The 72,089-nt window shown below is 42.3% G+C and overlaps 1 protein-coding gene across 1 annotated transcript; it reads left to right on the plus strand.

Moving 5' to 3' along the window:
- The first annotated feature begins 27,341 nt into the window (after positions 1-27,341).
- Positions 27,342-29,482, plus strand: LOC135981697 (uncharacterized). Its single transcript, XM_065585367.1, has 2 exons — positions 27,342-27,918; positions 28,913-29,482. The coding sequence occupies exons 1-2, from the start codon at positions 27,342-27,344 to the stop codon at positions 29,386-29,388; spliced, it is 1,053 nt and encodes a 350-aa protein (XP_065441439.1). The 3' UTR covers positions 29,389-29,482.
- Positions 29,483-72,089: the final 42,607 nt, after the last annotated feature.

Consider the following 72,089-nt stretch of genomic DNA (forward strand, 5'->3'; position numbering starts at 1 on the left):
ACCATTCATAATTTTATAAACCTCTGTCATATCCCCCCTTAGTTATCTCTTTTCCAAGATGAATGGTCCCAGTTTTTAAAATCTCTCCTCATATAGAAGCTGTTCCATGCCCTTAATCATTTTTGTTGTCCTTCTCTGCATTTTTTCCAATTGTAATATATCTTTTTGGAGATGGCTCAGTATTCAAGGTGTGGACGTACCATGGATTTATATAGTGGCATCGTGATATTTTCTGTCTTCTATCTATCCCTTGCCTAATGGTTCCTAAAATTCCGTTAGCTTTTTGACTGCTGCTGCACATTGAAGAGATCGTTTCAGAGAACTATCCACAATGACTCTAAGATCTCTTTCTTGAGTGGTCACAGCTAATTTAGAACCCATCATTTTGTATGTATAGTTGGGATTATGTTTTCCAATGTGCATTACTTTGTATTCATCAACATTGAATTTCATCTGCCATTTTCATTGCACAGTCTCCCAGTTTTCTGAGATCCCTTTGTAACTTTTTACAATCAGCTTTGGACTTAACTATTTTGAGTAATTTTGTATCATCTGCAAACTTTGCCTCTGCATGGTTTACCCCTTTTTTCAGATCATTTATGAATATGTTGAACAGCACTGGTCCCAGTACAGACCCCTGGGGGACACCACTATTTACCTCTCTCCACTGTGAAAACTGACCATTTATTCCTACTTTTTGTTTCCTATCATTTATCCGGTTATTGATCCATGAGATGACCTTCCCTCTTATCCCAGAACTGCTTACTTTGCTTAAGAGCCTTTGGTGAGGAACTTTGTCAAAGGCTTTCTGAAAGTCCAAGTACACAATATCCACTGGATCACCCTTGTCCACATGTTTGTTGACATCCTCAACAGAATTCAAATATTCTAATGATGCACATGTGTGGTTGACGCACAAGATTCTTGGTAACTTATTTGACCTCTGCTCTGCTTCCCCCAATAGGAGTGTGTGAGGGGTGGGGTTGGCCAGGCTCAGTGGCCAATGGCAGGGAAGAGGGGTAGATCTGGAGTGTGGAGCTGCATCATATGGGGTCCGGGAGGCAATTATTTCAGGGCCTAGGGGCAGCAAAATCATTAATCCGCCACTGTTCAGAAATGTAACTGAACAACATGGGCTGGATTCGCCAGTCTGCTAGTGTCCAGAGATGGCCCACAGAGAATTGCCTCTGTGCAATGGAACTTTGCCTGCTTCAGTTGCTCCCCCACCTGTGCTGTAAAGAAAGGGAGAGAGCATGTCCAGGGACAGGGCAGAGTGGGTGCACGGTGGTTCTCTACTGGTGTAAGGACCCTGGTGCTCTAACTTGCATAGGGGATGGGTGGCTCAGAATTAGGGAACCACAACCCACTTCCTAACAACCCTCTCTCTCCACTGAACCCCAGGGGGAAAATATGCCTCTTTTTTATTTGATTGGATACTCTGGATTAGGCTGGCTTTTATGACATGCAGGATGTTGAATCATTTTGATTTTTGTAAGTTACAATGGAATTATGCATCACGAAGGCCCCAAATCATGACAACACTTAAGCATGCACTTAAGTCCCATTGACTTCAGTTATTTAAGGACATATTTAAAATTAAGCACATGCCTAAATGCTGTCCTGGATAGTTAATTTTATTATAATTTTATATAATACTATATCAAATAAGTTTAAGCCTTTACAGTTTGCTTTATTGGTCAGAAATATGGAACATAAAGTTTGCAAACATTTTTGCAAACATTTTCACACACATTTTATCCTTTTCTTAGTCGAAATTTGAAATTTCAATGAAAAATGTATCAGAATTATGTATCTGAAATATGTGTGTCCTATAGATGCAATATAGGGTATAAGAGATGATAAAGAACAATTAGATGGCCACCCTTGCATTATCCTATTTCCATTACAACCTTAAAATATTGGTCCTACAGAGCAATAAATGTATAAAAATTAATTGAAATGGGCTATGGGAAAGGAGAGTAGGAGAGCAGAGCAGAGCAGCCAAATGGATGTTTGTTTGTTTTTAAAAGTATTTATTTTTGAACAAAGATTTCCAGACTTCTTCTCATGGGTGCACTAGGGACAGATTTCCTCAAGTAACCAGCACTGGCAGATAATTAATGTTACTGCAAGTTTCATCTTGGAATACATTTTTATTTCAACATTCAGGAGCCCTGGTTGGTTTTAGGATGGCAACCCTGAAAGAGCCTTATACAGAGTTTGTTTAGTGGAGTTTGACATAATATCTACAGCTGTGCAAACAGTAAAACAAAGATAGTGTCTCTTCTGTTGCAAGACTACGGATTGCTGAATGATAACAAGGCAGACGATTTACAATTGATTCAAGGTGCTCTTCTGCTATGGAACTCCTTCCGCCTTGTCAAAGAGATGAAAAACACCTCTCCATAGGTGTCATGCACAACTTTGAGGAGCATAAATATCTGGCTGTATTATCTCTTTCAGCAGCTTACACTCTGACATATTTCTGCTCACGTTAACCACATATGAGACATACCATTCATTGTTTCTTTCTTGTCCTTAGAGCTGTGAGGCAAACCCATAGTGGGACCAGGGTTGCTCACTCAGCTACAACGACTCACCCCTCAACCCCTTGTGTCCCCCAACACATACTCCAGGAGGTGAGGGCAGCCTTATTGCCCACCTCTCATGCTTTCCTTGAGTGGGTCCTGAGGGAGGGTGCTCCCTGCCCCTTACCTGTGGCCCACAGGACCTTACTGTCTGACTCCTGCCATGCAAGCTTCCCTGGCCACCCCCTATGTACTACCTAAGCCAGCTGCGTGGCATGCAGCCGGTGTGCTTCTGAACCGCATCTAAGAAACAGCTGTATACACTTGTGATCCACACTCTTCACTTCCTCACCCTTGTGTCCTGCCCCAACACCAAGTGGCAGGACTTCCTCACATCCGTGGAGGGTGAGGAACCCAGGTGGGATAGTCCATATTCCACCCTGGTCCTACGGCCCACCAGGGATATTGGTTGGCGGCTCCTTCATGGAGCTGTGAGCATGGGCATGTACCTGGCACAGTTCACCACCTCCCCAGACACCTTCCCCTTCTGCAGTGAGAGGGAGATCCTGGCGAACATCTACAGAGAATGCTCCCGGTTGCAGCCCCTTTTCTGGCTCCTCCAAAACCTTTTCTTTAAATTCTGGCTGAGCCCATAAAATACACACCTCCTGAGCTATGCACATCCTATCTGTTGCCCCATGAAGTCATGAGGCCTCCTCGTCAACCTCCTCCTGGCATTGGCAATCTGGCCATCCACCATACCAGGAGGAGGAAGATGGACAGGGAGGTGCTCTGTGACTGTGGGGCCTACTTCTGATCCATCCTGAAGTCACATCCTTGGCAGAGTTCCTCTCGCCATGTCCACTGGCACCCTGGATGCCTTTGAGAAGCAGTGGGCATGTCTGGGGTTCTCTGCTCGATGTCCCCTTCTGAATCCCTGATTTTGTCTCTGTGACAATCAATATTGAACTACTAACTTACAATTAACTAAATGCAAGTTTCTAATTGACACAATTTTGATTTCTCTTTTCAAGGACACAAATCCAGCAAAATAAATAGTAATTCTTTTAATCTAAATCAACGTCTGGAGACTTTATGTTAGTTTGTAAATTAAATTCAAATATAGTATCTAAACATTTCAAAATAAAAACAAACTATTTAAAGTATTCAGTTCTATCAATCACAATATATAATGGGCTGAATTGAGATGCTATATTTATCTCACTCCAGAGAAAATAACTCCATAACTCAACTGTATCTTTGCCACTCATGAATTATCAAGTCTTTCTTTACTTGCGGGATAAATATATCTCAGTTATGTATGCTCTCTTTTCCTCTCAGTGGATCTATATATTTTTTGTGTCAATTTTTATTTATATGCATATACAGACTTTGCTCACAGTGGAGATTGTTACTTTGCAATAAGCTGAAGCAAATCAATTTAGTCTACAAATGCCATTCATTTTCTTACTGCAGCTTACTGCAGTATCATCACAGGACATATCTCCACAGCTTTCATTATATTCTGTTCAAAGGTCTGGCACATGGCAAAGATGTAAGGAAGTCTAGCATTTGATCAAGTTGACAAGCAATGGCAGATTCCTGCAGCTAGCTGAAACACGGGTATGATGACATGTATTTGGTGTCATTTCAATGTAGATTCTGACATAGGCCAATTTATGGTCCAATTTAGGTCTTGACTCTCATACTAAGGCCAAGCAAGCTATAAAATGTAATAAGAATTTCTACAATCAATGTCCAGAGGAAAAACAAATCACTCAGTTACTGACACAATATTGCATCAACACTCCGGTAAAGTTCTCACAAGTGTCTGACATGCCCCCGAGCTACATTGAGCATGTAGAGTAAAAAGGTCGGCACAACAACCTCACATCCCTGATACAGTAGCTACTAAACTTTACAACCATTACCAGATCACTTTTTATCCTTGCAGTTCTTCAGTTTGTTAAAAAAGAAAATCCCTCTCTTGTGTTCTCTTTTTCTTCCACTTTCAGACTTTTCTTCTTACCTTTTCTTTATTTTTTCTCCAGTATCTTACATACTAGAGATATTTATCTAACAAGTATCAATAGATAATTCCTAGACAAGCTCATGGTGATGTAACATTGATCAGACACTGATCACAGCATTTCCATCTGGTCAGTGAGTCAATTAAGACTTAGATATTTTCTTTCTACTTTCAGACTTGTCCAAATCAGATACAAACCTTAACCTTTGCTCTTAGGTTCTTCATAATAAAAACTTTCACAGTAAAAGGCTCAGATTGGGTTAGAAACCACCAATAACAAATAGTTATGTGCAGCATATATTTTTAATTGGCTACAGAATGATTTGTTTCTTCAGAAGCCCAGTTACTGCTGCTATAATATTGGACTAATGGGCTTTCCCACTGGACAACATAAAAACAATATGAGAAAATGTGTATATGCTCTACACTCCACACCTTGTGCATTTGGAGCTGGGAGTCTAAGTGTCTTTGTTTTTCAGCACTGGGCCAAATCAGCTTACGTGAGGCTTATTTTATTTTTGAATGTCTTTGCCCTTATAATGCCAAGAAAGTTATTATGCAGGTGAGGCTAACAGTGCAAACATTTGAGAAAAAGCATGTTTGCACATGTGAAGAGATGGCATTCTGTACTGGCCACTTACTCACCCTGTACACAGAGCAATATGTTTTACCTTGAAGCCACTCCCAAATACGCAGATTATAGTGAAACAACATATTTATTTGAAACATGTTTTCTGAAGGACATTATAACCATACTGGGGAGTATTCCCAGTATCTAAGTAAATCCCTTTTGATATATGTTCCTATCAATAGTGATACCTTATAGTGATTGACTCAAGGAGCTCAGTCTATATAGCTTAACAAAGAGAAGGTTAAGGGATGACTTGATTACAGTTTATAAATATCTATCTTCAATCTATCAGATATAACATGATTCCATGGCTGGAAGTTGGAAACTAGAGAAATTCAGACTGGAAATAAGGTGTAAATTTTTAACAGTGAAAGTAATTTACCATTGGAACAATCTTACAAGGATCATGGTGAATTCTTTTTACCGACAATTTTTAAATCAAGATTGGATGTTTTCTAAATGATATGGTCCAGGAATTATTTTGGGGAAGATCTTTGGCCTGTGTTATACAGTAAGTTGGAGTCGATGAACACAATGGTCCCTTCGGGCCTTTGGCCCCCCCATTGTGCACGCCCCTAGTGGGGAGGTTTGTGATGATCTGTGGCTCCTGTGGGAGTTCATTCTAGAGTCTAGGACTGGCCCCTGAGAAAGCCCTAGCTCCCTCTTTCCTGCACAGACAAGCTTTAGCTGTTGTGCCTCAGAAGCAGAGTTGACCAGGGTCCTCATCTTGGAGCTTGAGGTGATAACCTTTCCCTGATCTACACCTGTGAGCCTGCCTCCCACCATGTCCCTCTCAGCCTCTCTGTTCCACAAATAATCCCAGCCCTGATACCCCTTTTGCCTCTTCCCACTTCCGTGCTCTCTCTGAAGCTCTCTTTTGCTATGAAGCACCCCCTGAACCCCGCTACCCACTCTTCATTTCAATCCCTCCTTAAAATTCACTTCAGCCATATGGCTGGTCAGAATTAAGTCAAATTGTAATAAAAATAACATGTAACAGAAGCTCAGGATGTGCACATACCAAAACCAAGTCACCAGGTGGTCTTGTTACTGTACCCTTATCTTTTGTCACCCTTCTCCTCCCCGCCACTGTCTGACACCCTCTCATTGCACCATCTAACATTAGATTGTAAGTTCCTTGGGGAAGGGATCCTCTCTATTTATGTTCCTGTAAAGAGCCTGTCACTGCGCTAGGTTCTTTTATGGTGTCCTTTGGGCACTGTGCAAATAATGATGGATGGATTCAATTCTTATATATAATACAGTAGATTCTACTGAATTAAGTGACGTGCATGCTAATTAGGATGATTGTTAGGGAAGAGAGTCAATGCAATACATCTCAATGACTCCTCTGCACATGGATAAATGGTGCAAACAATGGATAAACGGCATGCATAGTCAGATTAAATGCCACACCTGGTGCTGTTCACAGAGATCGCTTGCTATGAAACCTTTTGATTTCTCTTCATGCTAATTTCCTGCTTTATTATGCGGCACATAGCTTTAAAAACATATTTTAACGCTTTGTACGATGCCTTTTTTTACAATTCCTGAAATAAAAGTGTCTATCTACCAGTAGAATGTATTCCTGGGAGCCTTTGATAATTGGGATGATTGTGTAATTGGCCCATTTCTCTTTCCATCAGGGAGCACCAATTTAGAGGGCTCCACTGTATATATTAACAGCAGGGACACGGCATATAAACACCATGGGCAATATTCATCCCTAGGTGAATTCCAGGGAAGGATTTTGTCCAGTGAGCCAAATCACGTCTTCATTTGTCCTCATCCAACCTCACTGAATGTGTGTTTGCAATGAGTCTACTTTAAGAAGTGACAATAATCCACTATTAACAAACATGAATTCCAAAACCCATCCAACTGACTTTGATAGAATTGAATCTAAGCTGCTATTTCTCCTCTTTACAGCCCCTTTGTTTATGCAGAGACAGGTCAGGGGAATTTACATTTTTAAACCATGTTATATCACTTCTGATGCTAGGCTGGAAACACACACACACACACACACACACACACACGGGTGACCAGACAGCAAGTGTGAAAAATCAGGACGGGGGTGGGGGATAATAGGAGCCTATATAAGAAATAGACCCCAAAATTGGGACTGTCCCTATAAAATCGGGACATCTGGTCACCCTAACACACACACACGTAATGAAGAATTGTTATAATCCATCTTCAGAGTATGAGGTTTTAAGGAACCTTTTTTAAAAAAAGCAAGTAACCATCTTTATTGGTAACCACCTTTATTCAAAATATAAATGATTACCCTCTCTGGTGAACTGATACTGTGCATACGTCCATCAGAGAGTGGTAAAACAGAAGCTTGCTGTGTTTGCACAAAATAACTGCTGCCCTGTGCTGAAAAATATTCAACCTGCACTTGTGCTCATCGAGTATGTTGTTTTGTACAGTATGACCAATGTGCATATGGATAATCAGGAAATTCAACCACCCGACTACGCAAAGTCTGCCTTTTTTGGACCCAGAAGCCTCTCGACTATATAGAACATGGAGTTCCACTGATGATTAGATTCCTGCTTGAGCTGATGCTGTGGCAAGTTGTTTTCTGCATGCAATTGGATTGGGATTTTTCTGGCCATAATTGAGGGCACTAAATATTCACCAATCTTAAAGAGAGACCTTCATAATGTTACTAACGTGTATCTAGTCACCTGTCATATAGCTTCCCACCTCCTTTTGCTACCGCGATTTTTGCTTCCGTGAAGGCTTTTCTTTATTATAGTTTATCCTGAGGCCCAGTGCCTGGGTTGTCCCTTCCAGTTCATGTCTCTCCTGGGAAGCAATTACATATTGGTTTGTAAGTCCCACTGGCCAGAGCTCAAGCTTGTCATCAGTGGTTTATATACATATCTCTTCAGGAGCACACCAGCTCCTCCCATTTAATCTGACACACAAGTATATCACACTGATTCTCTCCCCATCCATATCGCCTGTGTCTCAGACACCTGGACTATCTCAGGTTACTTTAAGAGTCTTCCCTTTGTGATCCTGTGATTCCCCCAAAGCATCTTTGTGCAGTCTTGCTGCTTTCCCACAGGCTCTGTTCAGACCTATATCCATCCAACTGCTGCTTCCCTGCTAACCAGCCTCTTTCCTTGCTTGGCGGCCAGTTCCCAGGTTCCCTGTTTCAGCTATCATGCACCCTGCTGCTGGTCCTCTCTTGATGGGGCTGTGCTACAGGTGCTCCTTGCATTCTAGTCCCTGGCACCCCATACCTGTCTACAGAGAGATATTGTATTCCTTAATGGAATAGACCCTAACCCCATTGGTCAGGAGAGGTGCTCTCTCAGACTCCTCTTTATCAATCTCTGACCTTCAGACTCAGGAGGCATTCAAACAGTCAGGGGTCCAACTGAAGAAAAATAAGTAGTGGTGCTACTTATTTTCCACCCACAAGTCAAGCACTACCCGCTTGGGATGAGACACCATTCATGCAGATTTTGCATATTTTCAAAATATGATCCTGTGTGCTCTCCTGGGTGCCTCAGGTTTGGCTCTCCCATGGTGATGCTTGGATACTCTCCAGTCTTCTCTGAGCTCTCAGTGGGGCTCACACACTCTGCTGAGCAATGCTGGGCTCCTGGGGCTTGGTTATTTCTCAATGAGGCTCAGCCTAATCCCTGTATTCTACTGTGCACCTTGGATGTTCCTTGGATGGGGCTCCCTTTTGGTAGAGTTCAGATGCCCCCTGGGCTCTGAGAACTTGACTCTTCTTTGGTGGAGATCATACACACAGCTGGACTCTGCTCCTCTCCCCAGCTTACTGGTATTGTGGGTCAGATTGGAAAAGAATAATTAGTGGTAATCTCCCAAACGCTGTTCACCATCCAAGTTCCACCTAAATCTGATCCCAAAAAGGGGACGTCATTCATAGTTGACTGTACAGATCTTCATAACATGATCATCCCTCTTCTTTCTTCTTCTGTGGTCAGTGTGAAATCGTTTACCGTGTTGATGTGAAATTATCATCATGAGGCTGCAGTAGCCTCCCCTCCACCCCAAGCTGACTTGAGGGAGTCCACACCTTTCAGAGCTATTATTTCAAGACTCAGGAAGACCGGACTGCATCAGTTTATACTCAGTTCACATTTCAAGGTTATCTTCAATACCATAAGGGCTAGAAATCTTTTTTTTAAACGAAAGCCTGAATTTTAGAATATAAGATTGCAGCATCTGAAAAAGGAGAGGGTTACTGAATGTGCTGCTCAGAAGTTTCATTCAACAATTTTACATTTTTGCACCAGAATGAGAGACTGTGTTTAGCACATTTTCAGCATGAAGATGATCCCACAGGAAATCACTGATGCTCAAATGTAAGCATTGTGCAAACCACGGTGTGAGTGCCAGTGCATCATCCCACTGCACAGACGAGGTTGGTGTACAGTGAGCCAAGGCTTACAGGGCCTGATTCTCCTCTGATTTACATGGTGTAAATCAAGAGTAACTCCACCAAAGCTCATGGAATGACCCTAGTGTAAACAAGCGTGAGTTCAGAGTCAGAAAGAGACTTCAGTTAAACCACATTTCACATCAGTGCTGCAATTTCTGTAGTATATTGACAAGAGTGTAATTTTTCACACAGTCTTTTCTGCACCTAGTTCCTTATTTAAAGAAACGATGCAGCACACATCTACATTAGCAGAGTGGACTAATGTGTTATAAAGGGCAGAATATAAAGTCATCCAACATGTGACCACTGGCCCAAATAGTTATGGTGATGGGAACATGATTATTCCATTCACTTTGCTTCAGATAACATTAATTTCTATACAAGCATTCTGAAGCAACGGAGTAACTATTTTTTTTTTCAAACAGAGCTTGAGAGAGGAAATATAGAAACAGGGATCAGTTGTGGCCATTCATTTTATGAATGATTTGTTGGAAACTGCATTAAATGGCAACATCAGCCCACAAACGAGCTTCAAAATGTTCTTATTCCAAGTCTGTGCAGATGGGCAATTTGCTGTGTAATCGGTTTTCACGGCCACCCTTTCATGCAGGATCACTTGCCTTATAACTAGCCACTTGCTTTGCAGGTTTACATTTCACATCATCTCAGGAATGCCACATGTGGAGGACTGGAGAACAATGAAAAGAAAATGCAGAAAATCCAGCAGGATAATGTCCATAGGCCCTTTGAACAGGGATTTCAATACTAGTAAATGTAAAGTCACACACTTTGGGAGAGACGATTAAAAGCACTCTTGGAGTTACTGACTGAAGGGAAGTTATCTAGAAAGCAATAAGTGACAGATAGAATTGGAGATTATTATTTTAGAAAACCTATGAAATTTGTGCTTGCCTTGTGATGTTGGGGTGAATGACACTAGTGCTTTTTTTGAATGTATATACAAAGAGAGCTTGGGTTCTACCAGGTAGGTGATGCTGGAACACTATATAAGTGTAGGATTATGCTTTCTAGAATTGTGTGTGTAATTCTGGCCCTCATAGTATAAGGAGGGTGTTGTTAAAAATGGAGAACCTACAGAGATTGGCAACCAAAATGATACAGAGTATAAAATATATGTAGGAATATTGAGTTTATACAGAGATCACTCACAGGGAATATTATTATTATGCACAAATACATTTAGTGAAGAGAGTTACTTACATTGATACAAGAAGGTAGAACAAGAAGCAGTAGCCTCAAATAAATGAAGAAAAAATTTAGCTTAGACATCATGAAATTTTTCTTAAGACGGACCAGTTGGGTATTAAAATAGGCTGCCTAGGGAGACGATATGCTGTTTGAATATATTAGAGATAGTACATAAGACTTCAGAAGACATGATGTGATGTAGGGAGCAGTTCTGCAAACTTCAGGTATCAGCCTAGATGGTCTAAAATTCTTTTCTGATCAGCTGTCTATGGATTATTTACTTTCAGCATGAATTTGGGATGGCCAAATTACTCTGAAGTGGTGAAAGTGAGTCATGCAGAGCAGCCCGAGGGAGTGCCAATGGATCCATCAGATCACAGCACACCATCATGTATTCTGTATATCCTACATATTTAAAGGAAAACTACTGTCCAATTTTTAAAAACATTTTATTGCGACAGATTTTGTCTCTCTCCACATAAAAAGTCCGGTTCCCTTAGTTATGAGACTGACTGTACAGACCAGAGAGGCAGAAGAAAAATAACTCATAAAATTTTAGAACTCTCTAAAAATTACTTAAAATAGCTTTTCCATACCTAATAACATCATGCTATTAAGAGCCACTGTCTCAGAACCTTCCAAGAGCAGAAGGCATTGTGTGCTGCATTAGAAGTATTCCATTTCTAGTGCAGTATTAAGCACCTTGTTCTAGTCTTGGTGGGTTGTAAAATACCAGAGTTTAAGTGCGTCACTGATTCAGGATTGAAGGCTGTTTGTCCTGGGACTGGGGCCAGTGGTGTTTGAGGGAGGGGTAGGAGAGATTCCACATGTTGGGGGAATGGAGGAAATGTTACTCTGGCAGTTGTTTAGTTTGTTTAAATGGCAGCCTTTTTGAAGCTCCTCCGAGGTTTGGAGCATAAGAACAAATCCTGGCAGATACAGATTAGCAAACAGAGTAGTGCAGGTAAGACAGTCAAAGGGATATGATAAATGCAATTTATCACATGGATTTAACCCCACAGATATGGTATATATCTATCTGCAACATATTATTTTATATACACCCAGAAGTGTGTGTGTGTGTGTGTGTGTGTGTGTGTGTGTGTGTGTATTTCTTTTTTGCTTTGTGTTAAGGGTATTCACTGGAAATGATGTATGAAATGAAATCCCCATGCTCAAGGCACACAGGGAATATCAGACAGAGCTGTGCAATCACTGCTGTGCTGAGCTTCGCTATTGGCAGATCAAATGTAGCCAGAAGAGCAAACCAACCCTGAACGACTCTAGGGAAAACAAATATTTTTTTAAAGTTATAAAATAACGTTCCGACCATTTTAATGTTATTTCTCCCATTTGCTCTCCCTCAGGGGTTGCCACAGGCAGCCTGCTGCATTAGCGGAAGTCTTGGAGAAAAAGAGCCCTCCCCACAAAGAATTCCTCCTAAAAGCCCTTCAGAATGTGTTAAAATTACATTTTGAATAACACTTTCCAGCTTTTTATTAAATTTTAACATGGTTTTTTTTTTTACCAGCGTAGAGGTTTTTTTATAGCAATGGCAGTGGGTGGTAAGGTAGGGGTGGGGTGGTCTATGCGCTTTCTGCCTCCATCCTCTCTTGTACCAAGCATTGTGATGTGATGTTGTCTCTATCAGAATCTGAAATAAATTACACATCTCCTGGCAATGCTATGAAGTCCTAGGGAGAACCTGGGAGTGGCCATACAACAAAGGAAGTGGCCATAAGAAGACTATGCAAATCCACCCTGTTGGCTGCTCCTCTGGAGATGGCTTGGATAAATGGCTCGGATTGCTCCACCACCCTGAAGAGCTGTGAGGGCACAGATAGGGGGCATCTTTTTGGAAGAAAGGTGCATATCCCTTTCCACTAAGTTCAAACATACCATAGCATTTCCAAATATCTCTGCTCAGCATGAGATCATTTCAGTTTGGCTATAGATTGCTGAAGAAGGACATTTATTTATAATACGCAGTATAGGAAATTAGGCCATTGTACTCCTTCACAGGGGAAAGATTCATAAAAAGTCACACAGAATTATTCTTATATAACTGACAATGACATTGTTGTAAGAAGGAAACAGAACTTTATTTGTCTTACTTAAAATGATATATAGAGCACTTGTCTGTTTATTCCACTGCAAACAGCTTCTGCAAAAACAGCGGTAAGTCCCCGGGGGGTTCTGCTGATAGTTATAAGTTACTTGAGCAAAATCTCTCCAGTGAGTTACTGCCTTACAGGTATCCATTATTCTCGGTTCAAGGGGCTTTTTTAAAAAAAATATGTTACCTGTAATATTGCTTTTTAAAATATAAATTGTGTCATAACACAGCTACTTTTCAAATCAGTAAGTAAGTGTACCTAAATCAAAGGATGTCTTGCCAAAGGGGGAAAGAGTCAATAAATTGGCTTCATAATCAAATCTGGTTCGGGTTAAAGTGAAGTTAGTTTGATGGATTTGGCTGAGACCCTGGTAAACAGCAGCCTACATAATTAAACTGCTGTACCTTAGTTTACTCTCCCCAGAAGCTTATGGGCAGCTCAAAGGCACAAGAGTGACAATCAGGAGCTAAGCTGAGCAAATGAACAGGCAATATTGCCCCCCACACTTCATTCATTACCCCCTCCCTCGGTGCATCACCTATCAGAGGGATCAGCAGAATTTGTCTTCCATTCTTGGTAAGGATCACAAAATGTCCCTATCATTTAAGGGTGTAGTCTTGTGTTTGAAAATCTAATAACCAATACTGGAAAATGAGCAGAAAAGAAACACCAGAACATCAGTCCTGCTCTCTCATTTGCACAAGATTATGACCCTGGTGTCTATAATTTCTCAGCCTTCAAGTACACATTTGCAGAGCTTTTTAAAACAGATGGGGGAAAAAGAGAATATAAAGTCAGTGTGAAAACAGGCATTTTAGTGCCAGTGAACAGTTTTACTTTTCATCAAGGAAGGAAAAAGACTGCAAAAAACTGCCCGATGTGGACAAAGGACATTGGAATAAGCAGCAACACTGACCTGGGTCATTATGTCCTTATTGGTCCAATATTAACCAATCACAGTCATTCATTAAGAAGCTAACAGTCAAAGCCTTCCCAGAGAGGAAATTTGTTTTAGAGGTTGAAGCACAGATCTAAGAAAAAATAAACTGAGCTCTGTTACTAGCTTTGCCCAGTCTTCCTGTTAGAACTGGTTAAAATGTTTTAATTAAAACATATGTTTGACCTAAGTGGCTTTTCATGGAAAATTTTCATTTTGGTTGAAATTTTCTGGTTATTCAATGAGAAATCAAAAACCAATTTATTCTTTTTTAAAGAAAAAAATGTTTTCAAAAACTGAACCTTTTTTTATTTGGTTTTTCACTGCAAATCCCCAACATTTTATTGAAGAAATTAAAAAAATGTTTTTAATTTCCTGTGAAAAATCATTGGCATTTTTTTTGACCAGCTCTGCTTCCTGTACAGCCGCGGGGAAATCACTTTCACTGTGTCAAAGCTACCACAGTCTGTAAAATCAGGATAACGATAATTACCTACTTCATGGTGGTGTTTTGAGGTTCAGTTAATGAATGTTTTTAAAGAGCTTTGAGATCCTTGGATGGAAGATGCGAAAGAAATGCAAAGTATTATTATTATTCAGAGTTAACAACCAAATTTCAACCATTTGCACTTATCCATCTTGACAACATGTACTCAAGGGAAGAAAACACATAACTTGTCAGCAGACAGTCCTCTTAATGTCGGTTATAAAACCACCTTCTTGATTACCATCTGGAGTAACATTCACAACTAAGGGATAGCAGATGTGCGTGCATAGAGTGATGTAACCCACTGTCTCAATCCAATGGACACGCTGGCATTGCCATACTGGATTAATCTAGTCCAGTAACCTGCCTCTGACATGGGCCAAACCTTGATGTGTCAGATAAAAAATGAATGATCCCTGCCACCACAAAAAAAACCAAGCCAAACTAACCAACTGAAAAACCCCACCCCACCCCAAACCAAATAAACAGAAAAACCAAAACCAAAACAAACCTGTTTTCATAATTACAATGTACTAGTCAACTGTGCAATGCTTCATACTGGATGAAAATATCTTCCTGACCCCTGCATCCAATTTGTTTATTCCCGGGAGCATGAGATTTGATTACTTTTTATCGTTATTAGTTATCCGTTTTTCAGATGGGTTTTCTTCCTTGAAGGTTAGTCTGAATCTTCCATTGCCCTTGGATTTCCCACAAAGCTGAGGTTTGTGTTTTGTTGCGGACCTATGGCAGCACTTATGAAAGTTGCCAAAGACACAGCCTGGAAACTGAAATCTTTTACTCTATGCTATTTGGGGGAGGGTCCTATGCAATTGGCCCCTGATGCAGCCTCTGGGTGCTACTGTTATCCAAATAAATAACAACCAGAATAATCATTTATATGTGGAATAGGTACAATGCTGGGCAGAGGTATTGCAAGTTTTCCCTCACTGCCCTGCCAATGTGCCTCGCTCTTGTTCTGCCTTAGATGGTAATTCAGTCTATTTCCATGAAACCTTTTGCCCCTCTGCTGAGATTTCCAACAAGGGTTACAATTAGTGGCAATCATGGAGACAGATTTTGTGATGTGGATGTAGAGGAACTTGTAAATAACCTGCAGAAATGAAATTTACATGGATTTAATGAAAATAAATTAATGATGGTGTGTGTGTGTGTGTGTGTGTGTGTGTGTGTGTGTGTGTGTGTGTGTGTGTGTGTGTGCCGGGTACATATCCTTTCACCTTCAAACGTAACGACAAGTTGAGGAATCAGTTATCAGAGAAAAGTAGCAAATGCTGCCCTCAGATGTGCACACCTCACTCTCATTGAAGCCAATGGAAGTCATGCATCCAAGCACAGTACTTAGCCTTGTATCGAATGCAGTGGCTAAAGCAGGCACTTGGCTCCATTTTGTTTGCATATATTGGGCCAGACTCTGGCTGGCCCTGATTCAGGTGTAAGAAACCTGTCCTTCTGTGCACCCCAACCTACGGGCCAACAGGCAAAGGGCTTGATTCTGCAAGTTGCTGAGCACCTGGCACTCTCACTGACTTCCATGGGAGGTAAGAGTGCTCAGCACTGCATCAGAGCACACAGCACCTTGCAGGATCAATGCCAGAAATGACAGTGAGGGTGGAGAATGGGGGATGGGTCTAGCCATTCAGAGAAGCACATGCTGCACCCTTGGGAAGGGGCGGCACATTGTTGTGCATCAGCTCTAGGAGGCATTGTGCTTCTCAATGTCTCCCAAAGCGCCCGCTGGGGTGGCACAGCACCTTACAGCCTTCAGTACTGATCTGTGTCCATTAGACACAATGAACCCAATACAACATCCATTGCCATCAATGGGAGTCTTTGGGCTTTGAGTCAGGCCGAGTGTGGCCCTTTGTAAGTAATAAGGTCAATTTTCAAACGTGGGTGCCTCAGTTAGCTCAGGCTAAGACAAAGAAGCAAAGAGTATGCTGTCGTGTGGGAAAGACTCTTTGATTAACTTGTGAGCTGGGCCTCAAAGAAGCCATAATCAAGCACACTTGAATCTATCTGTGCCACAGTTAATCTTATCATTGTAATGTACAAACAACCTTCTACCACATTAGTGATGTTTACCTCATATTGTGCTAGCATTCATTTTCACTAATATGATACAAAAGTATAATGATATATAAGTGTTTTTTAATGTTAAGTAAGTGAAAACAGGTGGGTAATTTACCACTGGCTCTGCACAGATTGGAGCTGGCATTTCACCGAAAAGATGCTGGACTTTTTTTTTATTTTCCCTGTGTCTGATGCCACTGTTTACACTGTATGTCACGGAGTCAAAGTCATGGTTGTCACCATATTGTTGAGCCAGCAGAATGAAGCAAAAATAAAGAGAACCTTAGCAGCCAAGAAAGTGCTAATGCCTAGTCACAAATGTTTATTTAGAAAGCTTCCAATCAGGCAGGGGAATGTACAGCTTTGACCAAGGGCAGGTCACAGATCTGTATTTAGATTGCATGCTTCACCTGCCCAACTGCTTATAAACTGGTGAGCATTTGGCGGATGACTGCCCCTGGAGGCATTACCCCTAAACGAGAGATGACGATACAATGTCAGACAACATTGAACATTCAATTCCATGTTGGAAAGTTCGGATATTTATGGGATGCCTGTAGGCCCTCACATCTAAGATATTACAAGCCTCACTTCTGCTTTCACTCTAAAACACCTTAGTTGTACAGTAATATTGAGAGACAACTCCCCCAACTGAGATGGGGATCCCATTGTGCTAGGCACTGTACACACATCATCAGAGAGAGCTCTGCCCCAAACAGCATACAATCTAAATGGCACACAAAGGGTGAGAGTGGAAACAGAAAGTGTCAAAGTGATTTATCCAAAGAGCCAAACTGGGAATTGAACCAAGGTCTCCAGATGACCCATCCCATGACTTAGTTATTGTATTATGTTGCTTCTTAGGTTAATAATACTAATTAATCTCATCCTCAATAGATTTTGCCTGGTAAACTTAGTGTTGCGAGATTTTTTTATTTGTTCTTTTTCCCCCCTGGAATTCCTTTCTTTAAAAGATTTTGCTTACTAGCAATTGCTTCTAAAATTTCACAAAACAGTTGCAAAAGTGACAGCATAATTCTAGAAAATTTGCAACATTTAAAGACATTTGTACCAAATTTGGTACTGAAAGGTTTTATTGGTGAAGTTTTGCTCTTTCCAGTTAGCTATGTAATTTTTGCAAAGCAAAGTCTGACATCCTAATCAGCTTTGCTTCTCCTGCTACATTTAGAATCTCTGGAGGAAAATCTCTGTACCAAAGGTATTTGTTAAAATACAGGCAGGGGATTTCAAATACCTTAGAAATGGTCTGAAAAGTTTTCATTGAAAATTAAGAAATATCCTGTGAAAACTCAGGAAGAAAGTTTATCTAATAGTTTAAATATGTTGTTAGCACTTTTCCCCCCAACAAAATTGCACCATTAACGAACTCTCTTAAGTGCCAAAGAATCTGAGCTTTTCAGGGTCTCCAATTTTCTGCATGTGTGGAGAGGACCCTAGACCTTAGCTCTGCTGCATGGGAGGTGAAGGCAATAGGATGTGGGGAGTTCATACAGAAGGTGATCCCCTACATTCTGGAAAGGCCAGCTTTGCAGAGCCTTCCTATGTGCCATCATTCTGGATAGCTTAGGGTGGTGTAGGCAACAAGAATAGTAGGGCTGGAGCCATCTATCAGGCATTCTTCCTTGTGAGGAGGATGTACCAGGTAGAAGACCGGATAGCATAGCTTTGTGGCTACAGAGTGGGTCCAATTATCCAGGCTGTGTGCAAATTTGCTCCAGAATGAGGGGCACCATAGACCCAGATTAAAAGAGCCATTCCACTCTAAGCCCCTCCTTCCTTTCCCTCAGTCTATAATTTTCTTCATTATTTCCCTTTGGGGCTGCGATTTGTCATGCTTAGTCTCAGACAGTATATAAAATACATTTTACTAAAGTTCTTCTAACAAAAACGGCATTGAAACAACTTTTAAAGTTGTGAAAAAAATAACAGGAAATTCACACTTAGGCCCTTGAGGATGAAACATGACATATATCCTCCAACACTTAGGCACAATGGGGTGCACCATAAAAGTAAATAAGGGACACACCATGGTGCCTAGCTGTTAGAGGACATGCTTTTTGCCATTAAGTTAGCATTTCCTTACTTTTGCCCTAACTTCTATGTGCTTTTAATACATTCACCATCTTTGTTATATCTATATAAACCAATGCATGACTTGTCTTAAGTTTACAGAATAACTTTAAATTTAAACACATTCATTAACATTTAATAAACCAACCAAAATGAAGATTTACGCTGCAAACTGATAGGCAGTTTAAAATTAGGCTGCACACAAAATTAGGTTGAACATACGTGTTTTATTAATTATATATGGGTAAGAAACTTTAATGCAGCCAGCTCTAATGCACACCGAGTACACATTCTAAAAATGTAGAGACTTCTGTAGCAAATTCAATTTCAATTTGCATATGCAGCAACAGATTTTGTCAATGAAAAAGAAAAAACAAACAAAAAAAACATGTGCTTTCATTGTCCATTTTTTTCAATAGCAAAGCAATCAGCGGTGGTTACAGGCTTCATAATACAAAACCAAGCTATTTTTCATTTATTTGATTACAAAAGGATGTCATATCAAAACTTGTCTTTTGACATAAAAATCCCAATGGGATTTCTTTCCGTTTTTCAGAATGATCAACTCTCAGGCTGAGGCTTCAGTTGCCATTTTTCAGCCTGGAATCTGGTGGGTAATTGTTTGTGGGTAAGTCATAACCCCTTGATTATGGTAGAGATGTTGAAACATCTGGAACTACAGTAAACCACTGATTTGTCATACAGCATAACGAAGTGGGGCATGATATACTGATGCGGTTAGATCGGTTAGAACCACTGGCAGATCTTATTTGATGAGAGCATTTTCACAAGAGGGCACATCATAGAAAATTGCAGGTTATCTAAGACAACCAGCATTGATACAAGATTCTAAAAGATTTCCCTTCTAGTCTATGATGAAACTTTGCACCTCTATGACACCTTGCAGTCCAGGATCTCAAAGTACTTTACAAACATTAATCCTCATAAGATCCTTATCAAGTAGACTTGTATTATAATACCCTTTTATAGATGGATAAATTGGGGCATAAACAGTAAAGTTCATTATAAAGACTGAAGCGTCCCTCTCATATTTTGAAGCCCAATCACTCTCTCCTGCAGTGTAACATATTTACCTCAGAGGTGTACAGCCATTGAACAGAAAACATGGCAAAACTTGTGGATAGTTCTGAAGTGATGTCCAGCTTCCAATAACATTCATTGCCCTTGTGTCCTTGGTTGGTGTGCTACATTTATATACTGTCTGGTTCAGAAGTATGTTTATATGCACTATGCAGGTGATGTACTACTCAGGGAAGGGTCCAACTCCATATAAGGTTCCATACAAAAGTGCATTAAAGGGCTAAAAAGAAGATAACTGGCAATCTGAACTAAAGAAAATCTAAATAAACATATGAATTGTGGAGTAAACAGCTGCTAAGATTGATTAAATGCTTCATCTTTACTTGGCCTTTAATCAATCTCAAAAGCCATTTGTTGCAAACATACTGCACAGCGACAGATTATTCCTGTTATATAACAAAATAAAACATTAAAGAAGGTTTTCTAAGCTCAAGGGAGTTTGAAAGTGCTGCACTGTCTCTCTTCTGGGTTCTCAGTGATGTCACTTTAGGGGCACGGCTAGGCTGAATATGGATCAGGTCTTGAGAGGTGCTGATCATCTGCTGAACAATGTGCTCAATGTGAGTTGCAGCTTCTCAGCATCTTTCAGGATTTGATTTTAAGTGAGGCAAGATGGGATTAAAAAGGAAATAGTTGTAAATTGTCAAGGACAGATCTTTAAAGAGAAAAATTGCTTATAAGAGTGATCTGTGTCAAAAGAAAAATAGTGCTATGCTTAGTTACATAGGCTAGATTGCACAACCTTTGCTCATGGCGGTGAGCTCTTGCTCACACATTATCCCATATGTAAATGGAACTTGTGTGAGTACGTGTGACACAGGCTCTTTGACAAAGGTTCCCTATTCTTTGCAGACAACTCTAATTTCAAAGCTTATGAATTTACTACACCAAGAACATATTCTGCAGGGTATCCAAAATACCCTTTGTCCATAACTCTTTATCCATAAAGAGTAACATGTAAGGTATTGACAGAAAGCTCATAACTTGTCAAGATTCATAATCATTCTGAGAGATAGGTATGGATAATATTTAAGGAATAATGTAACTATATTGAAAGTATGCGTTATGGAAGTGGAGTTAAAGTTAGTCACGAGGGGACTATATGTCTTGGTGATGGCCCATTCAAGTATGAGGAAGTTGTCACCCCCCTGGTTAGCTAGTGATGTAATGCCATGCTCAATTTTCTAGCCTTGTGCCATCCCAAGACTATCAATGGAAAAACCATCAGAGACAACTGCAAACAATTGAAACCACTTGGAGATAGAAAAGGAACATTACAACAGACAGAGGTTCACTCTGTTCATAAAGACAAAAGTCTTTCAGTATAACAGAAGAGGGGGGAAGACCCTCCAGATCCTTTCACTGGGGAGACATCTTTGGAAACAGGAGTGTTCTCATGAAAAATTGTATACTGATTCCTGTGAAACCAGCCAACTATGCAACAAACTGAACTTTTGGACTGAACAAACCTACTTTATTAGATAGGAAAGGTAACTATTAAGTGTAGACCCAGGTTTGTGTTTTATTATTTTGTTTTATATTGCAACCAGTTGTTTCCACCACTCTCTCTTCTTTCTAGTTAACTCTCCATTCTTCCTTAAATAAAATCCCTTTGTTTTATTATAAGTGCTCAGAAGGGCTGGGCAATTTTACAGGAATGGTGATTTAAGATAAAACTAGTGAACTGGTGCACATTGCACCTTTGAGGGCAGAGGATCTGGAATTTCTGTGAATAGTCAGTGTCTGGGACTGGATAACACAGGGGAATTATTCAAAGGGAATCAGGGATTGGGGTGCACCTATTGTTAACCCACAATACAAAGACAGGGCTGGGATAGCACTGAGGAGAATGCTGGAGTGGCTGAAAGACTGGTGGTGTTAGACAGCTGGCACCCAGCCAGGCACAGGCAAGATTCCCTCATGCTGGTGGCAGATGGCAACAAAGTGACTCACAGTCCTAGGAACCCCAAGAGCCATCACAGTAAGTGCTTCCTACCATGAGTAAGGAATGCACAATCTAGCCTCTAACGGCAATAATATGATTATCATTATTATATTATTATTACTATTTAACATTTATTACGGTAGTGCCTAAGGGCCTACCAAGGGTGGGGCCCCACTGTGCTAGATACTTTGTGCACACAGAGTAGTAGACAGTCCCTGCCCCAAACAGCTTGCAATCTAGATTTCCCAAAGCACTTTACATACTCTATACTGGGGTGGTCAAACTATGGCTCTTTTACAGTTAAAGTGTGGCTTGTGGAGGCACTCCCACCCCATTCTCTGCCTACCAGACTTGGGGGGGAAGTCGGGGTTTCTATCCTACATCAGGGTGGTGGGGCTAGGGGCTGCTGCGAGAGACAACTGGTGTCTGCTGAGTGTGGGAAGAGCACAATTTAAAGTTCAGCCCCCCAACAGCTTGAGTCACGCTGTTATGCTATACAAAGCACACAGGCTCTTTTATAGGAGAAGGCAAATACGCCACATTTATTGAAAATACAGCAGTTAGCATATGCTTTTCAGTCATATACATGCACACTCACATACATACACACACACAGAGACCTGCCAGTTGATGTTTATAGTTACCAGTCTGTTGTAGCTCGTGTCAGTCTAATGGCACGAGCACGAGTGTGGAGCTGGGCTCTTGTGAGTCATGATCCGATGCTCCGAGGCTTTGCAGGACTGAACCCAGAGTTCCATGGCAAAACACCCCAGCTTTATAGTTGTAAATTCCCATTTGAGTCCATGCATTTTGCAATGTCATCCTGTAATCATTAGTCCTTAAGTGGTGTTATCATTTGATGATTATTGTCGGGCTTCCCATCATTATCTCCTATTTGTTGTCTCGCCTTCGGGAGTGCCTGACTCACATCTGAGGTCGTCAATGCTGCTAACATGTTTAGCATCAGATACATTGGATGCTTTCTGATTGTCTCCTGGTCTTTCCAAGTCTCTCACATTTTCTTGACCATCTGGACATTTGTGATGGCTTTCACACCTTCTTTTCCTGATGCATGCATTCCTCATTCATACAAACAATCTCTTACAGAAACCTTCAAAGGTATACAGACAGCAGTATTTTATATTCAGCAGAATACACTGTAAATCAAGCCTTGCTAAATCTTATAACTAAAACAATTCACATTGGGGCTTCAGGCCCTCAACATTCCTCTAATCTCCTTAACATAGATACAATACAAGGTCTTGTCTCTTACTTACTAAAACCTTAAAACAAAGAAATGTATATTTAACTAGAATGCCTAATTTGTAATACATATAGGAAACCATAATAGACATTATAACTTATCCTAAAACAAAAGGGTGACCATAACACTGCTCTACAGCCAAAATGTTTCTGAAATAAATGTAGTCAAACTTTACTAATTCTGGGTCACTGAAAACGAAAATGATGCTTAAAATTGTTGATTGGCTCTAGTTTTCAAGATATGCTATTGGGTCAGTATATACGACCCTTGACTTGGGAATGGCAGAGGATAAGTGAGTTATAAAGGGAAGGGATCTCAATTTAAACCAGAAATGACTAAAATACATCTTTGACTGGATCTATGAATAAATCTATGACTGGGTTTGGACAGTACTTGTTTTTTAGGCAAAACAATGAATGATGCAATCTGAAGCTGGTATTGCGTCATACATGATATGAATTGCATCATGTTATTCCTAGAAGTCATGGATGATGCAATCATAACGAAGCTTACATCACTCTGCTGAACAAATTGCCCTATATCAGCTCTAGAAATCATACAGTGTCGTGCTCTCTTATTTGTCAGTGTTTGATTTTGCAAAGGGACACATTTCTGTTTAGCCAAAAGTGAGCAGAGATGCCTCGTACTTGTGTGAACAGTGCAGATAACTTCTGCTATGTTTGTGGTGAAGTGACTTTTGCATCACAAAAGTGCATTATAACCACTAAGGTTAAGAAAGCCTATCACCTTTATTTTGGCTGCAAAATTGGAGATCAGGACAAGAGGTGGGCCCCACACATATGCTGCAACACTTGTGCAACAAATCTTCGCCAGTGGTTGAACAGGAAAAGGAAATCTATGCCTTTTGCAGTGCCAATGATTTGGAGACAGCCAACAGATCATACCAGCAATTGTTACTTCTGCATGGTGCCTCCAGTTGGGAAAGGTGTGTCAAAGAAGAAAAAGTGGACTGTGCATTATCCAAACATTCCATCAGCTATACGCCCAGTACCCCACGGAGAAGGACTGCCGGTTCCTGATGCACCAGAATCATTCTTACTTGAGTCAGACGAGGAAGAGGAAGAGGATGAAACTTCTGGTGTGAAAATGGCACAGGACCCACATTTTCTCCCATCCTCCTCCTCTGAACCACACCTCATAACACAAGGTGAACTGAATGACCTTGTCAGGGATTTGGAACTACCCAAGAGTAAGGCAGAGCTGTTGGGCTCCAGACTACAGCAGTGGACTCTCCTGGCAGGTGATGTTAGGGTTTCCATGTTCCGTGACCGTCAAAAGGATCTTGTCCCATTCTTCTTCATGGAAGGCGATCTTGTAGCCTGCAACAACATCGATGGTGTGATGGCAGCCCTCAACATCGTTCACGATCCAGATGAGTGGAGACTGTTCATTGATTTATCGAAGACGAGTCTTAAAGCTGTTTTACTGCATAATGGCAATGTTTTGCTATCAATTCCAGTTGGTCATGCAGTCCATATGAAGGAAACCTATGACAACATGAAACAACTTTTGAGGTGCATAAACTATGACCAACATCAGTGGCAGCTTTGTGGCGATTTGAAGGTTGTTGCTCTCTTGCTTAGTCTGCAGACTAGGTACACAAAGTACTGCTGTTTTCTCTGCAAATGGGATAGTCGTGCAAGAGATTCCCACTACATCAAGAAAGACTGGCCACTCCGACAGTCATTGGAGCCTGGGAGGAAAAGTGTTCAGCATCCACCACTTGTTGAATCAAGGAAGAATTTGTTACCACTCTTACACATCAAGCTGGGTCTGATGAAGAACTTTGTCAAGGCCATTGACAAAACACAAGCAGCTTTCAAGTACCTCCGTGGAAAATTTCCAAGGTTAAGTGAAGTTAAGATAAAGGAAGGTGTCTTTGTTGGTCCTCAGATTCGTGAACTTCTTCGAGATGATGCATTTGACCATGCACTGCGTGGCAAGGAAAAGACGGCATGGAAAACCTTCCACTTAGTGGCAATAAATTTTCTCTGAAACAACAAGGCAGACAACTACAGGTTGTTGGTGGAAAACCTCCTCAAGGCATACAAAAGCCTTGGTTGCAACATGTCACTAAAGATACATTTTTTGCACTCTCATCTAGATTTTTTTCCACTGAACTGCGGAGCAGTGAGCGACGAGCACGGCAAGCGATTTCACCAGGACATTGCAACAATGGAGAAATGCTATCAGGGCAAATGGAGCCCATCAATGCTTGCAGACTACTGCTGGACAGTGACAAGAGATGCTCCATTTAATCAATACAAGAGACAAGCCAAGAAGCGCCGAGTAGACACTGAATAGGACTAAACTATGTACATAATAGTTTTTTGCCTTTTGTTTCATAATCAATTTTATTTATATAACCCTTTTGCTGATTTTTAAAGTGTTACATAAACAGGACAGGTGAAATATTATCATGTAAAGCAACCATAAACACATGAAAAGACCTAGGTTTACAATTTATGATTAAAACCTCTACTATCTACACAATATACATAGACATAAAATGTAAAAACTTAACTATCTTAGAAACAGTAGCCAATCAGTTGTTTTAATTGTCATATTTGAATTCAGCACATCAAAATACGTAATAAATAGCACATTTTATCGCTGAAGCAGACAACTTCTCAAAAATTGTAGACCAGTGTAATCAGTCATACTGATGGTTCTGGTCAGTCATTCCTTTCTGCTATTCAAAATGGGTGGCTGACAGGATAAAATCAAATCATACATTAATTCTCATAGTACGATTATAAAATCCTGCTCCTACAACGCCCCCCTCTTACTTCCAGTGGCCCCTCCCTGCAGCTTCCAGGTGTGAGCTCCGTGGAGAGAAGCAGCAGCAAAAGCAGCAGCTCTCCTTGCAGCTCCCCGCTGTTTGCCACTGCTCTCCCCAAGCCCACAGCTCCCAGCTTGCTGGGCCCAGGCAGCACCATGTGACCAAATGGGGCCAGCAAACCCTGGAAAAAATCCGGGGGGCATGTGACTCCACATGCCTCTGGCAGTGGGGAGGGGGGTCCCAAGGCTTCAGCCCCATGGGGTGAGCCTGCCGGGGCTCAGAGCTGAAGCCTCGAGCCCCAGCAGGCACGCCTCTGCCCTCGAACTTCTGAAGATTGTTGTATGCATCTCGGAGGGTCAGTAAGTTTGGCCACCCCTGCTCTATACTGCATATAAAAGAATCACTCCATTACAGAAGTATAATGCAGTCCATGGAAGCTGTTCAACAGCATGCACAAACACTAGACATGTTTTACCCCAAACAATAAGAGAGACATACAAGCAGCATGGAACTCAGTTTATGATATCTCCAGAATGCTTTCCGTTATAAGATGTTTGCATCCATCCTCCAGCAATTGTGTGAGAAGGAAAGACTCAGTGACCTGGCCATCTGAGTATCACATTTGACCTATGAGAATAAGAGCCATCTTCTTTCTTTGGAGGATAGTAGCACTTTCAAATGGGGAAAAAAATGATTTTAGTGCTTAATAATGATGATAGCCTGTGGAAGTAGAAATCATCAGATAAGCAAGGAACTTCCCTCCCCCTCCCCCACTTCCCCACTCACCCGCAGCAAAAGATATAAAAAAGCAATGCTGAATCCAGACTGTATGTCTGGGTCACATCTGCTTATCTTTTGGACAACTTTGTAGAAACTCTCAAGTGATATCTGTAGAGGAAATGAATGAATATAGGAAAATGGCTCAATTTCCAAAGAAACAGAACTTCACTGATCTCATGTGAAAAGGGGTTGTGTCTTGGGAAAGAGATAAGCACTTGAGCACAGACCTTGGAGTGAGGATCTTTGGACATGAAGGATAACTTTTGGATATTAGTTGTAAATCAAGAAATGAGAGAGGCAATGGCTATCATTTCTATCTTGTTGCTAGCAGATGACTGGGAAGGTTTAGCTTGAAAAAGGGATGAGCATAAAGAAAATTAATGGAAAATTCCCTATAGGAATTTGAATAGCCCATCAGAGCTGCGAGCAGCATAGCGGTTCCAGCTTGCAGGGAGACCCCTGCATGGAGCAACATTGTTCCTTGGTATTTCTTAGGCCTGGTCTACACTAGGCGTTTATGTCGAAGTTAGCGCCGTTAAATCGAATTAACCCTGCACCCGTCCACACTGCGATGCTATTTAGTTCGACATAGAGGTCTCTTTAATTCGACTTCTGTACTCCTCCCCGACGAGGGGAGTAGCGCTAAATTCGACATGGCCATGTCGAATTAGGCTAGGTGTGGATGGAAATCGACGCTAATAGCTCCGGGAGCTATCCCACAGTGCACCACTCTGTTGACGCTCTGGACAGCAGTGCGAGCTCGGATGCTCTGACCAGCCACACAGGAAAAGCCCCGGGAAAATTTGAATTTGAATTCCTTTTCCTGTCTGGCCAGTTTGAATCTCATTTCCTGTCTGGACATCGTGGCGAGCACAGCAGCACTGGCAACGATGCAGAGCTCTCCAGCAGTGATGGCCATGCAGTCTGTGAATAGAAAGAGAGCCCCAGCATGGACTGATCGTGAAGTCTTGGATCTCATCGCTGTGTGGGGCGATGAGTCCGTGCTTTCCGAGCTGCGATCCAAAAGAAGGAATGCAAAGATCTACGAGAAGATCTCTAAAGACATGGCAGAGAGAGGATACAGCCGGGATGCAACGCAGTGCCGCGTGAAAATCAAGGAGCTGAGACAAGGCTACCAGAAGACCAAAGAGGCAAACGGACGCTCCGGATCCCATCCCCAGACATCCCGTTTCTACGAGGCACTGCATTCCATCCTCGGTGCTGCCGCCACCACTACCCCACCAGTGACCGTGGACTCTGAGGATGGGATACTGTCCACGGCCGGTTCCTCAGACATGTTAGGGGACGGGGAAGATGAGGAAGGAGATGAGGAGGGCGAGGCAGTTGGCAGCTCTCACAACGCTGATTTCCCCGACAGCCAGGATCTCTTCATCACCCTTACAGAGATCCCCTACGAAGCGTCCCCAGCCATTACCCCGGACACAGAATCTGGTGAAGGATCAGCCAGTAAGTGTTGTAAACATCTAAACATTTATTTTTAACAAAACAGGAATATTAACAATTAAAAGAATGGGTTGTTCATGATTAGTGTGCCCTAGGCGCTTAACGGTTTAGTAAGGGGCAGTGCAAGTTTTGAAAAGAAATCTAGCAATGTCCGGTTTTCAGTGATTGTCCTGCACAAGCCGCTCTACTGTGTATTCCCTGCTACTGCAGCTACAGTAAAATGCGGTCTATATGTGCGGGGATAGAGCAGTAATCCTCCTGGGACATCTCGATGAAGCTCTCCTGGAGGTAACTTGAAAGCCGTTGCATGAGGTTCTTGGGGAGAGCGGCCTTATTGGGTCCTCCGAAGTACGACACGTTGCCGCGCCACGAGATTATCAGGTACTCGGGGATCATTGCTCTGCACAGCAGGGCGGCATACGGCCCTGGTCTTTGGAGGCTTTCCCGGAGCATTCTCTCTTTGTCGCTCTCGGAGATCCTCATCAGGGTGATGTCGGCCATGGTGACCTGCTTTTAATTAGGTAGGGGAATGTTAGTGTTGGGACTGCTTTCCCGTTCCTTTACAGAACTGTAACCGCTGGTTTGCAGCCACGCGGTGGAGGCGGGAGAGGGGCAGCCGAAAGGGATCGTTCCCGGGGACAGCCGCGAGGGGGTGGGACAGGGGCAGAGTTCCCGCTTGCCGGATTGCTGGCAGCAGGGACTGACATTGATTTAAATGTGAAATGAGGCCAGTGGTAATATAAAAGTTTTAAACTGCCACAAGTGTACGGCTTACCATGTCTGCCTGCAACAGAAATTCCGTTGTGCTGCCTCGCTTCTCAAATGTGCTGTTCAAGACCCCAGGCACAGAATGCGAAGGCCGAGAATTCGACCTTGTGCTGAGTGCGCATGTGAAAGGTGCTGTGCATGGTCTTGTTCACAGAGAAAGACTATGTTCTTTGTTCACAACTACATTTATCTTTCAGAGGAATTCACTCCCTTTTTCCCATTTCCACAGCCCCGTCTGCGACTGTCTCACAACCTAGCCTGGAATCACACTCCCAGAGGCTAGCGCGGATTAGGCGTAGGAAGAAGAGGACACGGGAGGACATGTTCTCTGAGCTTATGGCCTCTTCCCAAGCCCAGGCAGCACAGCAGACCCAGTGGCGGGAGAACTTGACCCGAATGCACCAAGCCAACATGGATCGGGAGGAGAGGTGGCGTCAGGAAGACCAGCAGGCGACTCTAACGCTGCTTGGACTACTGAGGGAGCAAACGGACACACTCCGGCGCCTTGTGGATGTTCTGCAGGAACGGAGGCAGGAGGACAGAGCCCCGCTGCAGTCCATCTCTAACCGCCCTCCCCCGCCACCAAGTCCCATACCCACCTCACCCAAAGTGCAAAGAAGGAGAGGCGGCAGAGTCCCTGCTAACTCTCACTCCACCCCTGCAGAGAGCTCTAGTAGCAGAAGGCTCTCATTTCCCAAAATTTGAAAAGTTCTTTCCTTCCCGCCTGACACAAGCCCACGTCCAAGTTTCACCTCCCAATGCCATGTGTAGTTGATAATAAAAAATTCGTTTCTGTTAACTACTGTTTCAATCATGTTCTTTTGGAGGAGGAGGGGAAAGGGGGTTGGAAATTGGACAGGACAGTCTCCTTTGGCAGGGTACATAGTCGGGGGCAGGCACAGCAGCAGGGCACATACACAGTGCAGTGATGCAGTGACTAGTTGCCCCGGTTAGTCTGGGAGGTTGTTTTGATGTAATGTTGGGGGGGGTGGGTTGCTCTGTGACTTTGTGGCGGGGGAGGGCAGTTACAGATCTTAAGCGCCGGTCCTTAGACAGGATCACAGAGCCACACAGCATGGGATCTGTAACCGTCCTCCCCCTGCCACAAAGTCAAATAGACCTCCCATACACACAGTCCCGATCAGGAGGGGTGACAGGCTCCGTTGAAACAAGCATCCCACCGCAGCGGAGCCTGTCAATCCTTGAGTTTAGAAGCTGCATTCGCATCACAACACTAGACCCGCCCCGCACCACAGTCTGCGTCCCAGTTTTAAAAAATTCCCGCGAAAACAGTATTAAAGAAAACGGTGTGCTTTAACAAAGTAGAACTATTTTTATTTCGACACGTGTGTTGGAGGGGGGGTGAAGGGGGTATGTAACTGGATAGGATAGTCAACATTACCTGGGTAAAGAAACGGGGGCAGGTTTAGCTTCTCAGTACACAAACTATAAAATCACAGGTTACCCTGCTCACTCAGGAACTTTGCTTTCAAAGCCTCCCGGATGCACAGCGCTTCCCGCTGGTCTCTTCTAATCGCCCGGCTGTCTGGCTGTGAGTAATCACCAGCCAGGCTATTTTCGTCAACCTCCCACCCCGCCATAAAGGTCTCCCCCTTGCTCTCACAGAGATTGTGGAGCACACAGCAAGCTGCTATAACAATGGGGATATTGGTTTCGCTGAGATCACAGCGAGTCAGTAAGCTTCTCCATCTCCCCTTGAGACGGCCAAAAGCACACTCCACCACCATTCTGCACTTGCTCAGCCGGTAGTTGAAGAGTTCTTTTTCAGTGTCCAGGGCGCCAGTATAGGGCTTCATGAGCCAGGGCATTAGCGGGTAGGCTGGGTCCCCGAGGATGACTATAGGCATCTCCACATCCCCAACAGTTATTTTGCGGTCCGGGAAGTAAATACCTTGTTGCAGCCGTCTAAACAGACCAGAGTTCCTGAAAACACGAGCGTCATGAACCTTGCCCGGCCATCCCACGTAGATGTTGGTAAAACGTCCCCTGTGGTCCACCAGTGCTTGCAGCACCATGGAAAAGTATCCCTTTCGGTTAATGTACTGGGTGGCCTGGTGGTCCGGTGCCAGGATAGGGATGTGAGTTCCATCTATGGCCCCACCGCAGTTTGGGAATCCCATCGCTGCGAAGCCATCTATGATCGCCTCCACGTTTCCCAGGGTCACTACCTTTGGCAGCAGTACATCAACGATTGCCTTCGCTACTTGCATCACAACAACCCCCACGGTAGATTTGCCCACCCCAAACTGGTTCGCGACTGACCGGTAGCTGTCTGGCGTTGCAAGCTTCCACAGGGCTATGGCCACTCGCTTCTGTACACTCAGTGCAGCTCGCAACCGGGTGTCACTGCGCTTCAGGGCAGGGGACAGCAACTCACAAAGTTCCAGGAAAGTTCCCTTCCGCATGCGAAAGTTTCGCAGCCACTGGGATTCATCCCAGACCTGCAGCACTATGCGGTCCCACCACTCAGTGCTTGTCTCCCGTGCCCAGAATCGCCGTTCCACGGCATCAACATGACCCATTGCCACTGTGATGTCCTCGGCGCTGGGTCGCCTGCTTTCTGACAGGTCTGTGCTACTCTCAGACTTCAGGACATCACCGCGGTGCCGTAGCCTCCTTGCCTGACTTTTCTGCATCTGCCTCAGGGAAACCTTTATGATAAGCTGCGAGACGTTGAGAGCGGCCACAACTGCAGCGATGGTCGCAGCGGGCTCCATGCTCGGAGTACAGTGGCGTCCGCGCTGTCAATGACTGGAAAAGCGCGCGAACTGTTTTCCCGCCGGCGCTTTCAGGGAGGGAGGGCGGGAGTGATGGACGGATGACGACAGTTTCCCAAAAGCACCCTCGACTCATTTTGTTACCCAGAAGGCATTGCCGGCTACACCCAGAATTCCAATGGGCAGAGGGGACTGCGGGAACTGTGGGATAGCTGACCACAGTGCACCGCTTCGAATGTCGACGCTATCACCGTTAGTGTGGACGCACAAAGTCGAATTACTGTCCTTAGTGTGGACACACACGTTCGACTTTGCAATATCGATTACAAAAATTCGATGCAAGTAAAATCGAACTACTCTCGTAGTGTAGACAAGGCCTTAGAGTTGAACCACAGCCAAAGCCTCAGATATGAACTCCACATTTTGAGAAACTTTGCATCTGGATCGAAAACTTGCAGATCAGACCCATTTCAAATCTTAATTCTAGTGAGTTTCAGGTCTGAACCAATATTCAACAAGAAAGCTGATGAGTTTGACCATGTTTTGTGATGAATCTGCAGTATTGCATGATGTCAACTTCAAGTCACAAATCAGCCGAAGTTCTTTTAAAACTAGGCTCAGGTCCAACAAAGAGATTGGATACTTGAGTGAACTATTCTACAAATCTGGGCTAGAGTCTCCAGATAAAGGACTAATGCAGGTGCTGGAAAGCTATGTGAAACAGATTCAGAGTACACCTAAACAGCAATTAAACACCCGCAGCTAGCCCAGGTCATCTTATTTGGACTGTGGAGCTGTAAAATTGATCTGTAGATATTTGGACTTGGTTGGACCTCTGGAACCCAATGAGGAGGGAGGATCCCAGGGCTTGGGCTCCAGCCCAAGCCCAAATGTCTATACAGCAATTTTTACCCCTGAAAGTCTGAATCAGCTGACCTAGGCCAACCGTGCCACTGGTCTTTTATTCCAGTGTAGATGTACCCCAATGACCTCCTAAAAAGCTCATGAGAGAAAAAGTTTCTGTATTTTACCCAGTTGAAAGAGAATGGACAAATACTTTACCAAAAGCACCCCCTTACCGGACACCCATACAGAATAAGATTTAGCCTTGTCCTCCCTTCCACCAGTGATGCAAACCTATTTATCAGTGTCTCACACAGATATCTCTTTGTTTCTTTTATGCTGCCCCTTACACATGGGACGACCTTCCTGACTGATCTGTAAGGGCACTATCCTCTCCTTCAAATCTCTCCTCAAGACCAACTTCTGCCACTACACTGGTAAGAAATGAACCAGTTAATGATGGCTAGGCTGCGGGACCGATAAGGATAATGGACGCTCACTTTATCTAAGTATAACTATTTTAGCATCCTAATATAGATATAAATCTCTAAAAATTGAATATATTGTCTCTCTCTGTCCCCCAGCCCATCAGATGTCACTTATCTTCTTTGCCTGTAAGGGCTTTGAGGCAAGCACTGTGTCTTTCTACATGTTTGTACAGAACCTAGATCAATGAAGTCCAGACCTGACTGGGGGTATTGTACCTCTTTGCAGCATCTGCATGCAGGGATTGCAGGAGGAGAGCTCCCACCGCAGCACTAGCCTTTCCAAAGAGTTCAGGAAGGGAAGGTTGGGCTATCAGCTCCCCAACCCCTAAATACTGATCAGGGGAGCTGGCTTCCTGCAGGGGTGGGCAAGAGAGATGTTTTGCCTGTTCTCCCTGGAGCTCTGGAGCCACTATAGCATGCTGTCTTGTACGTTGCATTGCAATGGCTTCACCAACGCTATGCTGTCAGAACTGCTGCCAGCATATAGCTTATCATCAGCTCCCTCTGACAAGCTCTCAGTGTTCCCTCAGCCTCTGGCTACTGTTTACCTAGCCCCACAGATCCTGGTGAACACCTTGCTCTGTATAGCCCTTTTCAGCTCCACACATGGCTTTGTGGCAGCCTCTTCTGGGTCTAGTATGGCCTACTCTGCCAGGCTCTCTTTGCTGGGTGCTTCCTCCAGGCTGCTCAGTTGCTTTACTTCCCTGGCCTCTCTGCATGGCTGTACAGTTGTCAGTGCCTGCCCATGTTCTCCTAGTCTCCAGTCCCATCGGCTCTGTACCTTGGCTCAGCTCCTCCATTTGGCATCTAGTTAATCTAGGCCCTCAATTCCATTTCCTCCCTAGAACCTGGGTTGCTAGCACATCACTCTGATCCCTAGTAATTTGTGGGAGGAAGGGCTGGTCCTTCGTGATAGTTGGCTTTGCTCTCAAGAATGCAGGCTTCCCCGGGAACCTTCTTCTAAAGGATTACTGGGGTTTTCATCCACCTTCCATGTTTCAGGTCACTGACCAGTTCCCCAAACCACCTTGAATGTCATAAGATTCCTCAGGTGGAGCAGGGCCGCCCGGGGGGGGAGGGCAAGCGGGGCAATTTGCCCCGGGCCCCGCAGGGGCCCCCATGAGAATATAGTATTCTATAGTATTGCAACTTTTTTTTATGGAAGGGGCCCCTGAAATTGCTTTGCCCCAGGCCCCCTGAATCCTCTGGGTGGCCCTGAGGTGGAGAAAGGCTGACTATAGTGAACCTCCAGGTCCCAGATACTTCCATACCAACCACGATAAGGTATCATTATAAATATTGCTTAAAATTCCAAAGTAGATGCATAACAAATAGGGAAATGCTATTTAATTAGTAACATTCAATGTCCCTTTCATGAACTGGGGCTATTGCTTTATAACCAAGTACACAGTTGGTCCCTGTAGATATCTCAGAGATTCAGTCTGAAAAGCATTAATCCAGAAACATGAGGATTCTGTCTTCCTGGTACTTCTCTAAGAAGTGAGATAACTGCAAGCTATAATTTACAATGAAAACTTCATTGTTATACATTTAAAGCAGACAGCCTTGCAGTCAGCAACTTGTGATGTTGAAATATGAATGTTGTGTCCATATTTTCTGTAGTGCTAGCACACAGGCTGCAGTACCGGGCTATGCAGCAAGGATAGCAAACAGTGGAAAAGGTATGGAAGCAGCAAAGGATTAGACTCTTGTGACCTTCCTGGGCCAGAGTTTTCAAAGGAGGCTGAAACCTTTAGGAGTTCTTTCCCCTTTCCCAAATAGCTGCCATAATTTTCAGGAGGAAAATATTGGGATTGTGTTTGAGGTAATAGTGGTGTAGAATCGTAATAATGCCATTATTAATACAGGTACAGTATGGGTCAATAAATAAATACTCTTCAGAGGAATGTTTTTGATGTTTACAATTTTGCTTTTGAGTATTAAGTGTAGTGGACCCACATCCATGAAATTTTTGGCCACAGTCCAGTGTTTTATTAGAGAAAGGAGAGGGTTACTTTAAAAAACATGAATTAAAAACATTTCATGCCAGTTTCAGCTCTGCTCCAGGCTGCCTGCAATCCACTGAAGGAGTCTCCGGTAACAACCTTTGACCTGCTTAAAAGTATTTATTCTGCTTTTTGAAGGAATACTTTATTAAGAGGTCTGTTCTGCAACTGCTACATTTAATTGGAAACACTACACTATAATTTCACTGTGGTCTTGGTTTGTTTCTGTTCACCAAACTGAAAAAGATAAACCATGCACAGCCCTATAGTATTTAAGAGCTGGACACAATTTGAAAAAAATGACACTTGATTAATTAAGAAGCTTAATTCTACTACATGAGAACTGGAATCTTCTGATTCTGCTATCTGAGAACTGGCATATTTTGATTCTTTCCAGAAGTCCACTCATACAACTGTCATGAAGATAAGACAAACAAACTCAACCAATGAAACACAAGATGAAAGTATTACATCATCAGAACAAATTTGCCATTGGCAGAAAGAGCTCTAACACAAAACACTGTTAACTAGAAATTTCTGAAAACTGTTTAATAATTTCCTAAGTATCACATAAATCACAGGGATGAAGGTAAGACTCTCGAGAAAAAAAGTATACACTTTGGACTGATGGCAACCTGCGGAAACACTGATGGCCTGATATTGCACAGCAAGGATATTGAGAGTTGCATAGAAAACACATAGAAAATGATGAGCAGAATAGGGAAGACAGGGGAAATCCAATCAACCATTAGTTAGAATGTTGCTGCATAGCCAGTGCCATCAAGTTACTCTTGACTAGTAACAATCTTAGGGTATGTCCACACTGTGAGCTGGGGTGTAATTCCTACTTCTGCTTAGTGCAAAGGACAACACCAATACTTAACCTTATTTGCACCCATGTGCAGAATTGCTCACACTTGCACTGGAACACAACAACCATCTTCCTCATGGACACCATGCAGGAAATTGCAGGAATAAAGTCTGAAAGAAAGCCCCCCGTGATATTAATTTCCTTCAGATTTTTAAGTCAGCTTCAGTGTTCTGCAATATGGATAGGTGGCACGCTGAAATACTAGTGATGTACAGGTGAGCAATTGCAAAGTAAAACATTGTCTTTGCATGATGAGTACAAGCACCCGAAGTTTCTTCTTTGAGAGAAGGCAGGAAAAGTCCATCTAGCCACTTTCATGGAACTTGTAGGGAGAAGTACAGGTGCAGGAGGGAAGAGTTTGGACGAGGCACCAGGATGTCAGTCGGTGTGCACATGGCTGGAATACTAGCTGCTCCTGCAACATCTTTGTAAATAGTCTCTTAATAAAAAGCCAGTTTAGTTGTACAAGCATGGAATCCTTTCACGTTGTTATCCAACATATAGTACATAAGAGTCTAAACTAATAGTCAGTACTAAATGGACTCAGATTTTTTTCTGTTACTTTCAGCACAGAGGTTCCCAAAATTGTGGTATGTGGAAGACCTGGCAGGTCACATTGTGTCATTTCTCCTCCTTGTCTTCAGCTGATAAACTTTCATTAAAAGACAGTGAAATACTTCCCTAATATTACTTTACTATGTAAGTAATCGCTGTAGTGTTGCCCTAGGGAGGATTTCTGATTGGAAATGGGAGAGGAGGTGGTCTGTGTGATGGTGAATGGAAGGGAAGGTGTTCATGAGACAACCCCTCTGTGAGTATGTGGTTCACACAATGAAAAAGTTGGAGCGCCCCTGCTGCTTTAGCACATATCCTTGTTTTCATTTTTGGAGATTCAGAAATGGTCGATCACACGACCACTGAGCCTGAGCCTTAGACCAGTTTTACAGCTTGTGTAACTCCACTGATTTTGATAGAACTGTACCTGATTTACACTGGCATAAGTGAAGATGAAAATCAATCCCACTGCCTTTACAGAAGTTAAAAATCCAGTAATATTTTTTTTTTTTTTTTTTTTTTTTATAATGGAGATATCCCATCTCCTAGAACTGGAAGGGACCTTGAAAGGTCATCGAGTCCAGCCCCCTGCCTTCACTAGCAGGACCAAGTACTGATTTTGCCCCAGATCCCTAAGTGGCCCCCTCAAGGATTGAACTCACAACCCTGGGTTTAGCAGGCCAATGCTCAAACCACTGAGCTATCCCTCCCCCCAATATATTGCATTGCTGATTTTATTTTATTTTTAGAAGAAACTGGCATAAGGCAATTGTAGCACAATAGGTAACAGACTTCATCTTAGCACCAGCCATCAGTATCAAATGCTTCTCACTGGCTCTTACTAGTTTATACCCTCTCCGCTCATTCCAGAAGGAATGACCCTACTTCTTACTAGGTGCTATGCTGTTCCATATGGCCACCTAACAAAGAGCACAAAGTGTACTGCTTAGCATTAAAACAACGGCTCACACTGCTATCTCCTGACCTCTGCAACCCCAATCAGACATCAGCCCTCTTATTCTGAGTACAGCTCTGCTGGTGTACTGTAAAAGCTGTAGGACAGATTTGTTTTTCTTTTTAGTTTCAAAATCCATCCTTGACCACATGCCTTGGAGTAAAGATGCAGTGAAACAGTTCAGAAAAGTTGGACTGCTGTCATATTGGCTCACTAGAATTTGGGGTACAGTTGTTCTGGATAAACTAATTAATCTTAAACATCAACAAGAAGAAAAATCCCTGGACATTTGCCTTCTATTTACTGAAAATACAGGAAGCAAATAAAAAAGATTTGGCTCTTTTCTTCTTCAATTTATAAACTATTTCCAATAATGATGAGCTGGCGAGTTGTGATATTGACTCTGATTATTGCTACTGGTTGGCTTATTACACCTGTGAATTGTGTAAACCTTGAGTCTCTGCTAAAACATGCCTGTATTTTTCCTAATCGGGCTCATTTGTTTGTTTTACCCACCTAGCACATCTTGTCTTTTAGACTGTAAGCTCTTTGGAACAGGGACTGTCTATATTATACCTATTAAACTGGGTTCCCAACCTGGTTGAATCCTTTAGGCACTACTGTAAAATAATAATAAATAATAACAACTATTGGGGTCACTTGGCTTTGATCTTGTAGCTTTCTCTTCTCAGCATATGCTCAGCTCATGTCTTTAAATAGTCTGAAGCCATAACTATAATAATTTGTCCGGCTATCCATAAACTGCTTTATACTTAATGAAGGAGAATTTCAAGGCAGTGTAGGGGATTTAAGAGGCCTCTCTCGGCTCAGAGGTTGCTCTCCCCATAGCCTCCGCCTAATGTTTTTTCTCAATCTACCCAAATAACCTAAGCAATTTTGATATCCACCCCATTTGTTTTATCCTTTCCCCACCCTCTCTGTTCACTAGGTCTTACCATATATATGTAGAGCAGCTAGCATGATAGGGCCCCAATCCAATTTGTGAATGCTAGGCACAACCAGAATTCAAATTATAAACAGTAAGAGAAATCATAATATCAATGAACTGGTGCCTATCTGCCTGACATCAACTATTTTACTGCCCACACTTTATTAGTTAGGTAAATTCAGATTGCCTTCCATAGCAATCCATGCTTGAATAATAAGAGTATAGCAGTAGGTATATATTATCGACCACTTGACCAGGATGGTGACAGTGATTGTAAAATGCTCAGGGAGATTAGAGGGGCTACAAAAACAAAAAACATAATAATAATGGGGGATTTCAACTATTCCCAAATTAACTGGATACATGTCATCTCAGGACAGGATGCAGAGATACACTTTCTAGATACCACTAATGGCTGCTTCTTGGAGCAGCTACTCCTGGAACTCTAAAGGGGAGAGGAAAGTCTTGATTTAGTCCTAAGTGGTACACAGGATCTGGTCCAAGAGATGAATATAGCTGGACCACTTGGTAATGGCAGGGCTGGCCTTACCATGAGGCGAACTGAGGCGGCCGCCTCAGGTGTCAGACTGTGGGGGAGGGGGGAGGGCGCCACTAGGACCCAGAGTGTAGAAAATTGTATCTGCTGCTGGTGTATATGTATTCTCTCCGCTCTAGATGCACAGGGATGGTGGAGTGCTGTGCTGGAGGAAGGAGGGCACAAGAGACAGGCAGGCAGGAGAAAAGGTGAGAGGGAATAATAGAAAGTAGCAGAAGCTGCAGGGAGAGAGAGGAGAGGGAGGAGCCTCTTATGTACCTCTCTAGCACCCCCAGGAGCCTTGACTGATTAACACCAGCTTCTCAGGGAGCTTCCTGTTTCCTGCTGCTTCCCTGAACCCACTTGAGGAGAACAGGCAGTCAACTGAAGTAGTAGGAGCCAGTTAGGCCCTTAAAATGCTGATATCTTCCCTCACTCAGGCCCTGCTACCAGCCTGCTTATTTGTCCCCTTCAATTATTGAGTGTTTAGAGCCATTATCACTGGCACATAACAGCAGTCATGAGTGAAAGAAGAAAACGCCCCTCTGGGGCAGCATTCAGAAAAAGAAAGAAAGCAAAGGAAGCTTTTCTATCTAAGCAGGAAGGAGCTCTCCTGAGATACATAGACACAAACGCTCACGGTGAGCCTTCCGGCCCCAGTGAGGATGTAAGTGGTGAGGAGATGCCTGATCTTCCAGTTAGTCAGAGTGCAGGTGACTTGGCAGCTACTGCAGCATCCATATCTCCATCTCAAATGGATGCACATTCCTGAAGAAAAGTCAGAGAAGAGTGCGGTGGAGGCGCAAGAAACAGCTGCTGCTGAGTTTAGTTCCTTAAGTCTAGATGATCCAGGACTGTGGACCCACTTAAGCAATAGCCTGAGGGACTTCCTTGTACTGCATGGGCCACAGCAAGTGAAAAACTTCATGTTCCCCAAAGACAATGAAAATAGAAGTTTCCTCCAACTCATTACTGGCGTGAAATCCCCAATGGTGACAAAGTGGAGAGGCCAGGGCTTATGTACTCAAAAACCCAGAATACTGCATACTGTTTTTGTTGCAAACTCTTCCAGTCTAATGTTCCAGACACATTGGGTTCTACAGGAACAAAGGACTGGAAAAATCTGGCTAGAAATCTGGCATGCCATGAGAAGGCAGCAAATCACCAGAGAGCATTCCATAGGTGCAAAGAGCTTGAGATGAGTCTAAGGTTAAAGGCCACCATAGATGTTCAGTATCAAGAGAAGATTGCATCAGAGTCTCTTTACTGGCAAAATGTTCTAAAAAGGCTCATTGCCATTGTGAGAATGCTTGCTACCCAAAACCTAGCACTGGGTGGCACTTCAGATCAGCTGTATGTGCCAAACAATGGAATCGTCTATAAAATTGTGGAGCTGATGGCTGAGTTTGATGCTGTACTCCAGGAGCATCTAAGACAGTGTTTCTCAAACTGGGGTCGCTGCTTGTGTAGGGAAAGCCCCTGGCGGGCCGGGCCAGTTTGTTTACCTGCCCCATCCGCAGGTCCGGCCGATCGCGGCTCCCACTGACCGCGGTTCGCTGCTCCAGGCCAATGGAAGCTGCTGGAAGTGGCGCGGGCCAAGGGACTTACTGGCCGCCGCTTCCACCAGCCCCCATTGGCCTGCAGCGGTGAACCGTGGCCAGTGGGAGCCGCGATCGGCCGGACCTGCGGACGGGGCAGGTAAACAAATCGGCCCGGCCCGCCAGGGGCTTTCCCTACACAAGCGGCGACCCCAGTTTGAGAAACACTGATCTAAGAAGAGTCACCACCCAAGAAATGTACACACACCACTATCTTGGAAAAACAATTCGAAATGAGATCATACAGTTACTGGCAACAAAAGTCAAACAGAAGATTGTGGCAGATCTGAAGTCAGCAAGATATTACTCTGTTATTCTGGACTGCACACCTGACATCAGCCATATGGAACAAATGACTTTAATGGTGCATTTTGTAACAACAACAGAACCTAGTGAAAATGTCCCTGCAATGGTGACTGTCAGAGAGCATTTTCTAGAATTTATTGACATTGATGATACTACAGGAGCTGGTATGACAAATGTGCTTCTGAAAAAGCTGGAAGATACAGGAATTGCGATAGCTGACATGAGAGGTCAGGGCTACAATAATGGTGCCAATATGAGAGGAAAGAACAGAGGAGTGCAGACACGGATCCAAGAGTTAAACCATCAAGCTTCTTTTGTCCCATGCAGTTCTCATTCATTGAACTTGGTGGTAAGTGATGCAGCATCAGGTTCTAGTGAGGCTGCTGAATTTTTTAATCTAATTCAAAGCATCTATGTATTTTTCTCTGCATCAACTCATCGATGGCAAATTTTGAAGCAACATCTGGGAACATCCTCTCTGACTCTGAAACCACTGAGAGCCACATGATGGGAAAGTTGAGTGGAGGCGATAAAGCCTATGAAACACCAAATTGGGAAGATAGATGATGCCATAGTTGCTATTATGGAGGATAATGCTATGACAGGAACTGTTCGTGGGAGAACAATGGCAGAGGGAAATAGAATCACCAGAAACATACATAACTTCAAATTTCTGTGTGGTTTAGTGTTGTGGCATGACATACTGTTTGAAATAAATGTTGTAAGCAAGAGACTCCAAGGTGTTGACCTTGATATATCTGGAGTAATGGAACAACTGGACAAAGCAAAGTCATATTTACAGTCTTACCGGTCAGATGAGGGATTTCAAAACGTTCTGAAGAGTGCACAGAAGTTGGCAGAGGAACTTCACACTGAAGCTATTTTCCCACCCATTCAAGAATACAAGTGTAACCCCCAAGGAGATTACATAGATTCCTGGGACTCTGTCTGCTGGCAGCTCAGGGAGGGGGAGCCAAGGCAGACTCAGGGTCTGCCCAGCAACCAATAGGGAGAAGCCATTTTGTAGTCAGTCTGGAGCCAGCCAGGAAAAGGGCAGGACTGGCTGTGTGGGGAGCTGGTGAGTCCCAGGCCTGCATGCAGAGTTTCCCCTGAGAACAGCCTCTAGGGACCTGACAGCAGATCCCGCAGCTGGGTTTTTCCTTCCCCACTGACAGAGCCGGCTCCAGGCAGCAGCCGAGCAAGGTCGTGCTTGGGGCGGCAGATTCCAAGGGGCAGCATTCCGGCCGACCTTTTTTTCCCTTTTTCTTTTTGGTTTGCCTCTCCGGCCGCCCTGTAGGGTGCAGTGGTGCGGAGGAGGGGAGCGCCTCAGCAGGGCAACCCATGTCCTTCACTCCCAGCCAACCAGAGCGGCGCAGAGCCTTCCCGGCAGGCGGTGTGGCGGGAGGGGCCGCATGGCGAGTGTTCTGCTGAAGCCCTGGTCGCCCCCCTTCTCTCCCCCCCCTCCCCCCGCTAGACCGGGCATGCACTCCGCTGCACGTCTGCAGCACAGGGATCCCCCTGCACCCTGGCTCCGGCCGCCCGCAGTTTTTTTTTTTTTTTTTTGCTTGAAGCGGCAAAAAAGCCAGAGCTGGCCCTGCACACTGATGATTCTGAATTTGTAGCATTTGCTGGGAAATCTCCCCAGCCAGGCTGAGTTCGCCCTCCAGTTCCCTAGGTGAGACCAGTCACCACATGGTCAGCTCTGCTCTGTCTGCTAGTCCAGGGAAGCTGCCTGCTGAGTGTGTGAATGGAGGCTGGGTTAGGAGGCTACAGTTTGGATGTTAGTGTAGTTGTATAACCTACAACTTGAGCCTGCAACCCTTTGTGGTGAGGGGAAATCCTGGGACCGACACAGCCTGATTCCTGCCTGAGGAGGATCCCTGCCAGCAGACAGCAGCCCCCCTGCAGTGATTGAGGAGTCCAGCATCATCTTCGAACCTGAGGATCATTCATCTGAAGAAGTGAGGTTTTTACCCACGAAAGCTTATGCCCAAATAAATCTGTTAGTCTTTAAGGTGCCACCAGACTCCTTGTTGTTCATGGAGTTTGTGAGTCCCCCATCTTTTAGTTAGTTAGTCAAGGAATTTGTTTTGGGGACCCCCTACTCCCTGAACTGTGTCCTCAAGCCAGGAAGTAAGGGTTTGAGGATTTTACAACCTGCTGCATATTATACCTGTGGAGGGATTTACCACCTCCTCCCACTTGTGAGTCCTTTGGGCTGTACTGAACCCAGTCAGCCACACTGCTAAACCACTGCAGAGAAGAATTTTGTGGTTATAGGTCATCAAGGGCCCCAGCAAAGTACGCATACCAATTTTACATTTGCTACATCAAGTCATGGGTATTTTCAGTGTGGGCACCGGTGACCCTAAAAATAGTGTTTCACCCTGTTATGTTGTATTTGTCTCCTGTTTAATATAATTATTGTGTTGAATATATTTTTGTGTGTTTGTGTTATTTCTTGGAAGTCTCCAACTATCTGGCAAGTAAGTGGGGATTACTCTGTAGTTGGAATTTTCCGCCCAAGCTGCCCTGGTGACCCTGACAGGAAGGAGCGAGGCGGGTGGGGGCACCGCCAAATAATTTCATAGGAAAAAAAGAAAGAAGATACACCCTGCTGAGTGGGTGGCGGGCTCCAAAAGAACCCAGACCTGTCCATCAAAACTTGTACATGGATTGGCATTAAAGGAGGTAACCAGGTAGAGAGGGGCGCTACACAAGAGTCACCGAAGAAGAAGACATTTTCATTATGAGGCATGGAATAATCCCATAAGAGACCCCAAACAACAATTCAAAGTTAAATTCTTTAGCCAGGTGCTAGATTGTGCAATACAGTCAGTTGAAGAACGTTTCATGCAGCTCAAGGAACACAGCAGTATATTTGGGATGTTGTATGATATTCCAAAACTCCTCACTATACCTGAAGAAGCAGGTATACACCAGCAATGCAGTGCACTAGAGACAGTGTTGACACCTGATGACATGCGCGATATTGATGTGAGTGATTTAGGTGATGAACTGAAAGCCCTTTCAAGATACATTTCAGCTAGGGTGACCAGATAGCAAGTGTGAAAAATCAGGACAGGAGGTGGGGGGGTAATAGGAGCCCATATAAAAAAAAGCCCCAAATATCGGGACTGTCCCTATAAAATCGGGACATCTGGTCACCCTAATTTCAGCAGGATCAACTCCAAAGGCTGTTCTGGAATATATGTGCACAAATAAGATGACCACCAAATGCTTTTGTTGCTCTTCGCGTACTTCTAACACTTCCTGTAACAGTTGCCAGTGGAGAATGCAGCTTCTCCAAGTTGAAGTTCATAAAAACACATCTATGCTCCACAATGACACAGGAGAGGCTGGTGGTCTTGCAACCATCTCAGTAGAGCATGAGCTGGCCCAGACTGTGGACCTTCAGGAAGCAGTTCAAATCTTTGCAACCAAGAAGGCACGGAAAGCACCACTTTGATTATTCAAACAGATAAAAATGCCAGTGTTTACTATGCAGACAAGACAAGTTACATTTGCTGTTCAGGTGTTTGAAAGTTAAGTGTTACTTAAAATTTTTGAACAAGGCATTTTAAGTTGTTAGTTCTCCTTTATTGGGGTAGGTAGCAGAACAGTACCATGAGAGGAGTAGAACAGGAAGAAGGCAGAATTGAGACCTTTCAAAGTTTTGGCCCAAGCAAGGGGGCATGGGGGCATCATTTGAGCTCCCCGCCTCATGTACCAAAATGTTGTGGGCTGGCCCTGGGTAATGGTGACCATAATGTAATTAAATTTATCCTTGGGGTGGGGGGAATAAAAAGGAAATGAAAAGGAACAGTCACAAGAGTAAAATGACTGAAAGCTGCATGGAAACTTTAAAAATACCATAATGAAGCTCAAACTATATGCATACCCCAAATTTAAGAAAAAAACACTAAAAGGACCACAAAAAATGCCACCATGGCTAAACAACAGAGTAAAAGAGGTGATTAGAAACAAAAAGTTATATTTTAAAAATTAGAAGTCAAATGCTAATGAGGAAAATAGAAAGGAGCATGAACTCTAGCAAGTCAAGTGTAAAAGTATAATTAGGCAGGCCAAAAAAAGAATTTTAAGAGCAACTTGCAAAAGACAAAAAAACTAACAGCAATTTTTTCTTAACTACAACAGAAGCAAAAAGCCTGTGAAACAATCAGTGTGGCCACTGTATGATTGGGATGCTAAAAGAGCACTCAGTCCTCCCCCCCCACCCCCGCAAAAAAAACACCACCAACAACAAAAAACTAAGGCCGTTGCAGAAAAGCTAAATTAATTATTTGCATCAGTCTTCACTGCAGAGGATGTTAGAGAGATTCCCACATCTGAGCCATTCTTTCTAGGTGACAAATCTATGGAAATGTTCCAGATTAAGGTGTTAGTAGAAGACGTTTTGGAACAAATTGATAAATTAAACAGTAATAAGTCACCAAGACTAGATGGTATTTACCCAGGAGTTCCGAAGGAACTCAAATATGAAATTGCAGAACTGACTGTGGTATGCAATCTATTACTTAAATCAGCCTTTGTACCAGATGACTGGAGGATAGCTAATGTAATGCTGATTTTTTTTAAAGGCTCCAGAGGCAATCCTGGCAATTACAGGCCAGTAAGCCTAACCTCAGTACTAGGCAAATTAATTGAAATATAGTAAAGAACAGAATTATCCAACACATAGGTGAACATGATATGTTGGGGAAGAGTAAACATGGCTTTTGCAAAGGGAAATCATGCCCCACCAATCTATTAGAATTCTTTGAGGGGTCAACAAACATGGACGGGGTGATCCAGTGGATACAGTGTTCCTTCACTTTCAGAAAGCCTTTGACAGGGTCCCTCACAAAGGCTCTTAAACAAAATAGGCAGACATGGGATAAGAGTGAAGGGAAGTGTGTGGATGATACAAAATTACTCAAGATAGTTAAGTCCAATGCTGACTGCAAAGATTTGCAAAGAAATCTCACAAAACAGGGAAATAAAATGGTAGATGAAATTCAATGCTGATAAATGCAAAGTAATGTGCATTGGAAAACATAATCCCAGCTATACATACAAAATGGTGGGGTCTAAATTAGCTGTTACCAGTCAAGAAAGAGATCTTGGAGTCACCGTGGATAGTTCTCTGAAAACATCTGCTCAATGTGCAATGGTAGTCAAAAAAGCTACAGAATGTTAGGAAGCATTAGGGAAGGGATAGATAAGAAGACAGAAAATATCATAATACCACTGTATAAATCAATGGTATGCTCACACCTTGAATACTGTTTGCATTTCTGGTCACCCTATCTCAAAAAAGATTGATTAGAATTGGAAAAAGCACAGAGAAGGACAACAAAAATAATGAGAGGTATGGAACAGCTTCCATATGAGGAAAGATTAAAAAACCTGGGACTGTTCAGTTCAGAAAAGAGATGATTAAGGGGGAATATGATAGAGCTCAAGAACGGTGTGGAGAAAGTGAATAAGGAAGTGATATTTGCCCCTTCACATAACACAGAACCAAGGCTCACCCAATGAAATTAGTAGACAGCGGATTTTAAACAAACAGAAGGAAGTTACCTCTTCACACGATGCACAGTCAACCTGTGGAACTCATTGCCATGGGATGTTATGAAGGCCAAAAGTGTAAGTGGGTTAAAAAAAGAATTACAGTAAATAAGTTCCTGGAGGATAGGTCCATCAATGGCTATTAGCCAAGGTGGTGAGTGATGCAACCTCATGCTCTGGATGTCCCTAAACTTCTGACTGCCAGAAGCTAGGACTGAACAACAGGGGATGAACCACTTGGTAAATTGCCCTGTTCTGTTCATTCCCTCTGAAACATCTGGCACTGGCCACTGTCAGAAGACAGAATACTGGGCTAAATGGACCATTAGTCTGACCCAGTATAGCCATTCTTAGGTTCACTCTCCCAGTATTTAATAAATGTTAGAGTGAGGGCTACATCTTGGCAAAGCAACATGCATATCTATTGCACAGTATTAATAATGCATCATGATAATAATAATAATAAATAATGCAATTAGCTGCAATGTTGGAATCTCATAATAGACCTAGATTTATAAAATTTGATATTATAAGTTAAAAGGATAGATTAACAGACATTGGGCTTTGGTTTTGCAACTTCAAATTGCCAGCACAAATATTGTAGCCGTGTAGGCCATTTTAAACCATTTTAGCTTGCAAATGCCTGCAAATTAATCGGAATAACTAAAATTGTGCCCGTAAAATAATTCTGGACATAAAATTGCATTCACAATCATTTGTGACCTTAAAACTGTGGGCACAAAAACAGGATAAGGCTGGGCTGCAAATCAGGTGCAATTTGTATAAAACCTCTTATATACACTAAACATATTTAATACTTGCAGTCATACGGTATGTGGAGCCCTGCATCTGCTCTCTTCATTGACTGGTTCACAACTGCCACTCTAATGTATAGCTCCCATTCTAACAGGAAGTTCTGAAGTTGATTGATAATTCATTGAACTAGATACTTCCTACGTGAAAACTGAAGTGCTTAATTATAATACTTGTTACAGCTTCAGTATCTCTATAAGAATGATTGTATACGTGGTGCCTTAGTGGAAACCGTTATTTTCCTGACACCTCTCCAAGCAAGTACTCCAGATTTTATGATGCAGAGGAATGAGAGAATTTTGTTCCCATCCCACTGTATGGCAAAGCAGGGACTTTCAGCTAGAAAAATAAATTCTGTTACTTTAACCATATATATTTTTGGTTAACAAAATAGCTGTGAAAGTCCCTGCTTTCCCATAAATTCAAACGGGAGTGGAATGCTCGGAGTTCTACTCTGTTACAGACTGTCATGTTTTGGGCCCCAATTCAGCAAGGTACTTAAGGACGTGCCTAACTTTAAGCATGAGTAGCCCCATTGATTCATGTGCTTAAAATAAGGCACCTGCTTACACAGCTTGCTGAATCAGGCCCTTAATTAGCACTACAGAGCAAACTGCAGAGTCCTTAGGCTTTCCTCAGGCAAAATTCCTATTCACTTCAACGGGAGGTTAGCCTGAGTAGGAACTGTAGGATTTACCCCTATATTTCCAAGGTACGACTCACATCTTTGTATTCTCACATGAGTTTGCCCCAGTGATGTGGTTTTAGCGGGTGCTTATAGAATGAGAGATATGGATAACATCTTCAAACCGTTAACTGAGAGCAGAAATGAAAACTGCAGCACAGAGACAAAGAATGTGGCAGTTAAAGCTGTGCATGTGCTACACTACAGGCAGCATAAGGAAAACATTTAGGAAGTTCTGAAGCAGGGCTCAGCCAGAAAACCACCCCACCACAGGGAAGAAATGAGAAATTTTGAGGGCTATTGAGCACTGACTCTTCACAGTGGATCAGTGCTCAGTGTTATTTAGCACAGGTGTTTCTGTAATTGTGACACATTGATAAAATTCTGTGTTCGGTGGCCCTCAAACGCCTACTTCCACCTGTGCAGTGGTCTAATATTAGTATGCTGGGGTTGTAATTCAAAACACATCCTCATACAGGCTGGGTTAAAGTTTGTGCTGTCCCTTCTTTGATGTGTCTATTTATGCCTTTGCAACCTACACATTTTAAAAGCAGTACAATTGTCATAGATGATGACAATCTTACATGTATACAGGTGCCTTTCAGCCTACAGAGCTTTAGAAATGTATCTTTACCCATATCCATACATTGTTTCCCTCTTTTTACCCAAAAAGGGGAGACTTTAGGATGCCAGACAGGGTCAGCATTGACTCACTCGTTTTTCTCCTCTGTAATTTGTGGGGGCTCTAGAGTAAGAGCTGCTATGGGAGTTAGATGTCAGTGGGGAGAGATGGAGGTACAGAGCGCAGATATCTCTGGACATCAACGGCCTGACTCATTTGCAGTGGGAGGGGAAGCTGAAACTCCTGCTTCTTCTGCAGGGTGGCTACCCCGAGATAGAAAAATGAATAGGATAAGCCTGTCCCCTCTGCAGAAATAGCCTGTGTTAGGGGGATGGTAGCTGCCAGTATTAGTATGTTCTTGTTGTAAAGGATTCCAATGGGGAGGAGCTTAAATAAAGGAAGTAGACCACTTCATAAGAGTGATAAGTGGGCAGTGATATGACTGCCCATTGTCATAATAAGTAAAAATGGAGAGCACTGCAGCAGGCGCCTACAGGACCCATTGGAAAAGGGAATGATGCTGCAACAGGAATCTATGCAACCTTTCCAGTGTTATTATTTACAATTTTATAGCACTCCAAAATGTGCCAGATGCACCACAGAAAATCGGAGACAATGGAGCTATGCTGATTTATGCCAGCAGAAGATCTGGCCCATGGTTTCTGCCCACAAGTGTTTAGCATCTAAGGCCCGAGTCCCACAATGTGATTTGGGTGGGCAGGCTCGATACCCATGCAGAGCATCATAGAGTTCAGTGGGACTCTGGGTAAGCATAAGAGTAATCCACACAGATCAGATTAGATTGCAGGATGACACAGTGAGTGGGAATGACAGACAGTCGGATGGTAGGAGAGAAATAGGCCAGTGTTGTTATTCAGTTCAGGAGCATGAATATCTTGTTGGCTCAATTTATAAAGAAGCATAACAGTATTATTGTCAAGTTATTTCCTTTGGGCATTGTGGAAGAGGTGGGCTTTCAGAAGAGGTTTAAATGAAAAAAGGTGATGGAGCACTTCAGAATACGGATGATGATGAATGATTATAAATAATAATTACAAGCTTGCCATATATGATTTTAAAATGCTATGCCCGGGGGAGCATACAGCACAATCTAAAACTAAACTAAAATAATGGTCTTTACCAAATGAGATTTTCTCTCTTTTTGCCTCCTCTAACATGGGACTGACCCTCTCATTCCATTTCTTGTAGATGAAGCAGTCGTAACCTGCTGCAATTGAGTATTTTAATCCTTTCCCCATCCCTATCTCTATGAATCACAAGAATTCTCACCTCTTGTACCACTTACGCACATTATGCAGCCTGGATGCTTCTTCATTTGCCCAATTATGCATGTCCTTAAGAAACATTGCCTATGCTATAGAATCAACGCACGTGTCCCACACAGATGTTAGAACTCCTAAGACACAAAAAGTACATATCTGAGAAAATAAAAGAGCAGGGCAAGTGAGGAAGCAATCTCGCTTTCTTACAGAAACAAATTCAGCAGCATAAAATTAAAAACAAAGCTAACGTGCAGGGGAGAAAAAAAGGATGTAGTGTTTGACAGATAGACAGGACTGACAAATAGATGGGACAGCCATAGTTATGACATAGAAAGTGTTCAGATAAATAATGTTTATTCCAACACTTCATCATGATCATATCGGCCAGACACGTTGTTGGTGGGGAGAGGAGAAAAATAAAATTTATCTTGCCATTTTTGCTTTACTAGGGAATATGTAACAGTTGGCAGTGTAATACACTTTTTATTTTCATGAGTTATGGATGTGCATGGCCATCCCTAAAAAATTGAAATAAAAACTGTATTACACCGCCAAGTCTCATATATTATATTTATACCATACCAGAGGAGGTGTCTGCAGAGCAACTAGAGATATAAACTTTTATTATAACCATAGTTTCTCATGTTATTAGTATAGTTGAGGAAATAATAGGATTTACTGAAGGTTGTTATTCCCTCTCTCATCACTGATGTGATATAAACAATATATTGACCTTTTGGATTTTTTTTTTTTGAACCACTGTGATGGATTTGAAAACGTGGTCACCTGCCACCAATAGCCTGTGCTGTGGTTCGCACTCTCAAGCAATAGGTTAATGGTCTCTTACATATTCCATCCAGCCTTGTAATGCACACTCCACTGTCACTGCCACTGCTTCCCCACGTCTCCCTTCAAGGTGTGCAGGGAGCAGTAACAAAACTCCAGCAGGTTAATAAAATAATAGGGGTGTGTGAGGTTTCCAAGCTATGACAGACCTGAGGGTTGTGCAGCTGTCCGCGGCTGGAGTGAGGCACGATAGCATTATTGAAGTATGACATAGAAATTAGCCAGTGAGGAAGATAAAGGCCAAAGGCCAGGTTGTGGGAGGCCCTTGCGTGACTGCTGAGGAGCGGAGATTCTTAGAAGTGGCCTCTGCCCCTCCTCAAATGGCTGCACAAAGGCCTCTCACAGTGACAGTCCCAAAGCTGTGGGTCGTGCATAGAGTGCTCCCTCCCGCTCATTCCTGGGGATTAAGACAACAAAAATGGGATGAGGAGGAGGCTGTCCAGTGCTACTCCTGGGTGGATGTGGTGCCACACTGCCCCCGACACATAAAAGCCACAATCTAGGCCCAAGAGGATTGGGGAAGGTTATTGAAGCATTTAACGCAGAAGGGCATCTTAATTGTATCAAATTCCTTCCCTGAAGTGTAATATGGAGACTCAAGGGAAATAAAGGAGGAGGAAGCTGCTGCAGGTGCACAGTGCAGAACTGGTTTCCTCTATTCTCCTGCTAACGTCAGTTAAATCCTGTCCACCCACTTATCCTAGGGAAATACACTCACAAACAGGGTATTGTAGTTACTTGGAATAGGCATAATGAGAGAATTGCCACAATTCAGAGGCACAGGAGAAAGCCAGCAGTGCAGCTTACTGCTGGGAAATGCCATTAGAAATGGGTCTGGGAGTGACGCATATTTACAGCCTCAAACAGCACCATATGGTACATAGTAGGAGAAATGCACTACTACAATCTTCAATTGAGACAGATGGAGAAATGCACATTTCAGCTCTTGTTTGTTAAGTTTTGACGATCATTTTCTGTTCTCTACTATCTCTTCTTGCCTCTGCGTGGTTGGGTGGAGTTAGTATCCTCTGGCTTCTGGCTGGCCAGATGAAGCTAAAGGGGAATATTGTTTTAATTGTTTACTAAACCCATACAAACTGGGGGAAAACTGTGGAAGCTGGCATGGAAAAATGTGCCTGGGTAGGAAGGTTAAATGGCTGAAGTCAAGGGGACACTAAACTAAGGGCCCATAGTACTGGATAAGGGTCAGAAAGGCCACATGCTTAACTACTGATACTAATACATGAATTAGTGTATGATGGTTTGATCCATTTTACAATGGATCTTTAAAAAAAACCCTCCTCTTTGATTACAAGGATTGAACTGTGCCTGAGGGATTGAATCCCCCAAAGATGTTTGGATAAGAACTAGTTGAAAATTTTTCAACAAAACTTTTTTTCTGTCAAAACTGAAATAGGAAGGTTTCTCAGGATGGAATTTCAGGTAAAAGAAAGAGAAAGACTCTCCAGAACAATCAATAGCTTGGCAGTTAGGGTACTCAGCTGGGATGTAGGAGACCTGCATTCATGTCACTGCTTTGCCTGATTTGGGTCAGGAACTTGAATCTGGGTTTCCCGCATCCCAGGTGAGTGCGCTAGAGTGTCAATCTTTCCAGTTAGAGCTTTTCCCATTTGTATAAATAATTCCTGAGCCAAAGGTTGGCGTTATAGCTTGGTGGTTTTTTGTTTATTTGTATTTCCCCCCCAAATATTTTGGAAGGTCTTGTTTTCATTCCAATCAGACTGAAAACACATTTTAAAACCTCAAATTTTTTTGCCCAGTGGATTTCTTATTTTTCTGGACAGCCCCAGTTTGGACTTCTGGTGTAGTCTTTTGAGAGTGCAGCTGTTACCTTGTTCTGCTATCTGTGATTATATATTCAAATAAACACAACAGAACCTTATTTCTCTTCTCTTTCCCCTTCCTGTATTTGTTTATTTATTTTTCATTTTCAAAACCTGTCTGGCTCAGGGGACAGGTAAAGGGATATAGGCCTTACTCTGTGAGATTGCCAGTTTAAGTCCATTCCTCTCAGTTATGGCATGATGGGGCCCCAATCCTGATTGGGGACTTTGGATGCCTGTCATAGGGCAGCACCACCTGGGGCACCTCCTGCAGCTGGCCACAGCATGACAAGCCCTGTCTCAGTTTCCCTCCTTCAGAGTCCTCAAATTCCACACTAGCCTCAATATCACCCCTCCTTGGGGACAGCTCATTACAAAAGTATTGTCCAAATAGTCCAAAACATCAATTCCGAAGCACAACCCATTCATCACTTCCAGTGCACATAGTCCTTAAAATTCCATGACAGCTAATCCCTCAACACCCTGCATACTATATTCCGGTATCTTCCATCATGCCTAGGCTGCTTGTCAGTCCTCTCCTGTCCCTCTGCCAGGACAGCCAGCCAGTCCTTTCAGCTAGAGTGGAACCCTGCTCTTCCCAGTGAGAACCATCACCTCCCCTCTGCTGGGAGCATCCCTCATTCCCTCTAGCCCTGTCACCATTCCCCTGTGTCCAGCTCTCCAGCATGGAGGGGTCAGCAGGCAAGCGCCTCCACTGTTCCCTGCCTCCAGCCCTCAGATTTAACCCACTAGCTTAGACATCATCAGGCAACTCGCTTTGCTGCTCTCTGACCTTCAGCCCTCTCCAGATCTGTCTCTCTGGCTTCAGGATGCTAGCCAGCAAACCCCTCTTGATGATCTCCTGCCTTTACCCTTCTCTCATGGACCACCTAGAGCTTCCATCCAGGATCTTCTACGGTTTCCCTGGTCTTTGGCAGCTCTTGCCTGCCCTTTTCCTGACAGACTCACTCTGTGTTCTAAGATCAACCCTCACTTACCAGGTCTCTCTCCCTCTAGGGCCCAGGTACCCTCTTTTAAAGTCAATTGGAGTGAGCTGGTGAGTCACAGGTGCACTGGCCCTGCTCCCTGTTAAAGGGCCAGTGCTACCTGTGATGGTGTGTCAGAAACTGGGATGGAGATGGTATTGCCTAGTGGTCAGAGCCAGTGCAGTCAGGCCTAGCAGTCAGAGCCCGAATCAGGCATCCAGAGCGGGGTTGGAACAGGACTAGGAATGTGGCAGCAGTAGGAGCAAGGCTGAAGCAGGCTGAGACTTGGGGAGTCTGTTGCTACCATCAGGCAGGACAGAGTTCCAAGCTCTGAAATGTAATTGAGCAGACTGAGGTGCTGTTCCTCCTGTGGGGCTTATATTACTTGGTCTGGGAATCACATGACAGTTTCCTGGCTTTTAGATTGGCTGGAGCCTAGCACAGGAGTGACTCATCACCTTACATAATGCCACTAAAATATGTATAAATTATTAATAATAATAGCTCTTTAATGACTCATGTTAAATAAGTTAGAGTCTTACATTGTTTCTTATTGGGGAGATGTCCACATCACATCACCATCACCATAACTGTTCAGAGTCTTAGCACAGACGTACAGGACGAAGTGGGTATGAAGATTGAACTACCTGATCCCCTTCAAGGGTCGTACCTCTCTGTCATAGCTGAAGCTCATTAGTAGGACAATATGGAGATGCCCATGCACTTCCATTGCCTGTTCTGGGGACATGCAGAAGAATCTGGACTTCAGAGCTGGCAATCTGACCCATTCCACCAGGACTAACCGCACGCCAAAAGATAAAGGACATCATTTTGGTAACCTATTAAGGGATGAGAGATGACTCATGAAGAAAGCTAGACAACTGTTACAATATTATGAATTTATTAAGTCCCAATAATATTCTCAACACTATACAAGATACAAAAATAGAGACAGCCACTGCCCCGAAATGCTTACCATCTTAGAGCCCACGGGAAAGAATTTTCTTTTAAAAGAGCTATTCTGAATTTACTCACTGCTTCTTTGCTGTATTGTTGGGGCAGAAAGGATGTTTAATGTCAGCTAGCTGAAAATAACCCTAAATTTGAGTTGCCAAGAGTACCATTGAATATCAGCATGTCAAAAGGAAGAAGTTCTAGAGTTAAGCTAGTTTGCCAGCTGTGTTTGCCACACACTGCCACTAAAATTTTGACTAGAGGTGCAAGACGTTAATTCCTAGAGATTTACATTCTAGCAAAAAAGTGCCTTAGAGCTCACAAATATGCTGCTGTTTATTGGTCACTCTTGCTCATCGACATGAGCCAGGGCATTTACTCAGGCCTTTAGGTTTACAGTGAATGTGGTAAGCTAAAAATATCAAAAGTCGTGATACAGAGGTAACATAAGATTCCACTTTTCAAGCAATAGAGTCAACCTGTTTTCTGAATAAAGGTAAGCCAATTTTCTGAATATAGGAAGGGCATGTGTTTAGTTGGAGAAGGTAGATGGGCTTATGATTTTAAATGGTTTGTGAGAAATGAGTTTGGCGTCCATAGGGCCTATTTCCTATTCTCTTATTTCTATTTTGTGCTCCCACCAGGGCCCGATCAAAAGCACAGTGAAGTCAATGGAAATGTAGCAAGCAAGTGGCTAAGATAAAAATTTAGTTTATATCCACCAAACCCACAGTGTTCCCCAATATATGCACATATTTCCAGCTAGGTGCAAACCAGAATGCAAAATAGCATAGTCAATACCACCAAAATGTGTGCATATATATAATACATGCAGGTATGTGTGTGTAGAATGAAAAGAGATGGCGATTTGGGATTTTGAAGGGGCTGGCAGCACACTGCATTGTTGTTATGCAAGATCAGTTGTTCTAGAAAAAGATAAATTTAGGAGCCAGTCATTGGGGTCCCCTACCATAACACTTTCTGAAGTGATAATGCTGCCTTCTCTTAAGCAAAGCTAGGGCTCCCCTTCCATAATGACTAGAGATGAGTGTGCTATTTGTTTCCTTTTATTATATTAAGGCATCACATTGGCTACGCAGACAGAGTTATGGGAGAGTGTCATTATTTCTTATTCTTTCACTTAGACCAGTGCCAAAATCAATTTTGAAAAATTATCTCAAAGTTGCTTTCAACTCGATCCGGGTGTTTCTTTACAGCTAGAATATCACCCCATACACTGGAATCTTTATTACATCACACTAATCTAATTTAAATGCATTTTTACTGTACTTGGTTTAATGAATGTGGAATGTGTCACTATGAAATTGCACCATTAATTTGATAAATAGGACTTGAAGGTATAATTTTTTCCAGCATTGCAGACTAATGAAGCTAAAATACATATATAATAAGAAGTGTAAATAATAAATTATTCTTAGGAGCAAAAAAATTAATTAGATCTTACCACAAATTGCATCTCAATGTCAAAGTTTTTTTACACTACTGACTTTCAAACTAGTTGGAACATGACTATAATCCTTGGAAAGTTTCTCAAGTGATTATTAGATACACACATACTTGGGAATATACCTTTAGAAACTACTATTGTTCATACTGGGCCTTTAAATACTCCTGTATCATATTCCTTGCTGCTGCATCTACTACATATTAATAACATCTAGATGAATTCCTATTACTATTTGTCTCCTTAAGCTTTTATTTATTCTTAAAGACATTAGGAAACTTTTTTTTACACACAGCACTGTTGAAAGAGCAAAATCAGGATCTCCTGTATGCAATTTCTCTGCAGAAGCAAATGGAGCCTTTTAGAGGGCTAGATCCTACTGCTATTGGAGTCAGTGGAAGTTTTGCCACTGACTTCAATGGGCACAGTGACTGCAGTACAAAGCACAACTGACACACATTATTTTTCACCAGAAAAGAAAATGTCACAGCAGTGCAGTCCATTAACTTAATTAAGTGAAGGGAAATTAAAGAAGAAACGTCATAATAGTTCACAAGTGCTGATACTCCATATCCCTCAACATACTGTACCTTCAACAGGTTACGCTACTGTTGTCTATTTCATGTCTCTTTGTCATTTCTTATTCATTCTACAAATAAAGGTTCCCCTTCATTCCCCTGGAAAAATAGCTCCTAGAAACTGAACTTATCATGTGGAGTTTCACCTACAGTTTTATTCAGTCCCAGCTGGAGATTTATGAATACACAGCAAGCTAAACTATTCTCTGGCTGTTCTTTATCTGATGAAGGACCATTGGCCAAAATGTCATCTCTAACCTTATTTTCTATTTCTAGTCTGTACTTTAACAAACAACATTTTTATTTCCTGTTGTTTGATTTGCAGCCAGAATTCTGACGTGTTATCAGTTTTGTTACAGATAATGCATTAAGCCGTACTAAGGGGTAAACATAATGATCTTCATTAAACGAACCCACCTCCTGCTTCTTCAGGTGAAGAAAGACACTGTCAAAGAATACTGTAGAAGCATCTTGGAGCTATTTTCTTCCTGTAAACAGAGGGAGGGAGAGATGAGTGGCAGCTTTTAAAGAAGAAAAAAAGTTAGGTAAACATAAAAGAGCTTGTAAGATTTTCTTTCTTAATGGCAAAGTTTTCCAGCAATAAATCACAATTCAGTCAATGCCATTAGTTTTGGGGCATTATATCCCCTCATTAAAGTGCATAAACAATTATATTTATTGAAGGTAATGTACTGTGTAGTGCATTATAACGACACTCATTAACATATGTAATCATCATTTGAATGGGCTTTACTACAATGTAAACTGATAATGGCATGATTACCCACTGGGTTATTAACTTTTCAGTCCTGAGATAATAAAAGGTGATGTAAGAAACAAAAAGCACATATGCATTGCCCTCCCATGTGATTTATGTGTTCCACCATCAAGCTAGGAACACAGGTACCCATCATTGGGGAGACTGGCTCTTTATTGCACATTGTATTTGACAGAATAATAAATGTAACTGAGTGGTTCTTGGGTGGGCGTCTGGGGAAAAAGAGTCCTATGAATAAGACAGGCACTACTCCAGACAGCAAGACCCGGCAACGGAAATAATTTTGTCTGTCTCTCTGTCTCTGTCTCACTGGCACTCTGTGGTTTACGCATTTTTATATACTCAGTCAGACTCATGCAGGTTAATGAAAAGATCCACCTTCTTCCCCCCGCCAATACTCCACAGAGCCTGGAATATAAGAGCTGGTCAAGAAAAAGCTAAGGCATGTGTTAAGCATCTGTACAGATTTAGCCAGGTATTTCCTCTCCCTGTTCATATCACACTGATGATCCAATGTACTGAAACAGTTTTATGGTAGTGAACAGATTTATCAGGGGTTTTTTCATTGTTTTTTAAAGTGCCTATTGGAGGCATCTGAAATGTTCTAAAATATTGAATTTGTGTATTTATTTTTTTATTTATTCATATTGACACTCCATTGGCCTTGTCACCAAGGTTTCTCAGTGCCTTAACTGTAGTTAATCAATCTTCATTCTCAAAGAAATATTAAAATACAAGTGGACTCAAAGACCAGCCATACAAAATAATAACCATTAATAACAGGGTAACTCCCCTCCCCGCTACAAGCAATATATATTTGCTAAAATGTAAAAATGTGGACAGGTTTGTGATGTTGAAGGTGAAGAGCAATACGCAGGCCATGCTTAGAGACAGGTTGTGCAGTAGCTGTTCCACCCTATCTGCTGTATTTTGACTTGCAAATACAGAACTTTATGTTTCAAGAGAGGTGTCAGTAAATGGCATGCGTTCTTGGGCTGCTGCAGCCAGGCTTCAGAGCAGACAGGGCATTCCCAGGTGCCATGAAACCAGCATTGTGGATCTATGTCAGCCTCCTTGCCGACCACAGTACAGAGAGTGTGTCTGGGGGGAAAGGGGTGTGGCCAGAGCACTTCTGTGCTCCAGCTATGCCTCACTGCCATAGCGACCCCTTTGGGCCATAAGCTACAAAGTGTGTAGGCCTTGGGTCTGCTCGGTCTTATACCAGGAGCCAAACTGACCTCACAGTCAGGGAGCCACTCAGGTCACATAAAGCCACCTTGACTCAGGTTCTACATCTAGCACTGTTTGTCCACACCCAAGAATCAGGATTTAAGATTAACTCCACCACTAAAGAATTAATTATGTTGTTAAATCATATTAGTGTTGATATCATCTCTTCTTTGGAAACATTTGGAAACTCCTATTAGCTCAGTGTTGCTTTAAGAAGCCCTCTGTCAACCCCAGGACCACGAGGAAGCTAAATATCTGCTTTTAACTCTCCAGGGAGTTCTAGAAAGCTCTGAGCTGATTGACAGCTGTCCATTAGTCCAGGGTCTAATAGAATTCTGAGATCTGTTAAGTGGGAAATTCTTCCTATGGAAGGCAATATACAATAATTCCTTGCTCAAATGTGAGCACACATGAGAAATTTGAGCTTGTGGTAAAGAGCAGGGTGCAGATTGTGCACTAAAGGAAATTACTTCATGCAGTTTGGTATTACACCATGCTTTATTTATGCTTTACAGAATTATATGGCTTTTAAGACATTTTGTACTATGGCCTTGATTCACCCTTGCACCAACGGGGGCAACTGCTCACCTGGGGACTTTGTTCTAAGGGGATGTGGGGGATGGCAGCTTTAAACTGCATCTGGGATACTGCAAGTGCTCTGCCAATGTAGACTGTTTGAGGATAGTGTTGAATCAATGCACCCACCAAGTGCCTGGGCTACACCCCTCTAAGATCAGCTCCACTCAGTTAGGAGTCTGCTTGGGGACCCCTGGTCCACCGTGAGTTGTGAACTCTGTGTATTGCACTGACCTCTCCTCTGCACTGGCAGACTTTCTGCCACTGAAGTTCCATATGTACTAGAGTTGAATCAACCCTTTTGTTCTTTCCTTGACTTATTCTCTCGAATAGACGGTTCCCACAGCATCAGCCAGGTGGATGGAACATTCTATACCAATGGTTCTCATTCTTTTCCGATTACTGTACCCCTTTCAGGAGTCTGATTTGTCTTGCATACCCCCAAGTTTCACCTCACTTAAAAACTACTTGCTTACAAAAATCAGACAAAAAAATACAAAAGTGTCACAGCCACACTATTACTGAAACATTGCTGACTTTCTCATTTTACCATACAATTATAAAAAAAAAATTGGAATATAAATATTGTATTTACATTTCAGTGTATAGTAAATAGAGCAGTATAAACAAGTTGTTGTCTGTATGAAATGTTAGTTTGTACTGACTTTGCTAGTGGTTTTTATGTAGCCTGTCGTAAAACTAGGCAAATATCTAGATGAGTTGATGTATCCCCTGGAAGACCTCTGCATAACCCCAGGGGGTATGCATACCCCGGTTGAGAACCACTGTTGTATACTATGTCCAGGCTCTGAAGAATTGCTTTGTATTTCTTTGTAATTTCAGCTGATAATGTCAATATATTTTCTTTTTTCTATTTCAGTCAATTTACATTTTTGCTTTGGCAAATGCATTGTTAAAAATAAAATCATAACATTTGATAATATTCACAATAGATTGTAATATAAATGTCTCAGTATATCCAGTATCATGGACTTTTAAATGCCTCAACATTTGATATCAACTATATGAAACCTGTGTCAGATTTCATTGGAGAAATATTTGGTTTAAATAAAGAGGGTGAAGTAGAGAGTTATTAAATGCTGTGCAGAAGTTCCTCAGCATTTAACTGTTAATATTGGTCTGACAGCACTAGCCTGAGACATCTGAGTTCAGGTTTCACTCTCACTGAGGCAGCATGCTTAGCCTCACTGGAGTGGAAGGAGTAGCTAGCATTGTTCTGGAGTGACTCCTCTCTAACTAATTTTCAGAGCTGTTTTGATGGACTCTGGAGGGGTCCAAAACCAACCTTTTTCAGTCAGTGGAAAGGTTTCCTTAGTACAGGGCCTCTGAGGGTGGTAGGGGAAAACAAAGATCAGAGAAATTTGGGCACAGGCTGACTCTTACCATACAAAATGATGGGGTCTAACTTAGCTGTTACCACTCAAGAAAGAGACCTTGGAGTCATTGTGGATAGTTCTCTGAAAACATCCACTCAATGTGCAGCAGCAGTCAAAAAAGCAAACAGAATATTAGGAAGCTTTAGGAAACTTGTAGATAAGTAAATATCATAATGCCACTATATAAATCCATGGTATGACCACACCTTGAATACTGCATGCTGTTCTGGTCTCCCCATCTCAAAAAAGGTACAAAGAAGGGCAACAAAAAATTATCAGGGGTATGAAACAGTTTCCATATGAGGAAAGACTGAAAAGACTGGGACTGTTCAGCTTGGAAAAGAGACGACTAAGGCGGGATATGACAGAGGTCTATAAAATCATGAATGGTGTGGAGAAAGTGAATAACGAAGTGTTATTTACCCCTTCACATATCACAAGAACCAGGGGAAATGTGATGAAATTAGTAAGCAGCAGGCTTAAAACAAGCTAAAGGAAGTACTTCGTCACACAAGGCATAGTCAACTTGTGGAACTTGTTGCTAGGGGATGTTGTGAAGGCCAAAAGTATAAGTGGGTTCAAAAAAGAATTAGGTAAGTTCCTGGAGGATAGCTCCATCAATGGCTATTAGGCAAGATGGTCAGGGATGCAACCCCATGCTCTGGGTGTCCCTAAGCCTCTGACTGCCAGATGCTGGCACGGGACGACGGGGATGGATCACTCGATAAATTGCACTGTTTTGTTCATTCCCTCTGAAGCATCTGGCATCGGCTATGGTCAGAAGACAGGATACTGGGCTAGATGGACCACTATGGCCATTCTTATGTTCTCATGTGCTCGTTCAGTGCTTAGCACAATGGGGCCCTGCTTTCATTTGGGACTCGAGGCACCACTGTAATACAAATAATAATAAACAATGATAATGCTGGATGACCCACAGATAAAAATATGTACAAATATTTAATAAAGAGGAGCGGGTTTAAAAACTTGCTTTAGAATATGCATCCAATCTTTGCTTTCTTGCCAACTAATAGTTTGTCATATACAACAATGACTAAGAAAACTTGGGGATGGTGGGTGATCCAAGGAAAAATTGGAAATTAAAGATAAAGATAGGACCTCATGATATCTTTTGCACTAAGGAGATATTTCCTTTCCTCTTGTGCAATTGTTCCTCTTGTTTTCAAAGCCTCAACACAGACCTAAGAGCTCTGCATGATAGGTACAGTAGGCTGGGTATAATTACCACAGCTGCCACAGATGGCTCGTTTTAACAAGAGACCCTAGGTAAACCTAGTTGTTTAGCCTGCAGCATAAACAAAAATATATTCCATTTAAACAAGTGGATCTGGCTCTGCAGAGGTGAGGCTCAAGTCTGCCTTGCTACGTTTTGTTATTAAACAAGATACAAAAGACATTGAAGAAATATGGGGCAGTTCAAAGCTCAAGTTTTTAACATGTACCCATTTATTCCTGTTTCAGAAATTCTCTGCCTTAGTTTCAGAGACATTAGGCTGCACTGTGGCCTTAAACAAACTATCCAGTCTGGGAACGCATATGGTACTACACTGAGCACCGCCTGTGAGGTGTTACACACCCTTTCAACTCCCACTGTGGTCAATGAAAGAGGAAGGGTCTTAGAACTAGTGCTAATAAGAAAAATGGAAGAAAAAAAATCAAGAAAATGTTCACTATTTTTTCCCTCCATTTTCAATGAAATTTCAATTTTTTTTGAAATTTTCCAGCTGTCTCTACTCAACTGGAATCAAGAGCCAGGAAAAATCTCCCAAAGAACATATTCATCCTGTAAGAGTCTATCTAATCTAGCATCCCTTACTAGTCATACACTGCTAGGATCTAGATCATTGTGATGTCAGGGTAAAAAACAAGAAGGGTTCTACTGACTTAGACAACAGGGATCACTCAAAAACCCAAGCCCAGCTAAGATCATATTCCTTCATAACATCTCAAAGATTAATCTTTTGCTTTATCTAGACGTACAAAATTCTCACCCAGGCCCTCATCATGATTGAGAGGTCATCTAGTCCAGTCCCCTGCACTCATGGCAGGACTAAGTATTTTCTAGACCATTCCTGACAGGTGTTTGTCTAACCTGCTCTTAAAATCTCCAATGATGGAGATTCCACAACCTCCCTAGGCAATTTATTCCAATGCTTAATCACCCTGACAGTTAGGAAGTTTTTCCTAATGTCCAACCTAAACCTCCCTTGCTGCAATTTAAGACCATTGCTTCTTGTCCTATCCTCAGAGGTTAAGAAGAACAATTTTTCTCTCCCCTTCTTGTAACTGTCATGTCCCCTCTCAGTCTTCTCTTTTCCAGACTAAATAAACCCAATTTTTTCAATCTTCCCTCATGGCCCACTGTGACCACATCCCACTAATTTCCCTCTTGAATATTTTCTTAAAACATAGAGACTGATGAAGATGCTGCAACTCCTGTTGGTAAATTACTAATAATTTACATTTATTAAGTGCTGTCCATCCCAGAGGACCTCAGAATGCTTTGTATATGCAGGAATCATGTCACCCAGGAAAGAAAATGCAGCCATTTCAACTTTTCAGCAGCATACAGCAACACTACACATCCTGCATCTTGACAGCTGGAACTTCCTCCTTGACTACTGCAGCCTTGCCTCCTTCAAATCCATTGAGAATGCAGCCAAAATCGTCTTCACAGCTCATCACTTCAGTCATTTCACCCACTTCTTTGAGTCCATCCTTTGAGCTCCCAGCTCGCCACTGCACCAAACATAGATTTCCTGGATGACCCAGGCCCTTCACAATTTAGTTCCTCCCGCCTTATGTAATCTCTTACCTCACATCATCATTATCCACACACGTCTCACTGTCAACAATGGCAGCCTCCGTTGTCTGTTTGCCCACTTCTCCCACAAGCACCTTAGCACCTTTTTTCCACACTGCCCCAAATTGATTTAGACAGCCACTACTCTGTCCTCTTTCATATCTCTTCTTAAGATCCATTTCTATTGTGAAAAGCAACAGAGGGTCCTGTGGCACCTTTGAGACTAACAGAAGTATTGGGAGCATAAGCTTTCGTGGGTAAGAACCTCACTTCTTCAGATGCAAGTAATGGAAATCTCTAGAGGCAGGTATATATCAGTGTGGAGATAACGAGGTTAGTTCAATCAGGGAGGGTGAGGTGCTCTGCTAGCAGTTGAGGTGTGAACACCAAGGGAGGAGAAACTGTTTCTGTAGTTGGATAGCCATTCACAGTCTTTGTTTAATCCTGATCTGATGGTGTCAAATTTGCAAATGAACTGGAGCTCAGCAGTTTCTCTTTGGAGTCTGGTCCTGAAGTTTTTTTGCTGTAAGATGGCAACCTTTACATCTGCTCCATGGTAAGCTTCCTAATGGTAGTAGCTGGCCGGGTGGCTTGTTAGTGATTCATTTAGTTCATATCTCTATTTAAAAACCAGACAGATTATGCAACCTCCATTACAGATGCAACCTGGTGTGCCTATAACAATCATCCTTGTCTTCCTCCTCCCTCCCTTACATTGTCATTTATACCCATCTGCTGTGTCTTGTCTTCCTGTTTAGGTTGTAAGCTCCTTGGGGCAAGAGCTGCCTTTTATTGTATTTTTCTACAGCACACAGCACAATGGGGCCTAGATCCCACTTAGTGCCTCTGGGGACTACTGTAATACAAACAATAAATAATAATAAAAATAATGTTATTTTTTATTTCCTTCCTTAAACTGTTGTGTAGTGTTACTGTATGCTGCTGAAAAGTTGAAATGGCTGCATTTTCTTTCCTGGGTGACATGATTCCTGCATATACAAAGTTTGGAAAGCATTCTGAGGTCCTCTGGGATGGACAGCACTTAATAAATGTAAATTATTATTATTTTACCAACAGGAGTTGCGGCATCTTCATCGGTCTCTATGTTTTAAGAAAATATCCAAGAGGGAAATTAGTGGGATGTGGTCACAGAGGGCATGTGAAAATTAAATTCTAGCAAAATGAACTGAAATGAGCTCGATTATTATGTGCTGAAACACCTCAGCCCTGACCTACTGTAGCTGTCAGCATTAAGAAAGGAGAATTTTCTCTGACTATAGTTACTCCTGGAAACAGGACAGCGGAAAGGCAAGAAAAGCCTCGTTCCGTCTCATTCACTGAGATATCAAAAAGCCAGGAGGCTACAATCTGGGCCATTACTTAGTCTCGTTCTTTAAAGGGCTGTTTTCTCAATCTTGTAGATCTGAACCACCATGGTATCCAAAACTGGTATCTGTTCCTGTATCCATAATTAGCACCGAAACTAGAATTTGTTTTTATGAGTCCCCAATTTTCTTCAGGTTTCAGCTGTTCCCAGAGACCTTCATAAAACTGGGGCTTTCCTGAACCTACTGCTACTAAAGGGAGTTGGGCTGTGTGTGTGGAGGTAGGGAAGGAGTGGTGCTAGTATGGCAGAGGGGGTACTTCAGCATTAAGGGTAAATTTCAGGAATGGCTGAACTATTCTGGCACTGTTTCTGCCTGAGGATTGCTAGCAAACAACAACTGGGGGTAAGGCTGCGTGGGAAAAAGAGAGGGTAAAAAGTACTCGGAGTTTTGAGCAGATATAGAAATAATGTGGGTTTATGAAAGTATCACTTACTCTCCCAGTGCCTAACGTGACGGCTGTAGTTTAAAGAGGCACTGTGTGCCACTGCTGAACACTGGACTCTGTGGAGGATTTGAAAGGCCTCTTGAGTGCAGCTATATTGGGCACCTGTCCTGGGCAGCCTAGAAATATTGCTTAATGCTATAGGAGTCTCAGGGACTGGCTGCTGTGAACTTGACATTGAAGAAATCCAGCGTGAAGGCTGCAAGAGAGACAAAAAGAAGAATGGGTTAGGCTCATATGCCAAGGGGCCTTTTTATCCAAGAAGTTCTGCTTTTTAAGATCCACAAAAAAAGAAAAAAAATATATCTATGGAAATGTTGGATTTGGAACTGAAAATAAGATCTGCAAAAGCCTGTGGACAATGTTCCATTTTTAGTTGTTATAAAAATGAAAATAATTGTGAAAGCAGAGAGAATTCTGCAGCTGCTCCAGGCTATTCATACTATAAGAGATCCCATCAGGCCTTCTTTATTGTTGCAGTTTTGGCAAATTATTTTCTTATCACACACAACCTATTTACTTCTGTTCCTGGATAAGCACTTAGGCTCATAAAGCAGTGGGTCAGCAACAGTTTAGTGTATAGCACATGGAACTGCTGACCATGGGGAGTAGTGGTGCCTGCCCCTCCGAAAAACAGCAACTGGAGTCAATAAAAAACTGGCCAGGCCAGGCCATTAGCAAACCCAGCTCTGTCACTCCTCGCATGGATTATTTTGTATATGTATATCCTCGTCCTACTGCCCTCATGTCTCACCTTATGAAATGGAAACACTGCTCTTCCCTAAAGCGGGGCTTTTGTTGCCCGTTGCTTCTCTTTAAGATGCATTTTCATAGGGGAATCAAAAGAAAAAAAAATAGAGCGTACATGTTGTGCATGCAGAATGTGCATTCAGATTAGCTCAGCAGCAGTGCTGCGGCGTCTCCAGACCAGGCAATGAGTTTATTGTGCCCAACACACATGTGCACTGGACAAATGCTCTGGCATCTTCAGCGTGGGCAGAGAGCATGCCGCTCCTATTATACCAGCCCATTAGGGAAGCAATTTGAAGAAAAATATTTAGCAATTTGGAAGGAAGCAAGGCTCCGGAATGGCTTGTTTCTGTGTGACAGCCTGCCATGTACAGATGAAAGGGAAGGCTTATAACAAATTTTCATTACCCACAAATAAAAAAAAAAGCAACAGCAGGCAGACCAAGTACTTTCAGGCTGGGAGGTGTGGCCAGAAACCCACCCAGGAGACCACAAAGGAGCTTCAGCAAAACAAATCAATCAGTCTATCAATCACTTACACTTACATAGCGCCCTTCGTGAAAATGGCAATCAGTGCCTGACAGCCTGTCAGACTTTGGCCTTCAAGTTGTTGCCTCAGAACTATTCATTAAGTTCACCAAAATACAACCTACAGATCTCTGCTCTCACTCAGTGTCCTTGCTCACCTTCCCTGCGCAGCCTTCAGTTCTCAATAGAAAAATATTCCACATGCTGTGTGAATGCGACTCGGGGAGGTGGCACCATGCAGCAGAGACGAGTTTGTAAACAACATGGGCATTTGCAGGTTTGCTTTGTTTCCATCCTCTGCTGTAAATTTGGTTCCAACATTTAGCATTGGAGTGAGTTCTGTCAGGAATTGTGCCTTAGTGATTGAAGCATATCACTCTGGTTTGTGCGGTGTCTGATTCTGCCTATGTTCACTCAAGAATTTCTCCAAAGCCCTAAGTACCAATAGCAAATAAAATGCCCCCTTTGGAAACAGATCTGCACCAAGGAGGGTTCACCAATACACCCTGGCTCTTCACAATCACATGGAAATCTGCCTGCTGTGTTACTAGAAGGAGCTAACCTTCTAGATACAGCTTGTAGAAATACCAGATACTTAGTCTCCCTCCCCAATGGCTTTTTCCTTCCCTTTAGGCACTACAGAAATATAAATGGTCTTAATTATCAGGAAAGATTAGATCCTTAAAGCTGTTCTTTTCAGGTTTTCTTAATATTTGCACCTTCTTTTCGGTTTTCCTGTGGAAAAAACGCTGCCAAATCTTATTGGGAAGATTACTAAAATAATGTGGAAAAAAGCCATCGCGTTAACATTTTTGGATACCATTTATTGAATCTTTTTTTATACATATTCATGTGTGCTTTTACTTTGGATGGTGAAAACTCAAACAAGGCTAAGAGACCAGAGAATAAAGGACAGAAAATGAAAGAGGAGAAAAAGAAGAAGAAGAAGAAGAGACATAGAAAGAAGAGAGACACACAGAATAACTTTAGGGCAAGTGACATAGATAGTATTTTTTCTTTGTCCTTTAGTTCCAATTGCATTTGAACTTGCAGAGTTGCCTGAATTTAATCACTCTTTTTCTCAAAGTAGCTCGAGGTATTTAGAATATGCATCCCCTGCCTTTCAAAGAAAGCTCACCCCATCTTTTATCAGCCTTTAAATAAGCTGTTTTTTAAATCTGTAAACTGAACTATAAAGTGGCACTGTTGGATTTAAAACTCTTTGTGGTATAAACTCTGGCTGTATCCAGGGCTGCCTTTACTACTGTGTACATTTGTACAGCACCTAGCACAATATGTTCCTGATCCTGATTGGGGCTTCTTGGTACTACCATAATACAATTAATAATTAAACATTGATCATTTTACTGCTTTTCATATGCTGTGACATAACTTTATATACCATTTTACATTAATCTTTCCTCAAACATTTGCCCTTAAGCAGATACTAAACCTGGAAAACTTCAGCACAAGAGGTTGAAAGTTTGGGAAATATATAAATAATTGAAAACAGGGGCTTAGAATAGAAACACTTATGCAACCTTAACTATATTTATCACCAGTGGTTCAGCTGGAATAATATGAATACAGTTGTTTGGATGTGAAAGTACTTTTTCAAGTATTTCACTGAATTGTCTCATAAGAGACATCTGGCTTACTTAAAGTATATTTCTGAGTGTAAATCTAGATCTTATATGTGTGTGTTTGTCAGAACAACATAAAGAGACATCAATAGTGATAGATGAGAGCTAATTTACACCATCTACAAGTAAAATATTTTAGAAAATATTGAATTCCTATTTGGTATTCCAAATCACCGGCAGGATTCTTTTAGAATTAAACTATTCTCTCACTTTAAAAAAAGTTTCACAAACATTTATTGTAGCACACTAAAGTTGAATTTATGCCTTTGTAGGATTCCCTGGACATTGATCAAATGAAAAAATTGTTCCCATGTTGTCAACAAACTCCAAGAAAAATCATTCTTTCTGTTCATCCATTAAGAGAAGCTTACATCCCATAAACATATGGATGTGTGAGAGTCAGCTATGTCTCAAAAACACTAGGAATTACATATACAAGATTGCTTAAAATAAAGACAATTGAAAATCTAAGATTGCAAGCTGAGGGTCCTCAGTGCTTCGCAGTCCACATGTAAAACATATTGGAACTCCATGTTAAAACAAAGGAATTTGTATCCTATATCCATTTATTAACAGCTAGGGCATTCTACAGGCTCATCTTTTCCCCTGGCTTGCAAGGATATGGGAGTGGTTGAGGCTGAGTTGCTAGGGGTAGGGATTCTTATGCTGGTGGTAATCACATTTTTGTGACATTATAATATTGGGGTTTTGTGAGGCAGGAGGAATCTGCTTATTTTAATAAATGTATTTTGAAGAGATTGTCATGGGCACACAGAGCCTGGGATGGGCACTCTTCTGTTGAAGAGTAGTAGAAATTAAAATATAATTAGTTAATTAATTAAGGGTGAAGTTAACCCTTGTCAAGAGGCCAGATACAAGGTCTATGCATCACTAAATCCTATTTTGTGAATGTAAGTGGGATTTAAGTGATGCAAAGACCTTTTACTGGTCCTCTGCATATGGCTGGATTTCCCCAAAGAGTAAAAGTTATGACCTAATTAAAAATGTTTTGAAACTTGGCCCAATGCTATTTACTTTTTTTTTTTTTAAAGAAAGGTGTGCCTGTATAACACCAACAGACCCCAGTATTGAACCTGGGAAACTCTGGAGCTTAATGCATGAACCTCTACCACATGAGCTAAAAGCCATCTGGCTGTTAGCTAAGGCTGTAGAGGAGACTCATGAATTGCTCTCTAAGTGGTCTCGGTGCCACTAGCTGGGACAGAACACCACACCCAGGAGGTGTGCGGGTTACAACTAGAGATTGGCTTACTGGGCAACTGTTTGGACAGAAAAGACCTTGATGATGAAGCTGTAGCACTCTTTAAAACCTTTCAAATACAATTTCCACTTAGAGAATGGTGTATCCTTTCTAAAGATAGATTTAACTTAGTATTGTGCCTTGGATATTTGGGCCAAATCTTCTCCTCAGCATCCAGTGCAAGCAATTGTGCTGGAGGATAAGAATGTCTCGGAGGAACGGAGGAATCCTCCTCCCCAGTCCTCAGAATAGCAGTATAATTGCTCCATCGAGTAGCCCCCCTGGCTCCAGCACCCATCACACATGTACTGAAGAAAAGGATCAAGGATCCTGGCAGTGGACTGCCACTGCCCTTTCCTTTCCATTTGGTACACATTCCATCTGCTCCAGCAAAGCTAGCATGCACTCCCCTGGTCTTATAATGTATATAGAGACAACTTATAATAAAATAAATTACTACTACTACTACTAAATTTTGTATTGCAGTAGCACATAGGAGCCCCAGTCATGCACCGGGATTTGATTGTGCTGGGTATTGTACAAACAGAGAACAAAAGGATGGTACCTGCCCCAAAGAGCTTGCAATCTACTTGCCCCAACCTCCACCCCACAAGCTAGTCAAAGGCACCAGTCCTCACTAAGAGCATGTCTACACTTTGTATTGGAGGTGTAATTTCCAAGCCCAGGACACTAGGCATATATTCAGAGGAGCTAGCCCCTCCCCCTACTCATGCCGCCACTGCAGCTACATTCTATTTTTAGCATGCTAGTTTGATCAGAAGTAGTGCGGGTATGTTTCCTTGAGTTTGGAATTACAGCTCCAGCTCAAAGTGTAGGCAGACCTCAGACAAACAAACAATATCAGTGTAAAATGGGATTTTCTGGGCTATTCTGATTTTGAATAAGTCAGGAAAAGAAAAAAAATGAAGAAGAAAATGTCCAAGATGTGAAGAATACCTCTTTTTTAACCACCTTCTCTCTCAGACACCTTCTCTGATTTGCCTCAAGTTTTCCAGAAAAATCCTGTAATTGGGTCTGGACAATCAAAATCTGGCATACATTGGAATATGTATTTCAGGCTTAACTGTGGTAGAGACTAGCGTCTCTCCATAATATATAGTAGAAAAAACAGAAGACACGTGACAAGGATTTTGTCACATAGAGCGGGGCCACATTTTTCTCAATTTGATTTTACAATTCAATTTTTGATGAGAAATTCAAATTTTGATATAAAATAAAAAACCCACCTTTTTGACAGTCATTTTCTCTGTAATTTTATATTTCAATGTTATACTTGAGCTTCAGAGTGAGCTGCCTGTTACCATCCTTCTCCATATGGAAGCTGATGCATTGTAAGATTTCATCCAGGTCCTTCTTATAGCTCTGTTCTAATAGTTGTATTTTTATTAATTTATTTTTTAAAACGACTGTTGATTCATTCAGTGCATCTAATTCCTCCCCTCCCCCCATAACATCAGTAAAAGAGAATATGAGATGGGGGAAGGTCTCTTCCAAACAGGGGGTCTGTCTCTTGGCTGTGATTTACGTGGCAATTGGAGATTTTGTGTACAATCTCTCACAGCAAAAGGTGAGAAATGCAGAAGCACTGGCTTTTAACAAAAATACAGACAGCAGCAGGAAGTCATCTCTGTCCAATTACAAGGTGATCCTAGTTCATTTTTATGGTTTGATTCTTTTTATCACATGTGTTTCCAAACACAGTCCTGATATCCTGTGGGGATGCTTTTGTAAAGAGCTAGAACTTCTGATTTAAGGAGCTTCAAAAATAGCTCTCTGCCTCTTCTGTCTGGAAAAGAGCAGTCATGTAACAACACATTTATTCTCTTTGAAAAACAGAAGGATGTCAAAAGAAAAGTTCACAGTGAAATTAGGCTGATTTGTTTTGTGATCCTGTGATTCTGGCTTTAGATGTAGGGGGAAAAAAACCAACAATTTGTTTAATAAGTGAAAATTACTAGTAAAATGAATGTTGGGCTCAAAAACATATCCAAACAGGCAGAATCATTAATTATACAAACCCTCTGAAAAAAAAAACCAAAAAGGCAAAGCCTGATATCCATGGATGGATTTTTTTTCCCCTGTAGTCAGCACACAATTCAGTCATCTTGTTCAAGAGAGGGAAAACCTCATTAATTTTGATATAAATGATCTGCAGTTCCCACAGATTTCCTCTCTGTTGTGATGGATGCTAACTGGGCGTACTAGAATATCATACTCGCCTAGCAAGAACTGCCCTAGCTGATGTTGATTAGGGAGGACCGCCATTTGGGACTCAGGAAGGAGCTTTCAAGAGATGCTTAGGTGTCATTTTTCAGGCAGGACCACCCAGAGAAGTACTGTCAAGGGTACAGACAGACTCCACTTTATGCGTTTTATATATCATCTTACACAGCATAATTTGAATAATTATACCGTGTACATCCACATATCTAATTCCCTCTTTGTAAAACTCATGGGGTAAATTACCCAGATGTTAAAAAGAATGGAATGGCTAAATTCCCACTCAGCATGCTAAAAATGTACCCTGTCATGCATGTAATGATGTTAATAGATGGAAGGTGGACTCCCAGACTGTGCAGTGGCTCAACCTCAGTCTTTTTACTTGCATGGAAGGTATTGCTTTGCGTTCTCTAGAGACTTTTTTCAGACACGCAGGGTGCACTACTCAGTGCTTAATGATGGGCAACTTTCTCTAAATGATGCAGCTTACACCAATTTGTATTTCTCCAGCAATATTTCCCTTACAAATAGGTTGGACACTTTTGACCCCAAGTATTATTCTCCCTAGATAGTCTCTCTCTCTGTCGCTCCCTCTCAACAACCAAATTAAAAACAAAATAAAACTAAAATGAAAAGCTCTCAAAATGTCACAGTTTTAGTTAGGTCCCAACCCAGCAGGGTACTGATTGCCTCCCTAAATTGAGGATTCACAGCACCTCCCCTGAGGCAATCAGCACCCTGTAGGACCTGGCCCTTAATATTCATGTTAAGGTACAGGACTGAGAAGCAGAAAATCTGGATTCTACTTCTGGCTCTAAAAACAGGCTTCCTGTATGATCTTGGAAAGTCAATGAGGG

Source organism: Chrysemys picta, chromosome 2, assembly GCF_011386835.1.
Source record: "Chrysemys picta bellii isolate R12L10 chromosome 2, ASM1138683v2, whole genome shotgun sequence".
Classification (NCBI taxonomy): Eukaryota; Metazoa; Chordata; order Testudines; family Emydidae; genus Chrysemys; species Chrysemys picta.

Coding starts and splice junctions, on each gene's coding strand:
- LOC135981697 (XM_065585367.1), top strand. CDS start 27,342: ATGCAGAGCTCTCCAGCAGTGATGGCCATGCAGTCTGTGAATAGAAAG. Junction 27,919..28,912: donor ATCTGGTGAAGGATCAGCCA/GTAAGTGTTGTA, acceptor CCATTTCCACAG/CCCCGTCTGCGACTGTCTCA.